Source organism: Hibiscus syriacus, unplaced genomic scaffold (genome assembly GCF_006381635.1).
Source record: "Hibiscus syriacus cultivar Baekdansim isolate YM2019G1 unplaced genomic scaffold, ASM638163v2 tig00111774_pilon, whole genome shotgun sequence".
NCBI classification, from domain to species: domain Eukaryota; kingdom Viridiplantae; phylum Streptophyta; class Magnoliopsida; order Malvales; family Malvaceae; genus Hibiscus; species Hibiscus syriacus.
Genome location: NW_024063175.1, coordinates 3,933,183 through 4,005,271, shown reverse-complemented (window position 1 = coordinate 4,005,271; position 72,089 = coordinate 3,933,183). Strand labels below are relative to the sequence as shown.

The window sequence follows — 72,089 nt, the reverse complement described above, 5'->3', positions numbered from 1 at the left end:
ATTAAGTGGTATAGAGTCTTAAGGAAAGTTCAAGGATGATTAAAACTAAGATATTAGTGATCTATTAGAGATTTAATAAAATGAAATTTTAAGTGATTTGATGAAATATGGTCAGTTATTGAAGTTTAAAAGCATATTTGACTTGTTAAAGAAGTAAATAAGAGATTGGGAGCCTTAGAAGTGATTAAAAATATGTTTGAATTATGGGTGTGATTTTTAGTTTTAAGTGTTCTTTTGAGATTTTGGATGTTATAAGAAGATTTATGGATGTAAATTAGTTGGGTTAAGTGATAATGAGTTTGATGGTATGGTTGGAGATAAGAGTAAGAGATTTAGGTGAAATTTGGGTAAAAAATAGAAGTGAAATAAGAAAAATATGGGTAAAGGTATCGGTACTGGATGATTAGTACCGATACTATAGGGTTAATTTGAAAGAAATAGGATGAACACGATGAATAATATCAATATTGATTAAAGTAGTATCGATACAGATGTGGAGGTATCGATACCAAGAGTACGATATCGATACTGTAATTGAAAAATGGATTCAAGAATGCAAAAATGGTATCGATACTGAAGTGAGTATCTATACCATAGTAGAGAAATATTGATACCATAGGAGGGGTACCGATACTATTCAGTCTGAAATTTTAAGTTAGGATGAATTTTAATAGAGTTCGAAAATAATAGTACTTTTGAGTATTATTATTTTGTATAAATATTTGAAAGTATACTATCATTTGTAATGTATGTGTGATTATGGATGCTTGTGTTGATCATAATCAAGCTCCTGAGTCAAGCAAGCAAAAGGTCAAGGCTAAAGTTACCGAATAGTCGGACATCATTAAGGCATAATAGTGAGGCATAACAGGTGAGTGCATTATTATGTACTTATATGAGATGAGGATGACTTGTGATGAGTCAACCTCGAATGTTTTGATAAAAGTATGTTTTACATTATTTTGATATATCTTCATAATGGTTATGGAAATGATTTTACAAATACTTTTAGAGTATGAACTGCTTTAAAAGGAATGGATGAATTGTTATATTGTTTTAACAGTTATTGATGTTTCAGAAATAAATGTTTAATTTGTGAATTTGACTTAAAGGCCCATTGTATGTGCATTGAAAGTCATAGGTGCATTTCAACATACTTTGAGTATGAAGGTTATCGATCGATTTTGTTTAATACATATGTTGCATTTTTGTATTAGTACTATTTGTACTTTCGGCACTAGGTGTGGAACCATGGTATTCATAATGAGTTTGTGAATTACCATTTCGACATATATTTGTGTATGAAGGTTATCAATCGATTTTGTTTAATGCATATGTTGCATTTTTGTATCAGTACTATATGTACTTTTGGCACTATGTGTGCATCCATGAAATTCATAATGAGTTTGTGAATTACCATTTCGTCACTTAGGTGCAACGTATGTACCTTGTATTCTCATTCAACATAAATTGGGCAAATAAAAAGATACTTAGGAAAAATACTGATTGATAGGTATGCTGGGCATACTAAATATTGTTTCATAGATTATGTGAAAAAACTTGGTTTATCAAGCCAATTTTATGTATTATTATAATTTATACGATTTAATTCGTATTTTGATATTTTATGATATACTTATGTTTTGATTTCACCTAATTTGTATTATTATGACTCACTAAGTAAATACTTAGCGTGTGTTGGTTTCACGCGTAGGTAATAGCATAATAGCGAAGTAAGGAGTGCAGCTGATATCATCAATCCAAGGTTGCCTCATCAGTAACTGTATGAAAAATGTCTACTTTTGATATTATTAGATGATATGTACTAGACTTATGAAAATGCTCTGGAATGTATTTGACTTATGATGATTGTAATATTTAATATGTTATAGCCTTAAGACTATTTTACATATTGAAAGTTAACGAACGTTTTATTATTATTACATAAAAATGTTTTATTTTTAGAAAAAATATTGGTTTACAAATAAGGAAATATTTAAAATGTCATGTGACACGTGTGACTTGTGTACGAAAACATATACAAAAATGGGTGTTACATTTTCAACTTCTGCCTTATAAATAACTAAGAAGTTTTCATCTTCATCTTTAGTTCTTAGGAGATAAACTTTTGTATATCTTGAATAATCATCTACAAAAGTTATGAGTAGTATTTTCCCCTTTTACTTTTCGTCTTTCTAAAATTTGCTAGATCAATATGAATGAGTTCTAACAGCTCAGTGTTTCTATTATAAATAATCTTAAAATGAGGTTTAGCATGCTTATCTTCTACACAAATTTCACATTTGTTAAAGCTAGTTATGTCTAGTTTAGGCAGAATATTCATATTCGTCAATTTCTTTAAAGCATGAATATTAATGTGTCCTAATCTATCATGCCACATATCAACATATTCAACAATATAAGAAGAAGTGGTAGCCTTATTTTCATTAAATTGAGTTTCTATGACAAATAAACCAACGTTTAAAAAACCTTTCCCAACATAATCACCATTTTAGGAAAGTACAAGTTTATCTACCTCAAAAACTAACTTAATGCCTTCCTTATTTAGAAGCCCACCAGTTATCAAGTTTCTACGCAAGGCAGGTACATATAGAACATTATTTAAGGCCAGAGTTTTACTAGAAATCAGCTTGAGTAAAACCTTGCCTTTGCCTAGCACTTCAGAGCTGCTACAGTTCTCTATGTACACACGTTCACCTATATTCCCATCATCAAACTCAGTGAAAAGATCCTTCCTTGCATAGAAGTGCTTCGAAGAGCCAATGTCAACTACCCATTCTGAAATATTTTCCACCAGATTAACTTCTGAGACCACCCCATTAATGATGTCATCATCTTTTTCTACAACGTGCATCTGTGGCTTATTTTCATTCTGGCGGTCTGAGCGGTGTTGGCATTGATAAGCTTTGTGGCCGGCTAAACCGCAGACATATCACTTGAGCTTCTTTTCTTCAGGTTTGGCTTTTTCATAATTCTTGAAGTTGGTAGCCTTCTGAGGTTTTGTCTTCTTATCTTAATTTCCTCATTTCATGATCTTCTTGAATCTAGACTCAACCAAGTTAGCTTTAACAAATAAATTACTCAAATAATTAGTAACCTTATCTTTTAATCGATTAGTTTCTTCAATCTTCATATGTCCCACCAGCTCTTCAAGTGAAATATCTCTCTTTTTATGCTTAAAAGAATTTCGGTAGTCGGACCAAGACTAGGACAACTTCTCAATGAGAACATTGACTTGATGTACTTCACACATTTGCATACCTTCAACAATGATGTCAGCGACCAAGTTCTCATAGTCATGGACTTGATCCATTATCAACTTGTTGTCTGTCATCTAGAACTTAAGTCATTCGCCGACAACGTGCTTTTTTATGCCCACATCGTCTGTACCATAATTTTTTTCCAGAATGTCCCAAATTACCTTGGCACTTATTTCTCTAAGGAACATATCAAATAATTTATTTGACATGTGATTGAACTAATGCCCTCGCATAGTTTTGTTATCCTTCTTGTATTTCTCGTAGGTAGCGAGAGCAGCAGTAACAGTTGGTAAGGCAGTTTCATTCAGAACCATATTTTTATCATTACTGGAAGCTGGGGTTGGCGGCATTATAGGTGGTGGCTTGAGCAACACGTAATCGAGGTCAATCTACTCGAAGAATATCAGGATCCATTGGGAGCACATTCTATAATTCTTTCCATCAAGTGCATCAAGCTTGGAAAGATCGAGAATCAGCTTTCTCAAAGGTGATGTCATATTTGCAATATACATAATTCATTTCTAAGTTGTAACAAATATGGACTGCAAAATCACACCGTTATTACTGACAGGAAATGTAAATAGTAATTTAAAAGAAAAAAAATCATAAATTGTGTCGTGGTAAAACCACTGCCTTAGAAACGAATTTGCTCCAATGTGTGTAATTACTTCAATAGTTGGATCATCCCCCGAGGTTAACACGGTCGCTCCAAATTTCGTACACTCGAAACCAGAGTGGACTGTTGGTAATATTGCACTTCTAATCAAAAAATATTGAGATAAAGCTTTGAAAACACATTTGAGAGTGAAAAGCTTTTGAGAGAGTGAGTTGAGAAGTTGAAATCAACTCTCTATTTATAGGCTAGAAATATGGTTAAAATTATCCAAAAAAAATCATAACTAAAACCCTATATTATAACTGTTAAAACATCCAGTTGAACCTGACTAAAAAATAGTTCAAGTTCATTGCATTATTATTCAGCTGTTATAACTCCTGAAATTAAATCATGCAACTCCTGATATTAACAACTTGTCTCCTTTGTACAAAGTTGGAAAATCAATCTAGATACATATTAACGTGCCAATTTAATTTATAAAAAAAATGTTTAATTTATTTAATTTCAGACAGCTCATAAACCAGATGTTATCATTTGAATTTAGACAGTCCTCAACAACCTATAAATATACGGTGAAATCTTTCACATTTTCATTTGTTTATTTCAAAGAGAAATTCCACAAGAATTTTCAAAGAATTTCTCCTTTCCTCCTGATTTCGGTGTTTCGTACTTGGATCGCTCGTGAGACCGTCGAGTTTTGTTTATGCTGCGCCATGGGGGGTGCCGACGGTCCAAACTGTGGTATCAGAGTCACTTATACGATCCACATTTGGGTTAAATTCTTGGTTGATGCGATATGTATGTTCTAGTTTTATCGTTTTCGGTGAATATGTATGATATTATTGTTCGATTCGATAACCACAATGATTAATATATTAATTTGTTAATTTGTTTTGTACAATTTGTATGTTTCTATTGGATTTTACGAGATCCATATGTCAATTGTTGACATGATGATTCCTGGGTGTGCGATAGCAGATCGCGTTTGCAGTGGGACAATTGTTATTCCGATGCAGAAAACCTTCGGGATTGAAAATCCCAAAAACATGATTTTTGTTGATAAGTGTTATCAAATTTTGAGGTTTTTCTATAGAAATAAAAGTATTGTTTTTTCAAAAAAATCCCACATTACAATAGTTGTAGGCCCATATTAATATTTTTTAAACAAAGGCATAACAACGTGCATATATATGATATGTTTGTTTTGCACGATGTTTGACATGCATGGTTATAGCCCTTGTTCAATTTACAATGGTTGAATTTGAAATACGACATGCCAGTCGTGCCTTTCTATATCTCAGTTGTATTTCTCTTCACATCTTACTCACTCGTATGTAAAACGAGTTTCTTTTAAAATTGTAATCCTATGAAACTTCACAAGGAGCAGAAGAACGGACTGAACTAAAGTCGAGAAGATACCTAGAGAGCAGTCTTAGGTTTTAGGGTTTTTGGTTCTCCCATTGGCTTGAGATGTGCCCCCATAGTTATTGTTTTTGGGCTATAACCATTGCATCTTATTTATTGCTTATATATGCTATTTGGGTGATGCAACAAATTCTAAAATAAGAATGAATATTGATGAGATCAATAAGGGCCTAATATTAAAATGAACAGTGATGAGATATTTACGTAAATTCCTCTTTATAATCTAAGTTAACTTAATCGTCCAATGTTTACCCTCGTTAAGGCTTCAATCGATATTATGTGGGCTTTGCCAAAGCATTGACACATAATTCTATCTTGGTTAAATGTGAAGAATAAGCAAGTGTTATTCACCAGTTGAGATATTGGTAATAACTAAGCTAGGTTATTCTAATAAGATTAGAAACCTAGAGGTTAAGTATTTGGATAAGTCATGAGATGATTTGAACAAGAGTTGTTCCCCAAAATGAGGAGTTACATGAGATGTAACTAGTAAAATGTTACTTACCTAAATAATCATTATCCTAAAAGAAAAGCCAAACCTGATTTAGGAAATTGATGTATTATGGATCCTCATCCACTAGAAAAAATTTTGTTGAATTTTTCCAAAATTAAAAGAGAGAGGGTTTTTAATTTTGAATAAAATAGTGCGAATAATTTATAAATAAAGACCTATTTATAAATTTTTATTTCAGTAAATTTACTTATATTAATATTTTCGTTGTTGTAGATTTAATGGCAAACAACACTTTATCACTTCGATCACTCCTTGAGTAGGAGTAGCTTAATGTTATAAATTTCCTTGATTGGTTTCGTAATTTGAGAATTGTTCTCAAACAGGAAATGAAGGAATATGTCATTGAAGAATCTGTTCCTGATGAACCGGCAGCTAATGCTTCAAGTGCTGACAAAGACAAATTCAAGAAACATATGGATGATATGTTAGACGTTGGATGTCTAATGCTTGCCACCATGACTCTTGAGCTTCAGAAGCAATATGAGGATGTGGTTGCATATGAGATGATTCAAAATCTCAAAGAAATATATAAAGGGCAAGCACGTCAAGAGAGATACGAGACCTCTAAAGCTCTATTTCAATGCAAAATGGTAGAGGGATCTCCTGTAGGAGCTCATGTCATCAAGATGATGGGCTACATTTAAACATTGGAAAAGTTGAGATTTTCTCTCAAAGATGAATTGGCTACCGATGTTATCCTGCAATCATTGCCATATAGCTTTAGCTAATTTGTCCTTAATTTGAACATGAATGAAATTAACAAGACTTTGCCATAGTTACTTGACATGTTACGAACTGCTGAAAGTAACATGAAAAAGATTGGACCTAAGCCTATTCTGATAGTCCACAAGGACAAAGGAAAGGGAAAGAAAAAGGTAGTGGCAAAGTCTAAGGGCAATGCTAAGGCCAAACTGAAAGGAAAAAAAAACATTGAAACCCAAAAGGGGAGTTAGCAAGGAAGGAAAATGTTTTCATTGCGATAAGACCGGACACTGGAAAAGAAACTGCCCTGTTTACCTAGAAGAGGTCAAGAAGGCAAAAGCAAACGGAACATTTGTTTCAGGTATTTATGTTATTGATGTTAATTTGTCAACATCTACTTCTTGGGTATTAGAAATCAGTTGTGGTTATCATATTTATACTTCTGTACAGGGACTGCAAAAGAGAAGGAATCTGGCTAAAGGAGACGTAGGCCTACGAGGGGGAAATGGAGCAAGAGTTGATGCATTAGCTATAGGGACATATGTGTTATCTTTGCCTAGTGGACTTGATTTAAATTTAGAGTAATTTTATTTTATGCCTAGTTTGACTAAGAACATTATTTCTATTTCTTGTTTGGACAAGATTGGTTTTGAGATTTTTATTAAGAATAATTGTTGTTCTTTTTATCTCGATAATGTTTTTTATGGTTCAACACAATTGGTTAATGGTCTCTATATTTTAGATCAAGAAAACACCATTTATAACATAAATACTGAAAGATAAAAAAACAAATGACTCGAATCAAACTTATCATTGGCATTGTCGTTTAGGCCATATAAGTGAGAAAAACATCAAAACTCCATAAAGATGATTTCTTAGATTTATTTGTTTTTGAATAATATGATGTATGTGAATCTTGCTTGTTGGGGAAAATGAGCAAAGCTCCTTTTAATAGTAAAGGTGAGTGAGAAAGTGATTTATTGGGGTTAATACATAATGATGTATGTGGACCGATGAATACACAAGCCAGAGGTGGATTCCATTACTTCTTTACTTTCACCGATGACTTCAATCGGTATGGGTATATTTATCTTATGTGCCATAAATATGAATCCCTTGAAAAGTTTAAGGAATTTAAAAATGAAGTACATAATCAACTAGGGAAGAGTATTAAGGCACTTTGATCAGATCGAGGTGGAGAATACTTAAGGATAGAGTTTGATGAACTCCTGAAAGAATGTGGGATTATTTCACAGCTTACGCCACCTTGTACACCACAATAGAATGGAGTTTCTGAAAGAAGTAATCGAACACTGTTAGATATGGTTCGATCGATGATGAATCATAGTGATCTTTCGACTTCTTTTTTGGGGACATGCACTTGAAACAATCACTTTCACACTAAATCGCGTTCCATCTAAATCGGTTCAAAAGACACCATACGAAATATTGATTGGGAAATATCCTAGTATGCCTTTTATGAAGATTTGAGGTTGTAAAGATTATATAAAACATCAGATGTCTATAAAGCTCGAACCTAAATCTCATAAGTGTATATTTGTTGGATATCCTAAAGAAACTAAGGGATAATATTTCTTCAACCGTAACGATAACAAAGTGTTTGTTTCTCGAACAGGAGTTTTTCTCGAAAGATTATTTCTCTCAAAGAAAATGAAGGGTAGAAATATTGAAATTAGAGAAGTTCAAGAACAATAGATCAGTGAACTTGAAGTTGAACACGTTTCACAAGTTGTTGAGGAACATTCAACAGATTTAGAAACACAACCACTGCGCAGATCCACAAGAAAACGCCATGCACATGTGAGATTTGGATTTCTCGTTACCACACATGGAGATGTTCTTCTTATAGATCAAGATGACCCTATAACTTATCAAGAGGCAGTTTCTAGCCTAGACTCTGAGAAATGGCTTGAAGCCATGAGATCTTAGATGGATTCCATGTCAGCAAACCAAGTATGGACTTTGGTTGAACCACCTGAAGGAGTCAAACCAATAGGGTGTAAATGGGTTTTCAAGAAGAAAACCGACATGGATGATAATGTACAAATATACAAGGGGTAATTAGTCACTAAAGGTTTTCGACAAGTTCATGGTGTAAACTATGATGAAACATTCTCCCTTGTAGCTATGTTTAACTCAATCCGGATCTTACTCGCAATAGTTGCATTCCATGATTATGAAATCTGACAAATGAATGTCAAAACTGCTTTCCTTAATGGAAAACTTGAAGAGGATGTGTATATGACACAACCAGAAGGTTTTGTCGCTCCAGGAAATACTAGAAAGGTTTGTAAGCTACATAGGACTATTTATGGACTAATGCAAGCTTCTTGAAGATGAAATCTTCGTTTCAATGATGCAATCAAAGAATTTGGTTTTATTTGAAATGAAGACGAGCCTTATGTTTATAAGAAGGCTAGTGGGAGCATTGTTTCTTTCCTAATCTTGTATGTAGACAACATACTCATCATAGGAAATGATATACTTACTTTACAGTTTGTTAAGACTTGGTTAGGTAGTTGTTTTTCTATGAAAGATTTGGTTGAGGCAGCATATATATTAGGAGTTAAGATCTATAGAGATAGATCAAGATGACTTCTAGGTCTGAGTCAAAGTACATATATAGACAAAGTGCTGAAAAGGTTCAGTATGAAAGAATCCAAGAAATAATTTTTGCCTATGAGACATGGAATTTCTCTTTCGAAAGAAATATGTCCTTCAACTCCACAAGAAAGAGAACGGATGAATAAGATTCCATATGCTTCAGTTATTGGTTCTATCATGTATGCCATAATATGTACTCGACCAGATGTATCGTATGCTTTAAGCATGACGAGTTGATATCAAGCAAACCTGGTGAAAATCACTGGGTTGCAGTTAAAAACATCCTTAAGTACTTAAGAACTAAGGATAAATTTCTTGTTTATGGAGGGGAGGAAGAGCTTAGTGTAAAAGGTTATATTGATTCCAGCTTCCAAACTGACAAGGATGACTCACGATCGCAATCGGGTTTTGTGTTTTGTCTTAATGGAGGTGATGTGAGCTGGAAAAGTTCGAAGCAAGACATAGTAGTTGCTTCTACAACAGAGGCTGAATACATTGCAACCAGTGAAGCAACAAAAGAGGTTGTTTAGATTAAGAAGTTCATATCCCAATTAGGGGTTGTTCCCAGTATATCAGATATTGTAGAACTCCGTTATGACAATAATGGAGCCATTGCACAAGCAAAGGAACCCATATCTCATAACGATCGAAACATATTATTAGGCGCTTTCATCTCATTCGAGAGATCATAGATTGAGGAGATGTTGAAATATGCAGAGTACACACAAATGACAACATTATTGATCCCTTGACGAAGCCTCTTACATAACAGAGGCATGATCGTCAGACTGAGTCACTCGGTATTAGATATGTGAGTGATTGATCTTAGTGCTAGTGGGAGATTATTAGAGTATGCCCAAAGACCAATCATACGATGATTGTAATAATACATTTGTTTACCAATTTTATTGAATGAAGGCATTACCACTATAATTTTTGGTTATATGTTTGTGTTTAAAATAAACTGAAATATAATAAAGTCCATATAATAACATTAGTATTATTAAAAGATCCATAGTCAAGTATTATTATGGGCATGGACAATAGTAATACGCTTAAGACTAACATGTTATTGATTGATGACAACGAGTTGTCATTGACATTGAGATGTCAGAAATGATACATGATTATATTGTTAGAGAACAATGTATTAAATTGACCCACCATGAGCATATGTCTTGGATTATTATGTAACGATCATAACATTGCTCATGGTGATGACTATATGTATGATCCCCAGACTTGAGATCAATGTTATCCCAACATATATTGTTGTATGTTTTGATACAGTTAAACATGCTCCGTAACTAATTGCACTATAAAGACTGTTATTGAATATATCTCGATATATGTAGTGGGTGCGTATGATTAAGATAGGATTTGTCCTTCCTACATAATAGGAAATATATCACAGGCCACTTGATTGAGTGAGACTAGAAATGCATGGCCATGCTTGAATAAGCTGATATAAGATATCACAAATTATTCGTTAATTATAGTCTACTCTAGATATCAAGAAACAATAGATGGGCTATACAAGTGTGACATTCCAAGACTTATGCTTATTCTAGATATAAAGGAAAAAAAATATGTAATACATAAAAGATTTAATCACGAAGATGATATGTCGAATCATAATTTCTTGTAACATAGGTGACACTCATTGTATGTAATATTAGAATTGTTCTAAATGTTACAAGAACCTACAGGGTCACACCCTAGGATTGAAATGAGCAAAGATGTACAATTTGTTGTATGTTACTAAAATATATATGGAGTTAATATATGTATATTTGATATACACATGATTTTAATTATCCCGAATATAATAAGTAAACATTAAAAGAATGTCATTTTAATTAAAACTATTTTAATCGATATTTAATTCAGAATAATTAAATAAGAGTTTAAATAAACGTTAAAGATTATAATTCAGATTATAAGTTTTTAATGGATATTTAATTTGAATTAATTAAATAAGATTTTTTTATTAATTCAAAATAACTTAAAATCCCTAAGTGGTTAGGGTAACTGATATATTTAAAGGAGGTAAGGCCTAGCAGCCATTTCTTCTTCAGTCGTTTTTATCAAAATTGTTTTTTGGAAAATAAAATTTTACTCTAAATTGGGTGAACTAAGTAGAGGCGGAGACGTGTTTTCGTGGAGGCTTACGATTCGAACTGTTCGTGATCACCATTAGTCGCTGCTGCCTTTGTTGTTTTTCAAGGAACCCATTGTAAGTATTCGCATCCTTTCCTCCCGATTTTGGTTTTCGTACTTGGATCGTTGGTGAGACCATCGAGTTTTGTTTCCGTTGCACCATGGGGTGCACCGACAGTCCCAACAATAAGACAAATGGATACTTACATCGATTTGTTCCAACAGAATGACATGCGAGGGGTCTAAGCGATATCTCCTCAACATAGTCACGTGAAACACATTATGGATCCACTCTATCTCGAGTGGGAAAACCAAACGATATGCCCCCGATCCAACCCTCTCAAGAAGCTTAAAACCACCAATGAAATGAGAAATCAATTTTCCCTGACATATAAAACATTAAACCCTTTCCACGGTGACACATTTAGAAAAACTTTATCCCAACCTCTAACTTGGTATTCTTATTCTTTAAATCTGCATATGAGTTCTAGCAATTAAACATTTCCTTCAACTTATATTGAATCAAGAAATTTTTTTCTTCGATCTATTAGATCAAGTTGAGTCCCACAAGTTTCCCATCACTAAGATCGATCCAACACAAAGGAGTTTGACTCTTGCACTCATAGAAAAAATCAAATGGAGTCATCTAAATACTAGACTAATAATTGTTATTGTAAGCAAACTTGACTAGAAGAAGCTTTCTTCCCAACTATCCTTAAAGTTAATAGTAACAACGAATCACATCCTCTAAAATTTGAATGACTTTCTATGACTGACTATCGGTCTACGGGTGGAATGCAATGCTAAAGTGTAACTGAGTGTCTAATGTCTCGTGAAGTCTCTTTTAGAACCTAAAAGTGAAACGGGGTTTTTATTTGACATAATTGATGTCGACACACCATGTAACTTCACAATCTCCTCGATGTATAACCAATTTAATCCCTCAAGTGTAAAGTCCATTTGAATAAACAAAAAGTGACCATATTTGGTCAATCGGTCTACTTTCATACGCCTAGACATTGATAAAATTATCATAAAAATGATAGTCACTTTGTTTCCACTATAGAATCTAATTTGACTTAGTAATCTTAAAGGAACTTGTGTTTCACCTTCACTTGCCGACAAGCCAAACACTTGGACACAAACTTTGACACTTTTCTCATTATACCTTACAACCAATAGGGTTGTCGAAGTTCTTGATACATTTTATTAATTCCAATATGAACATCAAAAGCACTACAATAAGTCTTCTGAAGAATATTTTATTGCAACTAAGCATCAACAAGTACACACAACCATCATTTGAAATACAAAATACAACCACAGTGCATCTAAAAAATTGGGCTTCACCTTGCCTAACTTTGTCCATCTTGGTCCTAAGACTATAATCAAATCTTTGAGCATCCTTAACTTTTTGAACTAGGGTAATCTCAACTCTCAACTCGACCACAACTCCACCATCCTTATGAATGGTAAACCTTACAAACAATGCCCTCAAATCTAACATTGACTTTTGACTTAAAACATTGGTCACCATATTAGTTTTGCCCATATGGTAATCAATAACACAGTCCTAATCATTGAGCAACTCAATCCATCTATGTTATCTTAAGTTTAAATCATTCTAAGTGAGCAAATACTTAAGACTTTTATGGTCGATGTTGATGTAGCACTTCTCTCCAAAAAGGTAGTGTCTTCAAATCTTCAATGTGAAGATTATTATTACTTACTCTAAATCATTGGTAGAGTAGTTATGCTCATGTGGCTTGAGCTGATGTGATGCATAAGTCACCACCTTTTCCTTTTGTATAAGAATTTACCTAAAGTCGTTCAAAGATGCATCACTGAATAAATCAAAATATTTTCCTGACTCATGTTGAGTTAGCACGACACCTTAGTTAATCACTTTGAAATTGTCAACACTTTGTTATCTAGCCTTATTCCTCTGGAATGTAACACATTTATACATAAACTTCATCATAGGAGTTACAATCATCGAAAACCCTTACCAAAGCACCTATAATACCCGATAAGTCTAAGGAAGCTACATACCTCAGAGATGTTTTTTTATTGGTTTCCACTCAACCACCGTTTGAATCTTTTATGAGTCAACTTGAATACATTCGACCAAAATTACATGACCAAGAAAGTGATATCCAACAAAAAATCATATTTATTGAACTTGGCAAATAATTATTTTTCTCTAAGTTCCTATAACATAACTCAAAGATGATAATTGTACTCATCCTTTAATCGTGAATACATAAGGATAAAATCAATGAAAACCACCACAAACTGATCCAATAATGACCAAAAGATTCAATTCATCAATATATAAAGGGTGTTGGGGCATTGGTAAGGCCAAACAATATCACCAAAAACTTATAGTGGTCATATCTTGTTTTAAAAGTCGTCTTCGAGAGATCAACTTCATTCACCTTCAATTAATAGTAATACCCAAATCTCAAATCAATCTTAGAAAATACCTGAGATCCCCTGACCTAATATAACAAATCATCTAACGAACAACACCGAAGCTCCTCACAATGAGATACTCAAGATTATGAATCCTCAATTAAGTAGTTCTTCTAATTGAACCTTGAGCTCCTCTAGCTTCATTGGTTTCATGTGATAAAGGGTGATAGACACTGGAGCTATGCCTGGAAAAACCTTGATCCCGAACTCCAAATCTCTATCTAATGGAAAACTTGATAACTCCTTAGAAACATGTCTAAAAATTTTATAATCGCTCAAAGGTCTTCTAAAGAAAGACTCAAAACTTTTGAGTGAACCAAATAAGCCAAGAAGGCTTTATAACCTTTACCGATCATCTATTGGACCGACATTAACTTTACTCTAATTTTTATTCGATTCACTTACTACAACAACTTTGCTACTACTCACTCCTTGAAGTTTTAGAAACTTTACTTTGTACCCCAGGCTCGTATTATGTTCAGACAACTAATCCATGCCTAAGATAATGTCAAACTGCCTAAAGTGAAGTTCCATCAATCTACTGTAAACACTTGGCCATGAATCTATATGGAACACCTACGTTGTAATACCCTAATTCTACATATTCGAGTGTCACGCAAAATCACCAAAGCGAATAACCATTTTTCTTGAAACCTTACTCACTTTTAAAATATTTACACAAATTATGAAATCCTAAAAATTTGCAAAAGTGGGGGGCTCTAATTTAAAAACCTGATAAATAAGATAAATAATTAAGTTATTACAAGTTGAACCATTTTCAAATCATAACCTCTACATGCTAACTAAGATGTCATCATTGTACTTTGGTACTCAGTTGAGACTCATTCGATGATATTTTGTCTTTTCGCGCTCCACATAACCTGTAAATACGAATGGAAACACATTCCCAACACTGAGATCACAAGCTTAGTTTCACACAAAAACTTTACTATACTACATACATTCATAACATAAGTATGCCAACGAGTATAGTTATAAAAGCAATGTTATCGATGCCATATTATCAAGTTATCTATCCAATCATAATACAATATCAAGGATGAGGCTCGGGTCACAGAGCATAATACCCATCCATATCATAATACTATACTAAAGATAAGGCTCGAGTAAAAAAGCTCAAACACCCATCCATTACACAATTCCATACCAAGGATGAGGCTTAGTTCATACAGCTCAAACACTTATCCAAATGAGGCTCATGTCACAAAGCTCGAACACTCATCAATAACACAAAAACATGCATTATTATATACTATGGGCACTCGTGCATCACAGGATTCACACCTCTCTAGCCTAACATAAGTAATTTAGATAAAACTTGTGTCACACTAGTATCAGGAACATACATATAATTGCCCCACACAACCAATACATTGGGTGAGACCTGGGTCACTCTCGCATCAGGAACGTACACTCAGCTAGCATACTCCTTTAGAGTAAATGGATGAGTCTAGCTTACAAGAGCATTAGAGCATCATCTAACTAGAAAACTTTTAGTACCTCCATATGACTCTTAGGATATCTAGATAACCCATGATACACATATATCAAACACAACTAACGATCATCATAAACAAACACATAAGTTTTATGGAATCTTACCTCATTATTTTTTTATGATTATCACACATATAACATTATCATCACATTAATATTATTGGGTTTTCATTATTAAGATCTTGCTATATAGCTAATTATTTCATCGCACGTCATTAATTATCCTATTATTGGTCATTCATATTATTATTCAAGTACCATTAATCTTTATGTAATTAGTCAATTACAATATTCTAAACTCTTATCTTGATTCTCACATAATTACTTAATCATTTTGCCATCAAAACTCTTTCCAACACATGTTATTTCATTTACCTAGGTTCGTAGGGGCAATTTGGTAATTTTAGCCCTCTAAGGGTATTTTATTAATTTCTCACACTCAAGCTAAATGCTCAATTTCAAATTCTATTAAATTCCTCAATCTCAAGTCTATTCAATATCTCAAATTCCACTAAACAATCATCATTATTGGTATTGATATATTTACATAGGCATTGATGCATACCTTAGGGTATCGATACTCTCCTTAAGTATTGGTACCAAAAACAACCTCAAAAGTCTCCCAAACTACCTCCAGTATTAATACCATACATGTAGTATCAATACTCTTTCAAGTATCGGTACCAAATTTAGCTTCCAAGTTGCTCAAAAATCACATTTTGTATTTTTTAATGGAGTAGTATCAATACTACCCTATGGAGTATCGATATTACCCTTGCAGAATGCTTAAATTTAACAAGTGTTCATCTAGTATCCATACTATTCATCTAGTACTGCTACTACAACCCAGAAATACTCTATTTTACACGAAAAACACCCTCGAAGTCATCCAAAACACTAAGTTGATTGTTAAAGCTTATAGAAGTTATTATGGGTCAACATACATCATTTTTAAACCAATACAACATCCAAATCATTCACAATGATTTCCAAGCACCCTACACCCACATGTTTTATCACCACATACAAGCAAGTAACTCATGCAATTGATGTAGAAGTAATAGAGAAGATTTAATATGTGTTACCTTAGCCTCCAAGCTACCCCAATACCTTTTTACATCCTCTAAGAACCAACCTTTTCAAGCTCTTTCTCTTTTTGGGGTTATTACACCATTCTTTCACCCACTAAAACTAAACAAACGATTCCAACATGAAAATGAAGAATACCAATTGTTAAACAATAATCAAACAATAAGAAAACCAGATGGAACCCATGAGAGGAAGCTTTTGGAGCTCAAACCCTCCCAAAACCCCATGAAAGCTCAAGAACACTATTAAAGAACATAGTGAGATCCCCATGAAGCTAATGGTCCCAAGACCATGAACCTTACCTTCTAATTTCGAATTGGGTTTTGTTGATGAAGACGATAGAAGAAAATGTGGTCAGCCTTTTCACCCAAAAAGGTTACGACAACTAGATAAAATTCCTCCCATAATTAGCCATGATTTCCCTTGGAGAAATTGCACTCTATGTCTCTATCATTTCACCCGAAGCTCAAAAATCTCATTTTTATCTTCAATATGGCTAATTTCTCATCTGATTGAACTCAAATTCAAACTAATGGACCATGCTATAATAAATCTATTAAATAAATTATTGGGTTAACACTTGAACGTTAACTCAAAAATTTGGGTTGTTACATACGTTTTACCTTGTCTACAAGTACCTCAATCCTAGACAACTTGATACTCAGACTTCTACCCTAAAATATTATATGGGAATACCAATCTCTCGGATGATCTCACTATATATGTAAGTATAGGTAGATCCTAAATCTACCAATACTGTAACATGAATATAAATCAATATGATGCTACATGTGATCACATCGGTCAGGTTACAGTCCTCTATAGTCTTGATTGTATACTATCAGGTAGGTACACGAGCATCTTATATAACCATTGATTAAAATATATCATGGCTTTGTTGACCCAATCGAGATCTTCTACCACTACATAAAGATCCTCAGCCACATTAAGCTATAGAAGTTGACCGTTGAGAAGGCATTGGGGAAATACTAGTAGATTAAAGGCAATCCCTTAGAAAATTGTCTAAAGATCCATAACCATAACATGACCTGAAGTGGTTGTAGCACTCCCCTCTAAGTTTTCGACTACACTAATGACACTATAGAATAGACGAGGCTCTAGTTGAAACTTCTAAACTCAGCACGAAAGCATATATCAATGGCCTCTAACATTTCCCATTACTTGACCTTTGTTTGGACCTCTAAGAGTAGGATGATGCTCCACTTCTCGATCCACGCAAATCTCGAAACCTTATCATAAAATATTGGGACAAACTCATGGAACAATAAGCTCATTTCCCCGCTAATCAAATTCTCTCATCAAATTCTTCTTAGTATTTTATAATCTCTTTATAAGTTTAGTCTACTATATTAACCCTAAAAACAACTTGGGTAGATTGACCGCCAACTGAGTGTGGATGTCAATATGCAGTCCCTTTTTGAACCTTTAGCACCTTAGTACCTCCATAATAACTAGTTACTAGTTCAGGTGTGTAGGGATGTAAATAAACTGAACTTGAACGAAGAAGATTATGTATGTGTTCATTTGTTTATTTTTAAAGGTGTTCATGTTCATGTTCAGTTCATGTTTGTTTAATTTTTTTAATACCATGTTCGTGTTCGTTTATTTATTTTTAAAGGTGTTCATGTTCGTTCATTTAACGTTCGCGAACATGTTCGTTTAAATGTTCGCGAACATGTTCGTTTAGCATTTGTGAACATGTTCATTTATCGTTTATTTTATGTTCTTGAACATGTTTGTTAGCGTTCGTTTAATGTTCACGAACATGTTCTTTAGCGTTTGCGAACATGTTCGTTAAAATGTTCAAAAATGTTACCAAACAAATAGAAAAGAACAAATTAAACATAATCACCTAATAAAACGTATATAACATCCACAATAACAAAAAACAATCTGAACACATACTAGCAGTATTTAGAAATATCCATAAACTTTTTCATATTAAAACATCTACCAACATTCACATTTTAAAACATACTTGAAAATAAAATGGAACAACCAAATCAACAAAATGATGAAATCATACAACAACAAAAAACCCAAGTTACATCACCTCAACTAGGAGCAACCACATGAACAACAAGTGACAACAACTCAATAAATCATGATCGTCACATAGCGAACAAAACAATCAAAATACCCTCCTAAAACGTTAAATCACCTGCAAAACCTAAGAGATCGAACCAAACATCAATAATGGGAAGACAAAAATATAACAACTTGAAATATAATTTAAATTACTAAAGTTGATAACATAAATTACTAGATGGCGGATTATATATAGACTATAGTGATTTCAAAAGGGTATTAAAAAATAGGAAGTGATGAGGGTTGTCTTTTTGTTGTGTTAGACAATTAATAAGTTATGTATAACCGTTTAAAACTTAACTAAATTGCATTAACAAAAAATTTTAAATTGGTGCAAGAAAATTAAATACCTTTGAAATTATTCAAAATTATAACTTCAAAATAAAGAAATCTCTTTAATTTCTTCTTTGCGCTACATAAAAAAATTAAAATTAGACAATCAAATTAAATAATATTTCAAAGAGTAAATAAATAGAACAAATACTTGAAAATTACTTACTTTAGATTTCTTTTTCAATCCATAAAAGTTTCTATACCAATCAGAATAACAAAATAACATTTGCACCATTTCACTTCCTAAAGATGAACGATATGCATCAATCACTCTACCACTAGCACTAAAAGTAGATTATGAGGCAATTGTGGTAATAGCAATAGACAAAATTTCACAACTCATTTTTTATAAAACTTGTAACTTGATATTATTAACCTTCCATCACTCTAAGACATCAAAATCACCACAGTTTTCTTGCACGTCATAACTTTTCCTTTGCTTATTCTGCTAGTGGTACAAGCATTTTATCAACCATTTGTCTCATCCAAAGTTCCTCACTCGAAGATTTTTCCATCAATAACTCTTTGATACTTTAAAGTTCAGGAATAAACAAATTTGAAGTTGGATCTTCATAACCTAATATTTATAAAAGAAAAAACATATTAAATTAAATATCATAACTAAACATTAAAAATAATGAAATAAAACTAGATATATTTAAATTGTTTATGTGATGTGATGTAATGTTGGTATTTCATTAAAAAGTACCAAGAAAGAACAAACTTCTTCAACCCTCACCTAATCTTCGTCACTTGGCAAGTACTTATAACTTGTATCTCGTTAAGCATACCGTGGAAATACATCCTTAAAATCCAATGCACATGAAAACATAGAATATGTTTTATTCCATCATGCACAATAATCTAAAATCAACCTCTTATTTGGCAACTGAAGTTGTTTAAAAATATCACTGAACATAGTCAAACGTAGAGTGGATGTTGTGATGTGCTTCACACTTTCTTTCACATTATCAATTACATTTTCAATTTCAGAAAGATTAGCGTGCACCAATAATTTCAAGATGTGTGCACAACAACGAACATGAAATAATTTCCCATTCAAAGAAAGCCTTTTATGAAATGAAAGGTTATGTTTCAATATCTTTACAACTGCATGTTTGTAAGAAGCGTTATCCACAGAAATTGAGCATATTTTTCCTTCAATACCCCAACTTGTAAGTATTTGTACAATGAATCATATACAACAACTCCACTATGCGAAGGAGGCACATCAACAACGTTCAAAATTCTTATTTTGCAAATTCCAATATGAGTTCACAAAATGAGCTTTCAAGACCATGTATTGAATCTTTTGACCCAACTTCCACATATTAATTGTAATGCTAATCTTATCCACTATCTTCTAAACCATTTAATCTCTTCTTCTCAACCTCATAACTTGTCCAACAATCAGCTTTGGTTGTAGTACGAGAAATCCTTACACAATGAGGACTTGTAGTTTTCTTCAATAAAGTGAATAACTCATACTCAATAAATGCAAAAGGCAACTCATGAACCATTATCATGTGAGAAACAACTTCCCTGATCTTTTTTTGGTTGTATCTCCAATTCTGGATACCATTCATATTGTTAGATCTAGGTGCTTGCGATGGTAAAAAAAGATTGCCTTGTCCCTTTAAAGATACCTGACGTTTCACATATTAATCTAAATGTCTTTTAAATTGTGCAGTTGTACCATCCTTTTTCTTTGCAAGTTTAATCTTACAATGATTACACTTCACTTTTTCGGTTCCATCAGGAAACTTAACTACAATCAATTCCTGCAAACAATTGATGTATTCTTTCTATTTCTCCTCGTATACGTGCCAACATCAATATCATCCAAAGACTCATGCTCCTCAAGGGTTGGTTTTTCATGAGTAGTATCTCGAGCATTGGAAATTTCATTTCCTTCAGTGACATCCATCGGTGATGAAGAACCAGTACACGAATAATGACATTGTTCTAAGTTATAAGACATACCTAAAATAAAATATAAAATCAATATTAGTGGGTAACATTACATATAATAAACAAGGTCAATAAAAGCAATAATACATATTACTTAAAGAAGGTAAAATATAGTATACCACAAATATATATATGAAAATGTCACCCCTGAACTTTTTACGACCTTCCCGAATCCCATTTTTAGAGAGACTATTAGAAAAAGTCATATCTTATAGGAGGATACATATTATTAATATATGAAAAAAAGGAAAAGATAACTCTTTTACATACCTTCGAAAAATAAAAGTTGATTAATTGTGACGACTGATGAAATTGAACAATAAAAATATCAAGAGATGCAAGTATGAATGTCAAGAACCCGGAGCACCACCCGGTGCAAAAATTCAATTGGAAGGTAAAATTAGCATATTATACAAACAATGAAACAAGAGCAGATTTAGGTTAACATCGCATATATATTTTAGTGAAAAGGCAAAACATGTAAATAGTTGGAATTAAAATAGAAACAAAAATACTTGGGATAAGAAGCAAACATGCATAATTAAAACAATATTCGTAGATTTGACAATGACACAGAAAAGAAAAAGAGTTTACATTATAAAATGGAATATGTTTTGTGCAAGATTTTTTTTTTCAAATTGAATCAAATTAGAGCAGATTGTATCAAACCTATATGTGGCCAGAAGGTATGTGTTTCAAATAAATAAAAATTGAAGTGAATTTTCTCTTATTCAAGGCATAGATCCTTGTGAAATAAGACTTTAGATCATAGTTATAGCAGACCCGGTTTGTCGTGACGGGGAATATGTTTTGCTCGACTATCGATTTCAAATGGGGGTATAATTTTTAAATGTGTTCGAATTTATGCTCTTGTAATAATTATAATGTCAATCAAATTAATACTCATTAAGTGGTTTCAATAATAAAAGTGAATGTTGTTGTTTTTCTTAGAAATTTTGAATTTGAGCTCATAAATGTGCACGTTGTATGTGAAACATGATATTTTAATCTAATAATGTTGTATCTGAAAGATTAGAGATTGAATATCTAGACACCAAAGTGGTATATATAAAATTGTCAGGATTGAGTTCTCGTTGCATGAAAGTAAAGAAAACTCTTCTAACATCATCAACCTTCTCATACTTGCACATTCCAGTAATAGCAATATTATAAGCACCACTGCTGGTCAAACAAAAACTTTTGGCATTTTCATCAAGAGTATTTCCAATTTTCTTAGAGGGAAAACAATTTGATTACAATGGTAATGCACAAAGCACGTGGCGACTAACGAGTAGAGAAATGACGCGTAACGTATTTAAGTTTTTGAGGAGATAGAAGCATGTAGGGAGAGACAATAAGGTTTTGATGTACAAGTATATTCATGAAAGGTGCTTGAAACTTAGAGAGAAGTGACCAACGATGGGAAGATGAATGACGAGAAGCCTAAGGATGATGTTGAAAAATGGGTAAGGGGATAAATTAAAAATTTGTTACATCGTCAAACTAGTGACATTCAATATTTTAGTGACTGAAATTTAATAAAACGATTACATAAGTTATCAAAATATAATATTTTTAATTGTGTAAATAAAATTATACAAATATGAAAGGGAATAACCATTCTAGTAATTTATCTAAAAAAATTAAAATTGATTATGTTTTAATCGAATCAGACGTTCCATGTTCCAATCAAGTCAATGAACGTCTAAGATTGTCACCAAACATAGATAGTTCATTATATGGAAGTCAGCTAAAAAAAGGTATATATATATATATATATATATATATATATATATTCTACTGTTGTTTTAGAAGCATTTCACATTCTTACATTTCAATGTTTGTCTCTATAATAGCTATTTATGTAATATTATGTATTTCTTAGTGGTTAATGATGATGACGATAATGCATTCACACTTAGCTTATTAGGCCCCTTAGTGTAAGGATTTGTTTGATGTAATCAGGGCCGGTCTTGATATTTTAAGGGCCCTAGGCAAAATAAGAGAAAATGGCCCTTAAAAAATAATTTAAAATTCAAGAATAAATTTCGGTAAACGCCAAACAAATTTTTTTTATTAAAAAATATACGAGTAGATTCTATTACATTAACCAACATTATTTTACCAAATATATAAAGAGACATAACAATTTTTCACTCAATTTACTCCTATTATATCTTCAATCATCTCTTAGAATCGTTTCTCTCAATCAAAAAATTGACGTCTCACCTACAAAACAACATACACAAATTCTCATAAGAAACGGGTTCTTCTAGCATTTTGAGATGCAAAGTCATTGATAATAACATCAACATCAATGTTTCCTATCATCTCCTTCTCAATAGCTAATATTGCTAAACCATTCAACCTTTCTTGTGACATTGATGACCTCAAGTACGTTTTTATTAATTTAAGCTTTGAGAAACTTCTTTCGGCTGAAGCTACAGTCACAGGCACAGTTAATAAAATCCTATAAGCAATTGAAGCATTCGGATAACAATCTGCAAATTTGACAAACTTAAGAATTTCAATGGCGGATAACAATTCTGTCGGCAAAGTCATTTGTAAGACTTTCAATTCAGAGAAAAGATCATCTAAGTCAACATCCGATGAATTGCCATGAGAAAAGGTAGAATGAAAATGAACACAACATTCTTTCAACTCATTATCATCTAATGACTTTAACTTATTTGAATCATATAAAAATCCAAAAAATACTTTCAAATGTCTTCAATTTCTCAAATCTATTCTTCAAAGAAGTAATTGCCATATCTACCACAACCAAAAAATAATTGACTCTAAATGACTCTTCAGGCGATTCAACTTCGTTATCCTCATTATTCTCTCCAAAAAATTTCTTCCTAATCACACAACGTTTTGTGTGAAAGATAGGCTCCACATCCATTTCAAGAGCAAGACTTTTAGCTACATTCATACTAGTTGTAAAGCCTTCATCTCTATATTTTTCAAAGTAGAACATCACACCTTCTAATTGCCTTATGGTAGTATCAATGCACATAGACTTAGATTGTAATTTCTTGCTTACCATATTAACAGAAAATAAAATGTCATACCAAATCACAACACCAAGCAAAACTCAAAACTTGAGAGTGCATTCACCAAACTTTCAGCTTCACTTTTTGACTTTGCATCATTTTCACAAGATTCATATAACTCACACAAAGCCAATCTTATTTGGGGACATTGAAATCTAATAGCTTTGACACTTTTAATTCGACTCTCCCATCGAGTATTTGATAAATATTTCACAGTTAATTCAGGAACATTATCAAGTAAAATTTTCCATCTCTTTGTAGAACCCGAAAACAATGCATATATGCGTTGAACAACTCCAAAAAAAGAAATAGCTTTAACACAAGAATGTGCCATATCACCAAGAGTGAGATTTAGACTATGACAAGCACAAGACATGTATAATGCTTTTGGATTAATTTCAAGAAATCTTTTTTGAACACCTTGGTGCTTTCCTTTCATATTAGAACCGTTATCATAACCTTGTCCCCTCACATCATCAACATTAAGATCAAGAGACTTCAAAACATTTTGTAGTTCATTAAAGAGTCCTAATCCAGATGTATCATCCACTTTTAGAAACTCCAAAAAAAACTCCTCAATTTTAACTTTGTTATTTAATATTAACACATCGAACTATGAGGGTCATTTGTTCTTGATGGCTCACATCAGGCGTACAATCAAGAATTATGGAAAAGTATTTAGCCTCTTTAATGATCTTAATGATAGAATTTCTCACACTTTGAGACAAAAGGGAAATGAACTCATTTTGAATTTTATGTCCAAGATAATGATAATGAATTTCACGATCCTGAATGCGTCTAACATGATCTTGCATAATGACATCAAACTCTGTAATCATTTCAATCAATCCCAGAAAATTACCATTGTTATCTTGATATAGTTTTTCATTAGATCCTCGAAATGCAAGATTATGTTTAGCAAGACATTTCACAACTGAGAATATTCTTTGTAACACTTGTCTCCAACGTTCTTTCTCTTTCATAATCTCTTTTTGCAAATTTTTATCGATTGTTTGATTTTTATCCAATCTTACTCTCAATTCATTCCAAATATTCATATTAGTCATATGTTCAACACTATTTTCATGTTGTTTAAGCCTTTGGCTAATATGTTTCCAATCACTTAAGCCATCATTTGCTAACAAACTTACATTACTAATCGATTTGAACAACTTGCAACAAAAACAATATACTTTGTCAACATTTTTGGAATAAACTAACCATTTTCTATCACTAGTCTCACCATTGCTCAACTTTCTAGAATAACATGCATATGAGAAATGTCTATAATATTTATCAACAGGAAATTCAAGATCCATTTCTCTTATGGGCCCTTTTTCAACTAATATATCCCTCGTATTATTGTCAAGATTCTCCCAATTTATAGGATCATATATATTCAAATGAGGAAGTGTTTCTTCACCAATGCCTAAATTTTCAACATTTTCATCAATTGGCACATCATTAAAGTCAATTGGATCATTCACTTCATCATTCACATTTTCAGGATTTTCGGTATGCAAATTTTCAGTTGATTGATTCAAAGTTTCATGAGAATCATCCTTTTTAAACACAAATTTGTCAAGAGCACCTTTTTGTGACTTCTTTAACTCCTCCTCTAGCTTCCTTTTTTTTCTTTTTTCACTTCCAGACAAATGTTTTTTAGGCAACATCTCATCAAAGAGTCAAACACAAACAAATTCTAATAAATAAGTATAAGATTCCTATAAAAAAAGTATAAGAAAAGAACAATTGCACCTGGATTCTTCAATTAGAATTGTAACCCATTGGAGTAAGATAAAATCCCAAATTCCTAATTTGATAATTGACACTGTTGACATAAATATTAATAGTTATAACATGAACACCAAAATAAAAACATCATTAAGAGAGCAAGTGAGTGGATACATAAAATCTCTTATCAAAATAGAGTCTGACATAAAATTAAGAGCTTTTAAATAAAGCCTGGAAATGAGAGCGAATTGGACTAGAAATGAGAAAGTAAAGAGAGCAAGTGAGCGGATACAATAAATTAAGGGCTTTTAAATAACATGTATCACACTGTTACCCACATTTGGAGGATGCGGAGCTATTAAGCTATTAGTTATTTCATTATTTCAGTTTTGTTTATTAATTATTAGGCATGGGGATGGAATTGAATTTTTGAAGCATTAATCTAGGATTATAAAACCTTTATAACTTCCTCCCTCCTGTCCCCTACGGCTCTATACCTTTCAAAACACATTGTTTGCCAAACTAAGATACATTTTGGATTAGTTCATTATGAAATATCCCATGAAAAAGTTTATTATTGTTATGTAAAGTAAACAAGGGCAGAGACCACCTAGTTCACACATGTTCTGTCAAAAGCATGATTATATCAGTTTAATGGAGGTTCAAGATTTTTTTGATCAAGCAGTAAAAAGAAAAAATGCTATTTTCCATGTGTTTTCCTGAAAAAAAGGGTTGGAACTGCAAAGTGAGGGCAAACAAAAGTGACTTGGCAGCAACTTCATTACATGCACTGTTAAACTATTCATAAAACAAAAAGTGAGACCAAGAGAAAGATTTGTTCCTAAAAGCAATTTCTTTAATTATTGTCTTGATTAATGTCCACGGTCATGTTTGATTCTCAAAATTAAAAGCAGGTTTTCTATGCTTTCACATAATGTTCAACAAAAAGGAATCTTGTGTGTCGGTTATTCCAAAGTAAACAAAATCAAAGGCAAAAGTCCATTGATGATTGATCCTCTCCCCTCTTCTTCTTCTTTCCATTTCATTCATATTTTTACACACACAAAAAAAACATAAAAATCATTATCAAATAACAAAGAAAGTCTACGAACTGATTAAAACACCATGACTAACCTCGTTTTCTCCGAAAGCAAAGCGATGGAATCTAAGCAGAAGAACATGAGAACTGAGAAGCAACCCTGAATGCTCAAAATCATTCAAGTACGATGGATTCAGGTCTCTATTGACAATAAACTTGAGGTGGGTTGAATACAAAAGCACCAACGCACAGATTGATAGTCGTGGTGTTAGCCTGTTAGGGATTGAAAGTTTCAATTTGGGGTTAGAATATAGAAAACAAGATAGATTGTTGAGAAGAATGGGCCCCTGCTTTTCCTAGATTCGTGATTTTGTGCTCTGAGAAGTTAAAAATATTTGAGAAAAATGGGCCCCCTTCAAACCTGGGCCCTAGGCGGTCGCCCCCCTCGCCTGGGCTCAGGGCCGGCCCTGGATGTAATTAATAGTTTTCTCTTACTACATGTTTAGGTCTTGAGATTTAATATTAGATATGGACATGTCCGACTTATTTTTGAAATCTTCCCTATAATTTGGAGTTTAAGACTATACTATTTCCACTTTTGAATGTTGGATATGTATTTGACAACAATACTTTAGGAACAATAAAGAGTTATAGCAACACAGACCACGAGTTCTAGTCCTTTGCCTTATCTTCAATGTTAACATTCTATGCAAGTAAATTTGCTTATATAAATGGTTATAGCAGAGTTCTTTCCTTTTCTACAGACAAAGAGGTGATGGTCATACAAGTTTGCATGCTAATGGTTTGAATTGTGTAATTTTAACTTCTGCATTGCAATACCTTTATAATAAACAGTGAACAAAAAACATGGGAAAGTGAGTTGGGTGTCAAACAACCATAATAAGGTTCATTATGACTATTATTATTGGGTTATTACCATTCTAAGCGTGATTACATCTTCTTGTTGAAATACATTTTCTAAGAAAGTGAAACAGAGAGATTATAAATACATTTTCAATTTTCTAAGAAGAAAGTGAAAGAGAGAGAGTTGCAAAAGTCAAAGAGAGCACCGACAAAGTCATATGAAATTCAACGAAGAATTTAACAAAAGAAAAAGAGAAACATGAAATAAGCATGAATCTAACAACAAAAAAATCTTAGCTGATTGTTACCACCATCGAACAAGGAGATTCATCAGTGAAATAGAGGAAAATCTTACAAACTCAAAAAATAAAACTCTTGTAAAGAGATGAACGGAAGAGATTTGATAAATCTTAGCACAAATGATAGTTTATGGTTTGATAAATCTCACTCTCACGAAAAAAATGGGGAAAGGACGCATGGAAGAGATGAACCACTGGAAAAGGATTTTTGTGTTATAAGTAGGAGAAAATTGCAAAATTACATAATTGGTTCTTTAACTTCTTAGGATTCCTAGTTTAAACTCCAAATTTTACCATGTATTCAATTTAGTATGTACATTCACTAATATTTTAAATATAAAAGAATTAATCGAGCTTATAAACGAGCTTATAAATGAGCTTATTTGTGAACATATAAATGAGCTTGTTTGGGAATATAAATGAACCGAACACACCTCTGTTCGTGTTCGTTCATTTATTAATCGAGCATAAAAATTTGTACATACTCGTTTATTTAGCATAATAAACAAACATAAACGAACGTTATGCGAACGATTCACGAACAGTTCACCGAATACTCTGTTCATTTACATACCTAAAGGTGTGTATCTACTTAGTCTTATAAAATCCTGCTCATACTCAAACATGGACCTATCTCTCTAAACTAGTTGAGAAAACTACATACGAAGATTATCCATGTGAAACTTTCCGATATACTTTTCCATAACTTATTTAAGAGCATCTCTCAAGTATAGACCTCTGCTACATAGGCATCTCGATCATCTTCTATCGGTCGATTGTGTCATCTGTCAATAAACCAATGTCACACTACAAATTACCTTGAGTGGTAAGGTGTAACTGTCTTAAAATCCTTTCTGTCTCTCGAAGCTACTAATAAGCTAATATATGGTTATCCATACCTGATCTTTGAAAGTTCATAGTCATGTATTTAAGGAACCTCTTTGCTAGGTGCTCTTATGGAGTGACTATAACAAGGGGCAACTGGAGGAGTTGTCTTAGCTCATGGAATGGCATCAGTGATCTCTCTCAAAGTGGTCGTTAGATTGAAAAAGAAGGTATCCTTGTAGATTATTCCATTTTTAATGACATATGATCCTTAGTATTAGGGATGAACTCATTGTCAATGTTGTTAGCGTGGGAGGCAAAGCTCTCCATGTAACCCTCATGGCTACACTTAGAGTTGTCATCCATAACAATCTATAACACTAAACAAAAGGTAACACCATCATATATCTAGTTTCATAAGGATACACTCTAAAACTTAGGGGCGCATATCTATTGACACCTTACTAACTGGTCACTAGGTCTTATGATTGACTCAATCTAAACTCAATAACTCCGTAAAAAGACTATATTTTAGGTCTTTTTACTTAAGTTATTGATTGTCTAAAAGCCATTGACATAGCATTTTAGCTGCATATAGTTGCATTTAGGACATATTTGCATGTGGTGGATAGGTTTTGCCGAGGAAAAGTTTATTTGACTAAAATGATGCTGCTGAGGAGAAAGGTTGTTTGTTGGTTATGATGATGCAGGAAATGACTGAGGAATAATTTATTTACCAAGACAAATTAATTTGCTAGGGCCAGTGGAACAGAAGGCAACGATAGTAAGGAATAAATTTTCTTGCCAATGCGAGTTTTCAAGTCTGAGGCAACACAAGACGAAACTGTTAATGTCACTTGGCCAGCTATCCAATACACATCACGTGAAACCATGCCCCTGCTAAGGAATTTGGGACCACTACTAGCTGTCATATTATTCATAAAATGGGTATGAAACCAAGGTATTTAGGGAATTTAGAAGGGCACTAAACCCTAGAAATTCCCACTATAAATATCTCATTATACCTCTCCATAAAAAATACCTTAAAGAAAGGCTTGAAGAAAGACGGCTACAATGCCTCTTTTCCACCGTCCCCCTTTAGTTCGTCCTTAGTTCCCTCCATAGCCAGGCTTCACCGGAGCAACAACCAGACCCTCGAGAGAGGTTGGCTGATGGAGCAGTCATGGTGGTGGTCTGATGTCACGGCAAAGCTCTGGTACGAGGGTTTTTCTTCCCCTTGTTCTTTATTTCTTATATTTTTAGGGCTTGTACTTAACGAATATTTTTGGGATGATGTTAACCACACCATAAATTGTTTTATTTGGTGTTGGAAATGCTTGGATGTTATTTTATTTTACGGTTAATGGTTGATTGAGTATGTTTTTGTTAAATGTTGCTTGTTCATTGTTTTAATATTTTACCTTAGCACTGTAAGAGATTTTGAAATATTGTCGGGTGCCTTAGAAAAAATATTTTTGCTATTGTTGTAGCAAAAGTTTATCAGGTTCCGTGCTAGAGATACTCTTGTAACACTTTAGTGAATCCTATCGGGTAACATAGGCATAACATATTAGATTATCCTAGCCATAGAATAATTTCTCGCTGTAGCAAATCCAACCCAAGTGCTCCATTAGAAGTCTGATTGTGTGAGATTGCCAGTCTATTTCCAGAGTTTTGACAAATTTAGCCTTAGCAACTTTTGATTGTTTACTATTGCATATTTTTCTTGCCACGACAAAATTTATTTGCTTACTTCATTTTGTACTTTTCTTGCCTCGGCAAACTTTTTCCATCTGTTCATACCATTTGCCACTGTATATTTTACTTGTTTATATCATTAGACTTTGATACTTAGGATTAGTTAATGACAACTATTCCTAGTTGTAGCAATCTTTTAAAAGCCCTCCAAACCCTGTGGAGATACTACTCACTCACTACTATATTGCTTGCATCGATTGTGTATACTTACAAAGATTTGCGTGTCACAACACATACATTTACATGCAATCAAGTTTTTGGCAACGTTTTCGGGGATTGGTAACTATTTTTTTAAGTTTTGTTATAGCGTTATTTTGTTTCTTTATTATTATTATTATTATTATTGTGTTGTTGCATGACTTATAGAAGTCACAAGGAACCATTATCTCATTTTGAACCTGAGATCGAAAAAAATTTCTGTCAAAGAAAATGTGTTCAAGGAGCTCAAAGAACTATATATGAAATTCAAAATAAAGTGGAGGAACCTGAATAATTAAATGCCGCTACAAATAAAAATGCAAAGAATACTGCAAGACCATCAACTATTAGAGATCACTTAGCTCCCACCTTGAACGACCTAAAACCTGCTATTGTAGCTCCTAAGATTCAGGCAACCCACTTCGAGCTCAAATCGGTCATGTTCGACATGTTGGACTTGATTGAACAATTTAGTGATGCTCCTCATAAGGATGCAAGGTAACATGTTCGAGCATTTTTGGAGGTCTGTGACTCCTTTCGACAACAAGATGTGCTGAAATTGAAGTTATTTCCATGTTCTTTGAAAGATCGCGCCAGAGCATGGCTTAATGGACTACATTCTGGCTCGATAAGGTCATGGGTAGACTTGTGCAAAAAAAAATTTCTATGGCATAATCCACCAAATATGAACAACCATCTTAGGAATGCCATAACATCTTTTTGCCAATGCGATGAAGAGTCTATGTATGAGTGTTGGGACCGATACAAAAGTTTGCTTTGCAAGTGCACCGATCATGGATTTCACAACTTAACTCAAGTTGTGATGTTCTATAATGGATTAATGCACCCACTTGCATGATGTTGGATGCCTCGGCGAATGGTTCTCTGCTTGACAAATCACCCGAGGAAGCCTTCGATATCCTTGATAGAATAGCCAACAACTATTATTAATTCTCGTCTACAAGGCTTAGAACTAGAAGGAAAGTGTTTAGGGAATTTGAACTTGATGCCAAGGATTCAGTGTTTGCCCAACTTTCTGCCATAACAAATATGTTGAAAAATTTGCAACATTCCAGCGAGGTGAAGAAAGTCAAGGTAACCAGCTCAGCATGCATTTTTTCCACGGTAACCATAATGAAAGTGAATGCCCATAAAATTAGGAGTCTATCAATTTCGTGGGTAATTTCAATAGAAGCAACAACAACCCTTACTCTAGTACCTACAACCCTAGATGGCGTTAGCATCCAAATTTTTCTTGGGGTAATCAAGGGACCAAAAACAACCATGCAGGCAACGTTAACAGGCCACAATAAAATATTTCTGAATCTCTAATTTTTCAGCATCAACAGATGTCGTGGCGAAATATTAACTAGGGGTCAACATCTTCAGTGGACACCAACTCTTTGGAAGCTACTCTTCAAGACTTCATGGCAACTACCAAGGCTCTATTACAAGATCATGCCACATCTTTTAAGAGAAGAGAGCATTATTATAGAGCCAAGGGGTCTGTTTGCAACGTCACAGTTCATCTTTATAAGCCTTGGAAATCCAATTAAAAAAATCGCCGCGACAATACATACACGCCCACAAGGCAGTTTACCTAGTGATACTGAAGTCACTAAGGCTCATGTCAGGGAGCATTGTGGTGCATTCACATTAAGGAGTGGCACCAAAATCTACAATGATGCTAAGTTTGGGGGGGAGATACTCAGAGATCCCAGTCATGAGATTGTGCATGAAGATTTGGAGATGTAAGAAGATTCACATTCGATGGAAAATAAGGATGAGGGTTTGAAGAGTGCAACAAATGAAGAAAAGAAAATGTTTTCCACGAAAAAGAAAAGACCCCATCAATAGGAGTTGATAACCAAAGGAAAACTGTAGAATTTTGCCGTAACAAATTTTTATGCACTGATAATCACCTGAAGCTCGATGAAGAAGACAAAGAGGAGCTCGAGGATATTCCCAAGGAGATGAATCAGTCTAGATTACTCATAGCTAGACGAGGTACATAATTTGAATCTTTGGATTTCATTGAATTTACTCATCCTAAACCCCCAAATAGTTACCCATCTGTCTAGGCTAGAAGTTATGAAAGAATTAAGGAATGAAATGGAGATTAAAGAAAAATTCCTTGATGAGAAATTATTTTTTGCAGCAACATTTTCGTGGTATGTTGACATTATCAATTTTCTTGTTAGTGATATTTTGCTTCCTTACTTGAATAGCCAGGGAAAGAACAAGGTCATACACGATGTGGGATATTGTCATTGGGATGAACCCTACCTCTTTAAAGAATTTACTGCCCAAATGATTAAAAGTTACCATAATAAAGATGAGCAAAAATAGATCTCATTCCACTACCATTCAGCTTTATGCGGAGAGCACTTTGAAGGAGAGAGGACTACTACAAAGGTCCTACAATTAAGATGTGAAGGACATGAAATGACAAGGCAAAATATTTTGAATATGTGTGGGGCATTTTGGTTTATACTGGTGCTCCGATCGAATGCGATAAAACTGTCATATCAATTCAGGATGTTTGGAGTTTGAATCCCTTCAACCCTCTTTATTTTTTTAATGACAAAATTATTTTTTGTTGTGTGTTTGTGCGTTTATTTTTCTTTGCTTTATTTCTTTATTTACTTTTAATATTAGTTTTTAGAAGAACAGGCTCCCAAGCATGTGGAAAAGGGTAAAGCCCCAATGGATAATGCACCCACTTAGAAAGAAGACTCAATTGGTGTTCGTACAAACGATGACATTGTTGATGATGTCCACCCATTTGCACAAAAGCCACGACAAATTGCAACACTTTTGGCCAAACATCGCCTGAAGGGTACAACCAATCACGTTTGGACTTCTCCACCTGAGGAATATGCGTAAAACAACCCCGCCACCATCAAAGTAGATGTTAGTAAAGGTACCTTGCATTGCATTTCATCTTTAGTTTAGTCTTTATGCATTGAGGATAATGCATCCCTCAAGTTTGGGGGAGGTATTGTTCATACTTAGTCATTTGCATTGATAATGTTTAGTAGATTTTTTTGTTATGCCATTAATTAGGATTAGGCTAGTTATTTGGAATAAGTTGATGATGCCCGATAATGAAAAAAATTTGCCTTAGCCAGAATTATTGTACATGACTATTGAGGAGGATAGAACCAACCTTAGGACTTGATTCTTTGTGATTCTTTTAATACGACTGTATGTTTTCTATGTTTAAGGTACATAAAAAAATTAGGATAGAACTTTTGCGCATCGTGGCATTAAATGATTAAAAATATTAAGTTGAACTCCTTAGTGTTGAATTTTGTTGAATTGCAAATAGACGTCTCGACATAACTGTAAAGGGACACTCCTCTTTACGACGACATTACCTGGAAAATCCCTTAAATAAATGGTAGTCTTAGCACATGAGTGAATGAAAACAGTCACGGGATAACTCTACCTGACTAGCTCAAGGGTGGAAGGTATGCTCATTTTCACCTAGAGTGTTGGACGGTAGGTGTGATTAACTGACTCACCTTGAAGCAATATAAAAAAAATGAAGTTACATGTTCAATAAACAGGAGTGAAGCTGTGCTTAATGAATAAATGTTTGTTTCGACAAACCTAAAGAACTCTCTTAGGAGTTTTCTAAATTCGTTAAGCATGGACTAGATACAATTACACACACACACACACACATACACACACACTGACAAAGAGTCGTAACTTAGGGAAAGGTACTTGACTTTTCATTCAGTCTAGAATGTTGAGGCCAAACTTGTTGTTGAGGCCTGAAATTTTAAACCACTTGATTGTCCTAATTTAGACTTTGCCATAGCATTTCATTTTTCTATTGTTCATTAACCATTGCTTAAGGACAATCAATAGCTTAAGTTTGGGGCTGAAAATTTAAACCACATGATTGTCCTGATTTAGTATTAGGGATGAACTCGTTGTTAATGTTGTTAGTGGGAGGTAAAGCTCTCCACGCAACCCTCATGGCTACACTTAGAGTTATCATCCATAATAATCTATAACTCCAAACAAAAGGTAACATCATCATATCTCTAGTCTAATAAGGATACGCTCTAAAACTTAGGGGAATATATCTATTAACACCTTACTAACTGACCACTATGACTTATGACTGACTCAATCTAGACTCTAATACCACTAAATATAACACCCTAAACCTGAATATACCTAGTATGTTGTATTGGGTCATTGAACCGACCACTACCATAATTTTTCCAAAAATTTTGTTCATTGCAAAATAAAATCCATTAAGTTTATAAAATATTTAAATAAAACATAACAAATCCGGAACTTCGACATAAAAGTTTACAAAATACATCATAAAATAAATAAAGGTTTTATAGACTGGATAATAGTAAAGGTCTTATAGATTCACATGCCCATTATAATACTCAAAATTGTACCCTGAAAGCAGATGTTGGTAGACTATGATGATGGTTCTCCAAGAACCAACTAAGTCCACTAACTTCTGAACAAAAACATTCAAATGTTCAGCTTTACAAGATTAATAGTATATTGTTAATATGATGATCATCATGAATTTCATAAATATAAGAATGCATGAATATGGAATAGCAACATATATATATGTTCATATATCGAGGCACGACATGCTTATAATCAATACAAGTCACATGTTTTCCTTGTTCTATAATTGAGGGCCTAACCATGAATTATCATCATCAAATCCAACAATGAAGTAAGGTATATATTTATATATGCATTACATAACATCTCTCGACCTCATCTAGCATCGAGTATAAGCATATAAGTAATATAGAACATCCTTAGAGATCATGCCACTAAGGCCATAATAGTATACACGTGTATTTATAAACATCACCAGTGAGACCGCATAAGTATAATATCGTGTGTTCGCATTAAGGTTGCATCATTGTATAATATTTTAGTGTCACTATGATTATAATTTAATATATTGAGTATATATAATATGTATTCGCCACTAAGGCCAGAAAATCATCTATTCTTACGTCACTTAAGGATAATGTCTATCATACTCACGCACTAAAGTCAACCATAATACATTAATACTATTACACCACTAAGGTCACTCATTGGGCATAAACCCCACATACTTGAGTCTCACTAAAAGGCAACACTAAGGTTACCATTTGGTATAGTAAATACACTAAGAAGTTTACTTTCTTTAAGAGTATTTTTAAAAACAATGGAAGTAATACATCATATTAAGTTCAATTGAACTTTACCATTTATTCCTCAAGTCAACAAGGTTCATACCTAAAACTGCCTGATAATATTAATACTCCTTATTAGGTATCAATACCCAACCCTCTAATATCGATACCATCCTCCATACAAATGCCAAAATAAGGCTCAAAGTTCACAAAATTAATTTGGTATTAATACCATCATGCCAATATCGATACCACCCTCGTGGGTATCCATAATCACTTTGAGTACTAATACCAAAATTAACTCTAAAGTTTGAATAAATTCTCTCGATATTGATAGCAAACCCTCAATACCAATATCATATGAAAAATATTGATATTATGAAGAAACATATTGATACTTTAGACCAGACTTGTAAGATTCTACTTTCATTCATTTGATATTAATATTGCATGAATAATATCAGTTCCAATGCTTATAAATTGGTTTCTAAGGCAAAAAAAAAAAAATAATCCCAAATCCCCTCTACAAGTTTCCACTAAGATCAAACGTTATTCGTAAAGTTCATAGGGTTCCTATAGGATCATTTATCAACTAAATATCCTATGCAAAACACCAACTCAAGCATTTTAAGCCAAATCACACAAAAAATCATAAACCATGCTTTCAAGCTACATTTTACCACAAAACATGATATTTATGATAGTCATGATACTACAATGAATTAGAGATAAAATATCTTACACAAAATCAATCAAAGAAAGTTCATTGCTTAAGATCCACCAAGCCTCTACCTCTAGGTCTAGAGGGCTATTTTTTCTCTTTTGCTATAAAAACAACATCAAATGAGGATTCTAGTCAATCCAAATGATCAAACAAAGACTAAGGAACAAATTTGGAACATAAACATGCCCTAGAACTCCTTTAGCCATAAAGCTTAAAACCCCACATAAACCCTATGAAGCTCATATCTCTACATATGACCAAATTGCCACTCAAAACAAAGTCCTTGAAAATCCTAACAAAAATATTACCTCGGAGAAAAAGAAAATCTAACTTGAAGTTGTTGGGATGAAAGTTTTAGCTCAAATGACGAAAAGGAAGAAAAGAACAAGTATGAAGAGAATAAAGATGAAAGTGGGTGAAGTGAGAAAGCTTTCCCCCTTTATAATCGATAGTGAGGTCAACCCAAATCAATGAAAAATAAACCTCAAATTCATACATGGGTTAGTCACCCTCCTAATCCTTTAACCTTACACTTCTCATCAAATTCCCCCTTTTTAGTCCTAATTGGGTCCAATACTCACAAAATGGGTCCAACTTACCCCCCAATGGTCTAATTAGGATCTAACCAACCCAAGTCTATCTCAGGTCAACTCCAATACGTTGACACAGAAATTCAGTCTGTTACATTATATATTAATTGATCTAGGACATATATAATTGTGTTAGGATTGGTTGGATAATTATTAATATAGACATACGTAGGTTGATATGTAATTTTGAGCAACATATATTAATAATTAGTTTTATTAATTCACTAAAAGGTATTTTTAAATGTTTTTATATGCGACAATGACTGATGGTGAAAGGCGATGATGATGAAAACTTTTAGCATATTCAAATATTAAAATGATATTTTATCTAATCTTCAAGTGTTAAATTAGCATTTTATCTAAATTTTAAACATTAAATTAAATTTTAATTATGATATATCATCAAACTAACAATATTTAATGTCGTAATGACTAAAACATTATAAAATAATAGAGTAAGTTATCATAACATTAATTTTTAAACTTTTAGTGATTAAAATTAAATACCTATAAAATAAAAGTGACCATTCCAATAATTTACCCTTAAAAATAATGCAATTTAAAAATAATGCAATTCAAAGAACTGTAAATAAAAGAAGATTCTAGACCGGGAAAAATTGTACAGGAAAGAACAAAAAACAAAGAGAGACCTTTCCAAATCCAACCAACAAAAAACTTTAAAAAATTATTAGAAATGCACGAAAATCCCCAAATCTAATATCTGAATGGAAACCCTAACCCTAACCCGAATTCCTCTGTTCGGATCCAAAGCTTTCTCCCGCTTTCAGAATCTCTGTTTCTCCTCTTCTTCGCCGGAGGCTGAAACCCCTTACCCTAGGCCTTCAATTTAAATTTTATTGTTTTTACTTTCATTTATGTTATTTTTTTATAGATATAAATAGGATATCTGAAACTAGAGAAATAAGGATAGTGATATAGATAGGATTAGAGATAGAGAAAAAGAGTTTAGAAAGGAAGAGATGGAGATTGGGCCGGGATCAGATGTAGGAGGAGTCGGGTCTATAGTATGGGTACGCCGGAGGAACGGTTCATGGTGGCCGGGGAAGATACTGGGCTCTGAAGAGTTACCAACTTCTCACCTTATGTCTCCAAGGACCGGAACTCCGGTCAAACTCCTTGGCAGAGAGGATGCTAGTGTGTAAGAGTCTTAATTTTTTTTCTTCTTTTTGAATTTTATGGTCTTCTCTCACGTTAGCATTGCAAGAAAGAAAAATTACAAGTAATTTTCAATGTAACAAACATAGAACTTTTCTCTTAATGTTAATACGGCTAGAGCAGTCTCGGATTCAGGATAGAATTGAACTTGTGGGAAAATACAGAAGAATGAGATTTACATAAATTTTTAGTAGAATTTAGGGAAAATAAAGTCAGGATGTCCCGAGTCATACGAATTTAACAGTCTAACATGTTAAGGTTGTTTAACTGAGCTTCAGATGGAATGTGAGAATGATCTTGCGACTATAAGGCATGAAGTTTTTTGATGATTGTGCTATGATATGATCTCAGTTTTGATTCATCTTTAGTTTACTTAGGAAGTTGCGCGTGGTCAATGATTTACTCCAGAATCTAGTCCTTTGTCACCCTGCAAAAAAATCTGTGAAGAACTAAATTCTAAATATAGTAACTTGTTGCTCCATCTTGTATGATTTATTAGGGTTTGGATGACATATATCAGTGCTTTATTATTTTCAATTGAAAAGAGAAGAATAGGATGGAAGACTAATCAGAACTTCAATTAGAAACTTTCATGCATCTATACTTAAGGTTGTTCGACAAACACTAGGACTGGTACCACCACACATACCCATGCCCATTTTTATTTTCTTGATGGTACATTATATGTTATCTTGCTCTATGAAAGGTTGATGTAATGCTTTGACATCATTCATGTCCTTACAATAATGTTTAGACTATTATGTTAGTTAAGAATGCCGAAAGGGAGATGACTTCAGCCCTTTGACATTGTTCTTGTTGAAGTTTTATTGCCCTGTCTATGACCCTTTAAACCTTATTCTGAGCAGGGGAACCTAAAATATTTATCATCTCATTTCATTCCTTATTTTTTAGCCATGTTAGAATAAGAGGTTCCATGGTGATGCATTCTACATTTCCTTGAAATATACAAACCAAGGCTAATTTTGAGAAGTTTGGGGAAAGTGTGAAGTAATATTGCATGCAATAAAAGTGTGCAGGTTCCCTTTTTTAGTTTTAGCCATCAAATAACTTTGGTATCCACTAGCATATCTGAAATTTATTAGAAGAGTACCATATTAGAGGCAACTTTGACTTTTAGTTATACACATTTCATCATCAATCTACTGAGAATCTGAATACTGTCATTAATTATGCAAATACTTTCAGCACTTTTTTGCAATCTTAAACAATTTCTGGTCCAAGAATAGTGCCACTAAGTTTAATTAGTCAATTTGCATCACATTTTCCTAGCCGATTCTTCTTTTGTATGAAAACACTATCATCTCTCCTTTCCTTTCTTCCCTCTTTTGTATATTAATATCTTTTCCTATCCAGGCTGTTTTCCACTTTTCCTTCCGAGCCATTCTCTCATTCTGGTAAATTGATGCGGAAAATGTGGAAATAACTTGGAAGAATAAACCTATTATACTTGCATTATTTTCCATCATTTTGCAACTGTTTTGCGTCATCTTAATTGGTGGATATTTCTGGGACATCTTTTGCTTTATTGCCTCTCATTTTGTGTGTTATATTTTATGGATATAGTCTTTATGTCATGGCTATTTTTTTCTTTTGCCTCATTTTGACTAGAACATTTACGATATCTAATTTTCTGTTCCATTTCACTTTCTTTTGTATGTAACATTTTTTTATTCTTTTTTTTTTCTCTTAGTGATTGGTACAATCTAGAGAAGTCTAAGCGTGTGAAGGCATTTCGATGTGGGGAGTTTAATGATTGCATTGAAAGGGCAGAATCTTCACAAGGTATGCCACCCAAGAAAAGAGAGAAATATGCTCGACGGGAAGATGCTATCCTTCATGCACTTGTGCTTGAAAAGGAATTGTTGAAAAAACAAGGAAAATTTGATAGGCCTTCCTATGCAAAACACAAATCTTCTGGTTCTGCTAAAAAGGATTCTGGAGGTTCAGATATTAGTAACGGAAAACCTGGGAACTCAAAATCAAATCAATCCAAGAGTCAAGATATTTCCACCAAGGGTGAGATAGTGAGCGGCACTGTACACTTGAAAGAGCAAGCAGAAAATCAGCCAACTTGGAAAAAAAATTCTACTGAAAATTTACCCCGGATGAGAGGATTGCAGGATTTAGGGCTCAAAACTGCCTATGCAAAACAAAATAATACATCTTTTGGTGCAATGGATGTTGATGAGACTCCATCTTCTTCAAGCAAGGTTTCCATCATGGGAAGAACCAATCATATTAAGGGTAAATCTTGTTTAGATGAAATGAAAAGGTTACACGAGGGATTTATTGAACTTTTTTTGGTTAATAGATGTAGCAGGAGGTACCCTTTTGTAAGCCTTGCAGAATACTTCAAAATTAGAAGTCTCTCATCTTTATGCATCCTGACATTTGTGTTGTTTCTACTATTTCAGGAGAGCGGAGGCGAGGTGTTTCTCGAGCTAAGAGAAGCAGTTGCATGTACTTCCCACCTGAGTCATTTGATGCTTTGGGTTATAAAGAAATTCCTCCAAACCAGATCGAGATGTCACCTCCTCATTTTGTGGAATGTGATTCTTATCCTTTTCCTAGTCACATGGTTGAAGATAATACTTGTGAGTTCTTGGAAGATGATGAATCTGATTCTTCTGAATCAACTTCCTCTGAATCTGAGTCAGAGTCTGATTCATCTGAGACTGAACCAGATATGGATGAGGATATGACTTCACACTCAGGTTAAATGATCTTATTCTTAATTTTAGTTTCATGTTTTATGTAGGGATGATTATCTTGCACCCTATATAAATTTTATTTCTCCTTTAGGTTTGAGCATCTCCTGAAGACATGCAATCCTTCTGTTGCTGTTACTTGACTTGATAACCTTATGTTTCACATACTGTTTTCTATTACCTATGTTACTCAAACTCGGATGCAGGTTTTGGGTGTCGGTATGTGCAAAAGTGTCTAATTCATCAATTGCCTTGAATCAAAGACTCGTGGTTACAGATAAAATGGATCTAAAACTAAGATACAGGTGTGGGGCCTCTTTATAAATTCAATATAGTAGTCTATGTTTATTAGATTATAATGGGAATTTTTTATTGAATCATAAATGGGCTTTCAAATATTATGGCTTGTGACTTTAAAACCTTTAGAAAGCTTTTTGAGCTCGAATACTCCAGTTAACCTCCTTGTTGGCCCATAAAAGTAGATCAATTGAATCCCAAATGTCCTAATTGACCTAAAACATGCAAACCCGAGCAAAATAAACCAAATGGACGAAAGAGAACATGCATGTTGGTGGAAAAAACAAGATAAAAAGTACTCATGTGATTGACATTGAACTTTTTTACTTCTAAATGCAGTTTTGAACCCCCAAAATTTTGATTATTTTCTCTTCTTTTTTCTTGTGTGGATTTTGATGCTTCTCCAAGCTTCCTTCTCATGTTATTTTCATTCTCTTTCTTCTTCTTTCTCTGCCATCATCCTAAAGAATCCAACCAATATCCCATACTGATATCCATGTTGACATTAATGGTGTTTCTTTAGTTAGAACATGTAATTGTTGATTGTTAAGTAACATTTGGAATTCTGTTTTATACAAAAAATGTAAGTACTGTTATAAATTTTGCTCATGATGTATATGTATTGATTGTAATTAAAATGAGTCAGAGTGATCAAATTTCATAGTTGAAAAATAATGCTAGGCGTAATCAATAGCAGAGATCTTGAATGGAATTTGAAAGTTCCTCTATTGGCTACATATGAAATTAAAATTTCTCCTCGTTTTTACATTTCTAGTGGCTGAGCCAAGTTATATTAAGTTTAGATGCCAACATTAAAGTATGCATGGAAATAGCATAAATTTTCAGGGCCTATATGTGTGTGTAATCTTCTGAATTTGACTTAATTTGCAAGACCAAAATGTAGGAATTTGAAAACTTATGGGGCCCCTTGCGGTCTTTACTTCCATCCATTGCTGCCCTTTTGATTACCCTATGAATTTGATCTTTAGTCAAGAAAGCATCATGACTTCACTAACTTTTTGTGGTATTTATCTCTGTTGCGTGGACTTGGCATATTAAATCGTGTTGACAGAACATGACACGTGTGGGTATGGGATATGAGTTGGATTCTCCTGGCTTGCCTGGGGAGATGGCTAAGAAAGATGGTAGAAAGAGAATGAAGGAAACATGAGAAGATTGGAGAAACATCAAAATGCACGAGAAAGAGGAGGGAAAATAATAACTATTTTGGGGCTTAGGATTTTCATTCAAGTGTGAATGTCTAAGCTCAAGCATGTGACTACTTTTCATCTTATTTTTTATGCCAACTTTCTTTCCGTTTTTTCTTTAATCCATTTGCTTTAATTTCACTTGGATTTTGCTTGCTTTGGTTCAATTAGGAGACTAACACTTCAGTTTATCAACTTTTGTGGGCCAACAAATAGGTTGATCGTATGTTTAGAGGATTCGGGTCCAGAAAAGTTTTAAACTCAACAATGATTTTAAAAATAGACTGTACAATGATATTTGAAAGACTATTCACAATTCAATAAAAAAAACCCATTATGATGGAATAAACATATTCTATTATATTAAAGTTATTTCAAGTCTCAGCATCTTTACTTTAGTTTTGAATTTGTTTTGGTGGTATCCTCATGTCTTGGATATCAAACAATTGAGGAATCACATGCATATGTGGATACTTACACTTGAGTCCGAGAAACATAGGTATTGGTTGCCCAATGGATTTGATGTTTAGTTCGGGAAGCATCATGGCGTGCCTAAATATTGTTATATTTTGGTAACTGTTATTCCTCTCATTATATCCTTATTTTCTGTATTCAGGTGCTACTGTATGTAAGGATGTCCGCTTGGGTGCCTTCCAAAGACCCAACACACTTGGAGGTGGAAGCATGGGCCAGGCAGATTCTGATGATTCATCTCTTTCTGGTGAGATGCCTCACTTTTACAGTCATGATCATTTTTCTATGAACGAAGCTGTTTCCAAATGGAAGCTAAAAGGGAAAAGGAACATGCGGAATCTGACAAAAAGGTCCATGGATGCAGCAGAGGGAAGAGGTTATAATGGATCTGCTCATGGGATATATCATGACGAAAGGGGAGCTTTCAGAAGAAGGCCATTAAGTCATAGTTCTCATTTAAATAACGACTTCGACGATGATGTTGATGTAACTGATTTGAGTGCAAAAGATTTTGGGAGCCAAATGGTTGGATTTGATGAAAGAAGATACTTGCGTACACCAAGAGATACATCCAGGAGGAGATTTAGTTTCAATCATAACATCACTGATTGGGAAGGCATGCCTTGGGAGAACCATGCTTCTGTAGAAAGAGAGTGGGAGGACAAAGTGTGGCACTTTGATCCGATATTTGCTGCCCATCATAATTTCCGTGGGAAAAGATCTATGTTGATGGATGTGGATTTGAAAGTCCAAGCAAGCTATCAGAAACAACCTGTACCTATTGTTTCATTGATAAGCAAGTTGGATGGGAAGGCCATAATAGGGCATCCCATTCAAATTGAAGCTCTAGAAGACAGTTCAACTGAGACCCTTCTCCTCACTAATGGTGGTTTTAGTAATGGACTGAATAACCTTGATGGAAATACTTCACTTCCGCCTGCATGGAGGACTGCCAAGAGGACCAATTTTAGGGTCCCACGGCCTCACCAACCATTTGCATTGGCTAGTTATGTAGGTACTGAATATCAATCCCTGGACCATGAAGGCCCTCCTTTCAAGAAATACAATATAGGAAGTTCCGACTATAAGGCAGGCCTGGTTAAAAAGAGCATACCTCATGTTCCACGCTCTCCAACTGAACGGAAGTTCCAAAAGAAGTTGCCGAAGAAGGTAAGCTTATTTTCTAGCCAGAAAACAAGAGCTCTGTCATCAATTGGTATAGAACGAAATCTTAGTTTGAAGCCAATACATGATATTGATAACCACCAAATGGATGGATTAATCAAACCAGAGTGTTCTGGACCTACAACAGTGGCTTGCATACCTGTCAAACTAGTATTCAGTAGGTTACTTGAAAAGATCAACAGGCCACCATCCAAAGCAGCTAGTAAAGTGATTTTCTCCACTAGTGATGGGGTAAGAGATCCATCATAGATCACATTGTACATTGATACGATGAAACATTAAATACTGTTAGCAAAATAAGCATTGCTAATTTCCTCTCTTTTTTGACAAAAGCATTCCCTTCAACACTGCATTGTTAGCGTTGTGAAGTTGAGGTCTCGTCTTTCTTTCCAATAGTTAGATGAACCAGGTCCTCAGCATTGAAACTAAGTTACATATGATGAACATATTCATTACTTGTAGCGGTTTTAGGGGTTCACTTTTGCTGGACATTTGTCTCTGAGAAATCAGTGGAACAAAGGTATCGTCCGGTAGCAAAGAGGTGATGAGAAATTATGCCAGAAGCAAGCTGATTGTAATTTGCATAAAATCTGGTTTACCTTGGTGAAGTTATAGGATGTGTAGTTTTACCAACGTAGGTGCATTTTGACTGTCAAAGTGGGCATTTTATGGGAATTTAATATATGCAGGGGAAAAAAAAAGATAGCTGGTGGAATATTTTATTTGCTAATATCTTTCTTTTCACTTTTACCTTATGTGTATACTTCATATGTTGAAGAATACTTTTATCTACTGGTTTTTTGACCATCAGCAATGAAAGATAAGACAGCAATGCTATTCATTTAAGCAGATATGAAATGGCCAAGTCTTGAGAACTGTTCTATTCCTTCCATTTTCGATATATATTCTGAAAAATACTTTTGAAGTGGGGATGATGTTTATAAAATAGAAGCCCTAACTTTTGTAAACAGGGTAGCAATAAATAAGTAAATAATTGAATTGGTTTGAATAATGAAAAAAAGGATAAATTACACGTTTAATACCTATACCATTACTTTTGTTCTATTTTGGTGCCTAAACGTTTAGTTTAAGTTTTGAATTTGGTATGTTGGCATTAAAAAATTGATAGAACTATTGACGTGATATTTTTTTTTTTGATTTTTTTCAATGATGATATAACATTACTTTATGGTAATACGTCAACATAACATTTAAGTTTTTAACGAGTACCAAATTAAAACCTAAACTAAATGTTAGGTATAATTTTGAAAAGAATAAAATTTACGAACCAAAATGAAATAAAAATATAATTTAGGAACTAAACTTATAGTTTACCCAAGAAAAAACGGATGAATGATTTAACAAACCAGATTAGCAAAATTTCCCATCAGAACTCTTTTTTATCATTCATACTAAGAAGAGCCAAAAGTAGATGGTACAAAAAATAATATAAATACAACAAAATATTCACTATTATAGTAACAGCATATATATTTAGCTATGCAACAAATCTTCATCCAAACTTGGCCTTTTTTGCTTAAAGTTTGTTGGCTAAGAATCCTTACCCGAAACAAGTTTATACAATTTGCTACAACATAGGCAATGCATGCAGCTAAAACAAAGTCTCGTACAATTCTTGAGTGTTATCGAAGTTTTCCGATCAAGTGAACTGCCGCCTGTTATAAGTATCTTCATGTACAAAAACAGGATCTTGTGAGGTCTGGTGGGGTGGGAACTGAGGTTGTCCCATGGCTATGCCACCTTGATTCGGAACAGCTGCAGTGCCCCAAGGACCACTTGTGGCCTTTGCGGTGTTTAAAGTGAGATAATATAAGATCCCAAACACGACGCTTGCAATGGCTGAGACAGCTCCCCCGGCAAAGACTCCGGGTTTCACGACATAACAGTAGTAGTAGCCAAAGTACACGCTCTCTTCACCATGTTGATCATTGAGTGCAGAACCAGTTAGCAAGAGAAGGAAAGCTATAATGAATGTGAACCTGCAAGAACATGGAGTAAGCATTTGATTATTTACCAGAAACGAGAAAGTTAGCATGCTACAAGCAACAACCAACCTATAACAAACAAGATAAAAGCAATCTCTACATCACTATCGAGCATAAAACATGGAATCCGCAAGAAAAAACAGAAACATCTACAAAAAGTATTCCTACTATTTAGCCTATGCTGAAGCTTTTGTTACAAATTTTTCTAGACATAAATGCCACCTGCCCTCTCAAAAGCAACATGAACCTGTCTGAAAAATATCAACAAAAGAGAACTAACTGAAACACTCTTTCGAGTTTATTTTAAATGGGTTCTTAGATTGCAGTAGCCAGAAAAAGGACTCCAGGACATAAGTCACAATATCAAAAACTTCAATAACAAGTTGGAAAACTTCAAAAATTGCAACCTATACATGTATCCCTCCAATTAAGCGTTCTTTCTTGAGGCAAATTAACTGTCCCAAGACTACTCATTCTCAACATATAAACCTTGGCTCAAACAACGGGCATGCAGTTAACAACATGCTGGACCGGAAAGCAACTAAACACCCATATATTGATATTTTAGTCCTATGCTTCTGAAACGAGATAATTCTCTTTCACAGTTGCATTCAACATTCATGCGATAGCCTGTAAAGCATCCATCCTAAATTCAATATACAATAGGTAACTACTCTGATCAGTAGGCCTAATGCCAACTGAAATCAATGGGGGCAAAACATGCAGACAACAAATATAAATCAACAAAGACCTTAAAGTGCAGCAAATACCCTGCCCTCAGGCTTTGATATTGTGCTAAGCACCTAAAAGGGCAGAAAGAAGCCCAAGTCAAGTATAATATCACAATAGACTTCTAACCAAACTACTGCGATAGAACCACTTGATATGGTGTTCGGACAAATAGGCATATATAGCCATCCTGACATTCTGTTTTCAGTCTTGGAATAAATTTTGAGGTAAAGACACTTCTATAGCCTGATCATACAACTGCAAATGCCTACCATTTTATTGATTGATTTCTTCCAAATTTCTTTTGGTTTTAGAAAAATACATTTCTATCATCAAAAGCCAATTTATTCTTTTCTCTCAAAGGAAAAATGAATCAAAAACATCAAACTGAGCCAGGTTGGCTTAAAATGATGACGATGATTGAGTCATTGTTTCCTCTTATTTAAAACGAAATAATAACTATCATAAACAAATCAAACTGAAAATACAGGCCATTAAACTAGCGAGGGTAAAGGCTACTTATCCTATGAAGAAAGCACAATATCTAGGTTCCAAATTTTAATCCCTAGTCCCTACCAATAATACCAAGGAAACAAAAAACATATAATGTAAATAAAAATAATAATAATAATAAGGAAAAAGAATGTTCCATCAACAAGTTGTGCTCGAGAATCACCAAGAAACAACATAGAAGATAAGAGCTTTTGTCCAGTTAGAGTTCCAACTTTGACTGGTTATTTTGCAGCAAATACACCCTGTTGTAACATTAATGATTATATGAGCTATCAGAAGTGCTGCTGAAGCAGTTAAGCCAAGACCAAGTGCAGGACTCCGAGGATAAGAACATTTTGTATTGGACACAAACTTAACATCCGAAGCCTATAAGTGAAAAAAAAAAAAGAACAGCTGGATGTCATAAGAATTCCAGAAAACCCATATCCGAGTAAACTTACTTAATGCATGGAACAGTAGTAGCATATAATTCAGATTCACAGTTTCACAAGCTCCAATTTGAAATAGATACAGAAAATTCTTTCCAGCAAGTATTTCAGATAAAATATATGAGCCAAATATCTTTTGCAATTTGTAGTTGTCATTTAAAGCATAATGTTGTCAACAACATGGAATCTTAACAATTTAATTCAGGCTTTCAAAAAGGTAGCATGGAATCGTGAGTCAAAGCATTGGCACAAAATTTTCATGAAACAGCCAATTATATGAAATAATAGAGCTCTCGAAGTTGCGCACTAAATCAAATTTATGCCTGTATAAAATGAAAATGGTTTAACCAATACTCATTCTATATGCCAAGACAACCAAAAATGATGAAAAAGAAATAGAATAGAAAACTCACTGTTGGAAACACTCCCATTTATTGATAAGGCTTCAAATTCTAAAGATCAAGGTCACAGTAGTAGCCAGACCAATGAAGCACCGATATTCCATATGTCACTCCGGTCTATAATTGATTATATTCTCCATTAACTTTTGAATAATAACTAACTCAAATAAATTGAATTTTCTACTTTATTGTGCTTATATTAAGCATCTGGTTTTCCTATTTTCTATTTCATACATCACCCCTTAAAAAAAGAGCGCTTAGGCCTTAGCTACTAAATATATGCCATAGAGGCTGGAATCACTTAAACTCAAGGACATATGCTTTTAGGTAGGGTTGTCTTCTTTTCCTCAGGGAGGAAAAGAACAAAGTGAAATAATTCATTATAAGAAATTACAAGTAAATTTCAAAATTTAAGCTCTAGTCTTCTCCTAACCATACCCTCTAAAACCATGCTTTCTTAAGTAAAATTTCATTTTTCATCCCTTGCATATACATAAAAAGGAGGGAAAACCAAAAACTAATTTTGGAAGTAACAGTTTCTATTGTTTTGCAGTTTTTAATCACTAAACACAAACAGGAGAAGAGCAAAGCGAGAAACTGATGAAAAAGAAAGCAAAAGACAAGATTTTTCAAGAAACGCATTACAGAATATCTGATTAAAATCCCATATATACATGTGTAAGTATAGTTTACCTTAATCCTAGTACCTTCAGCAGCAAAACCAGTAACGGCTGATAATACCCCCAGAAGGGCCACAACACTGCATATAACTAAGCCCTTTCTTTCCATCTCTCTCTCTCTCTCTCCCTCCCCCCTTCGATCGGTTGCGAAAGAATGAGGGTTTTGGTCGTAGGTAGTTGATCGGTCACACGTTGTTATTAGGTGTTCGGCCGAGTAACGACATTAGTGGCGTTAGACGGAGTCAAAGGGATTAAAATTAAAATTTTAAAAGTTTTGAGGCTTTATTAAGATTTAAAAAAATTTAATGTTTTTTAAAATATATTTTTTAATTTTAAATAAAAATTCTCAAAATTAACAGAACATTACATATGTCAATTAACGAAAATTTTTAACGACGATTAATGTCTGAGTACTTAGAATGGTAACGTAAAAAATGTTAGACACATATTTTAACGAAAAATTCTTTAGACATTAAAATATTTTTTGAGATATAGTGTGTGGATTTTTTTTGTATTAAGCCACTATATTTCAATAAAATACTTTATTAATATCTAATTCAACTTTAACGTTTTGTTTATGTTTTAGTAATTCATCATTATAAAATTAAATATAGTATTTTTTAATTACATTTTGATGTTGATTGATCAATAAAGTGACCATACGTGTCACTATATTATGAAAACAAAATTTTTTCGAGACAGTAGGATTCGAACTTACTGACCCCGACTATGAGTGAGGCATGCCAATTATGTTAATTTTATCATACATTGTATTTTAGTTATAAAAATAAAATCTTATAATATTTCAAATAGGAGAGAACGAGATTTGAATCCAAGCCTATTTGGAAGGGAATTAGGCAGAAAACACTAGATTAAGCATGTTAATTATTTTAATTTTACCAATTAATTTATACTAAATTACTAAAAAATAATTTTTTTTAATTTTATATTCTAACCTATGTCATTTTAACCTTGAGGTAGAGCACAAGGTTCTTAACTTTGAGGTCGTGAGATCGAGTCTCATGGAGGGTATTTCATAATTCGGAGGTCTCTTACGGAAGCTGCTCTCAACCTGGTGTTGGGGGTAGCCTACTATCTTACCTCCCTCTTACCCCATATATATGGGAAAAAGGGACAACCATTATGTCATTTTAAAGAGCTATCCAAATAGTTAACCACCGAGTTAGCCAAAAAATTTATTTATGTTCATTCAAAGTTATTATTTAACTTATATATCAGTCACATTAAAGATAAATTTTTTCACTTAATCTGAAAATAAGAAAATAATTGAATTATTATTTAATTAATTTTATAAAATTAATATTTTAAGGATAAAATAATAATTTTGATATCACATTATCAAATAATTATTAAAACTAATTAAATAATTTTAAATACAAATGTTTTTATTTTTTCTATAAATAAATATAAATTTAAAATTATTTATGATGGAATGTAATTTTTATTTTTTTAAAAATAATTTAAATTTTATATTTTTGTTATTAATAAATATTATAAATATTATTTTTAGAATGATTTAATATTAATTTTATAAAAGTATATATGTTACATGAGCTAGGAGTTAACGAGACAATCTGTATATGATAAACTAAAATGTGGAGTGTACTGGATCAAATTGGAGGAAACTAGGTTTCAGGGGGGCTTAATTGGAATAATTAGAAGTTTAAAGATGAAATTGTATTTGAATAGGGTTAATTAGGGATCAAATTCAAAAAAATTGAAGTTAAGTAGCCACTTTGAGAGAATCAAGGACTATAATGAACGTGAAACAACTTTTGGAGTCGAAATCGTAAACCCTGGAAAGTCCAAGGTCACACCCTTTAGTTTACGCCAAACTAAGTGGTACAAATACCACCTTTTTAATCCAAAAACCATTTTGTCTCTCATTTTCTGAAAATACTGAAGTCGTTTTATATCTGGAATTCTCTAAAAGTGATTTTTGCCTATCGTTGTGCCGGTGCCAGCCTGTTCCGATGATTCTAACGTTAAAAGTCTCATAAGGCCATCCTCGTTTTGAATCTAACCTTGAATGCAAGTTATTGTAGCCGTCGTCGCTTTTTCCATTGAAGCTAGGTGTTATAGTCGCTCTTCGTCATCCTGGTTTTCCTAGATCTAGTGAGATTATTTTATTCTTTCTCCCTTTTATTTTCCTTTTTCATTCTCTTCCTCTCTCATTCTTTTTCCCATGTTTTATGCATTCCTCACGCGTCAGTGAGTCTTTTGTTGCTATTGCTAAGGATGGGCATGAGACCAGAAATCGATAGATTTCGACTTAATCAGATCGGGTTGGATTAAAAAAAAATCAGGTTTGGATCAGATCGGGTCGAATTTAGATTTTTTTAATGTAATGTTCGGATCGGGTCGGGTCGTGTTCAAGTTTAGGGTGAAAAATACTCGACCAGAAAAAATATATAATTTTACCTTATATATTTAAGAATAATTACAATAATATCCTTCTATATATTATTTTTTTCAATTAAGTCACTTTTTTATTGAATAAAAATATTTTTTATTATTTCGGGTCGGGTCGGGTTTTTAAATTATATATGGGTCGGGTGAAAACTTGTTTTGGTCTGGTCGGGTCTCGGGTGGAAGACTCCTTGTTCTCGGGTCGAATTTTTTATAAGATAATAATTTCACATTCATATTTACATAAAAGCTTTGATAATTTACATAAATACCAAAATATATATGAGTTTACAAAATCGATCAGAGCATTTCAAATTAAACGTAAAATATATGCCAACAATTTACAAAATTAACAAAAACCTACATTTAATTTGTCATGATATGATATTCACGTGGTATATTATCCTCAATCAATCAGTCTTCAGATTTCTTCAAACCTATGCGTGAGGAAATCACACACTAACTCGATGACTTAGTGAGACAAATACTAATAGTACTAACTTAATAAGTGAAATCTTTATTGGTTTTTATCGAAACATTTTATAAAGCATTTCAACTTATTTTCCATATCAAAGAGGTATACTTATGAATGTTATTTACTTTGTTTAGCTTTGTTCCAAATGCCCAATGTATACTACTGAGAACTCTAGGTATTTGAGTACATTGAGGTTGTGCACTAATGCTGTCACCACAGCTCATAATTTGCACCAAAGTGTCGCATAATTGTCTCGAAGGACCACATAGATTTGCACCGAAGTGCCACATATTTGTTCCGAATGACCACATAAAACCCTCGTCTCTTGGCATGCTAACTATACATATAATCCTCATATATATATATCTTGGGCTATTAATCACATAATTATTTTCGATCATTATTCGGAGTGTCTCTTATTCACATAGTTACTTTCACATAGAGTTACTTTCACATAGAGTCTTTTCACATACACTTGTTCAAAGGTCACATTTCCACAATCATATAATCATAAAACATAATTTAAATAATATAAATTGAATAAAATATTACAATATAACATAAAAGAAATTATAAGGTTTTCGATCGAAAACACTAAAGTTGGCTTATCGCAAGCATTCCTTAATTCTGTTACAAAACCGAGAAGTTGCACTCACCTTTGCCTCACTGAAGTTCTAAGAAAAATCCTTAACACTTTCGAATCGGTACTTAATATGTCTAGCTGGTCGGAAGTTGATTATGATCAACCACTACACAAAATCATACCAAGATTTCAAAATCATATCAAGATTTCAAACATGTTCTTAAACATTTCTAATACTCCTATATTCTTAATTTGACCATTGACAAGTCAAATATCCAAATAAAACTCCAAAAATCACTATATCAACAATTCATCTTAACACCCATTTTATAAATTCATTTCTAATTTACTCCTCTTGTTGTTTTAATCCTATATAGCTTTCCTTAAGCTTATTTAAGCTTATATTACACCCAAACTTTCATTACCAAACAAAAAATTGAAGGAAATCTATAAATTTCAGAATCTAACCTTTGATAGAGGAGTACACAGTATGAAGAAGAAGAGAGCAAGAAATGGATTTCCAGATAACACCAACTCCCACGTGTTTATCCCTTAAGTAAAGGAATTAATTATCTTTTAACAAGAAAATACCATATTACCCTCTCTAATAATCCAAATTTGCTATTAGCTCTACATAGAAATTCCATCATAAATCATTGAATTTATCAATTGATTCTAGTTCAACCACTGAATTTAACATTTTTACATTCTGATCACTAACCCGATGATTGGGATGTTACAAATCTCCTACTTAAGAAAACCCGTCCTCGAATTTTCACTATACAAAAAGGTGGGGATATTGCTTCCTAATATGTTCTTCACGCTTCCACGCAGCTTCTTCTACTTTATGGTTTCTCCAAAGAACCTTAACTAGTGGAATCGTCTTATTCTGCAACTGATTGATATCAAACGCTAGGATATGAACTAGTTCTTTCTCATATTTCAAATCAGATTGAACTTCTATTTCATCTGGAGTTATGATGTGTGTAGGATTTGATCGATACCACCAAAGCATAGACACATGGAAGACATTGTGGATCTTTTCTATCTCTGGTGGCAATGCTAATTGATAGGCTACTGGTCCAACTCTTTTTCAGAACTTCATAGGGTCCAATGAACCTAGGACTCAATTTTCTTTTACGCCCAAAGCGAAGTACTTTCTTCCAGGGTGATACTTTTAGGAATACCTTATCACCTACTTGAAATTCAATTTATTTTCTTTTTAAATCAGCGTATGACTTTTGTCTGTCTGATGCCACTTTCAAATTGTGTTGAATCACTTGAACATTTTCTTCCACTTATTTAATCAAGTCTGGACCATGAACTTCCCGATCCCTTAATTCATACCAATTGAGTGGCGTTCTACACTTCCTTCCATACTTCATAGGGTGCCATCTTGATGCTGGATTGATAGCTGTTATTATAGGAAAATTCCACAAGCGCCAAATACTTTTCCCATGATCCAGCAAAATCAATCACACACACTCTCAAAATATCTTCCAGAACCTGAATTGTTCGCTCAGATTGACCATCGGTTTGAGGATGAAAAGCAGTGCTAAAATTCAATTGGGTACCTAAAGCTCATTGCAAAGACTTCCAAAATCTCGAAGTGAATTTGGGATCTCTATTAGAAACTATTGAAATTGGAACACCATGAAGTCGCACTATCTCCTTGATATACAAATCAACATATTTATCCATAGAGAAATCCGTTCGCATAGGAATGAAATGTACAGTCTTTGTAAGGCGATCCACAATTACCCAAATCAAATCCTATTTGCTTGGCGATAAAAGAAATCCGTTTACGAAATCCATCGTAATGTTTTCCCATTTCCACTGAGGAATTAAGATCAGTTGCAATAATCCAGAGGGTACTTGATGTTCAGCCTTTACTTGTTGACAATTTAAGCACTTTGATATAAAATTCATAATGTCTCTTTTCATACCTGACCACCAAAAACGCTCTTTCAAATCTTGATACATCTTGTTTCCTCATGGGTGTATCGTTAAAGGACTACAATGTGCTTCATACACAATATCTCGTTTCAGCTCACAATCATTAGGATCATAAACTTGATTTTTGAAATATAAACACCCATCAAACTTTACTTCATAGTCCTTGAATTCGCTTTTCTCTACTTGTTCGAACCAAGCTAAACACTTATCATCCTTCCTTTATAATTCCTTAATCCGCTCTAATAATAATGGTTTCAACATTAACTCAGCCATCAATGCACCATTTTCCTTTAACACGAATCGAGCATCCAAACTACGCAAAGCGGTGAAAGTCTTCCGACTAAGAGCGTCAGCTATGACATTGGCTTTCCCGAGATAATAATCAATAATTGCATCATAGTCATTAAGTAACTCCATAATCTTATTTGCCTCAAATTTAACCCCTTTTGCGTCAGCAAATACTTCAAACTTTTATGATCGGTGAAGATGTAGCAACGCTCACCATATAAATAGTGCCGCCAAATTTTTAATGTAAATACCACAGCTGCTAACTCAAGATCATATGTCAGATAATTCTTTTCATGAGGCTAATGTTGTCTTAAATCATAAGCAACTACCTTTCTCTCTTCCATTAAAACACATCCCAAACCATTATGGGAAGCATCGCTAAAAATTGTGAAATCCTTGTTTGATTCTGGTTGCACCGACACGGAGCTTCCGTCAAAACTTTGCTCAGTGCTTCAAAACTCTTCTGACAATTAGGAGTCCACTCAAAATGCACATCTTTTCTTAACAATTTGGTTAAAGGTAGAGATATCATCGAAAAGTTTTTGACAAACCTTCGATAATATCCTGCAAGACGTAAGAAACTTCGAACTTCCGACACATTCTTCGGAATCTCCCACTCTAACATAACTTTCACTTTATGAGGATCTACACAAATTCCTTCAACAAAAACCACGTGTCCAAGGAATGCTACTTCCGTTAGCGAGAACTCGCGCTTAGAAAATTTTGCATAAAGTTTCTTGTCTTGCAACGTTTGAAGAACCACACGAAGATGGACATCATACTCATCCCTTGACTTTGAATACACCAAGATGTCATCGATAAAAACGACCACAAACTATCAAGGTACGGTTGGAAAACCCTATTCATCAGGTCCATAAACATTGCAACAGCGTTAGTTAACCCGAATGACATTACTACAAATTCGTAATGACCATACCGAGTCCTAAACGCCGTTTTTAGAACATCTTTTTCTTGTATCTTCAACTGATGGTACCCTTAACGTAAATCGATCTTTGAAAACACTACAGTTCCCTTGAGTTGATCAAACAAATCATCGATCCTTGGAAGAGGATACTTGTTCTTTATGGTCACCTTGTTAAGCTGACGATAATCAATACAAAGATGCATCGAACCATCTTTCTTCTTTATGAATAACACTGGAGCACCCCAAGGTGACACACTAGGTCTAATAAATCCTTGATCTAAAAGCTCATGCAACTGAATCTTTAACTCTTTCAACTCCTTTAGGGCCATCCTATAAGGAGCCATTAAAATCGGTGCTGGTTCTGACATCATTTCAATCTGAAACTCAACCTCCCTATTTGGAGGTAACCCATGTAATTCTTCCGGAAATACTTCTGGAAACTCTCTGAATGTCAAAATATATTCAAGCTTCTTTTCTTTGGCTCTCGTATCGATTACATTGGCAATATATGTTTGACATCCTTGTAGCATTAACTTTTGAGCTGACATCATAGATATCACATTAGCTAAGAGATTTATTCTTTTGCTGACCACAATAACCTCCAATTTATCCAGACTTGTTATCATAACTCGCTTAAGTTGACAATCCAAGTTGGTATGATAATGATACAGTAAATCCATCCCTAATATAACCTCAAACTCGTCAAAGGGTAATTCTATTAGATTAACAGGGAATTCAATTCACTGAATCCATATGGGACACCCTCGACTGATTTGTTTCACCTGAGCACTATGTCCTAATGGATTAGTCATAATCACCTCACTACGAACAGGTTCTAACAAAATTCTTATGTCTTTAACCAGTTTACTACTAACATAGGAATAATTCGATCCTGGATCAATCAGAACTAAAACAGATTTACCATCTATCTGAAAAGTACCTGCAATGATTTCAGGATCATCACAACCTTCACTGGTCCTTAGATTGTACACCTGAGCGGTAGAGTGTACTTCAGGTTAAGCGGTCGACTCAGATTGATTCCTTCCTTTACCTCGACCTCTTCATCTCATAGGTGCAGCAGTGGATCTTTCTATTTGGGTAGGCTCTCCCGTCATCAATGGGCATTCTAGAATAAAGTGTCCTACCTCTCCAACTTAAAACAAGCTCCGGAGACCCTTCGACATACCCCATTATGGATTTTCCCACAGTGTTGACTTTGTTTCTGCTTGTCCACTCTGGATTTCACTAAATAACTTTGTCTTGCTCTTCCCGGATTTGATCCTCTACCTGAAGATACTACATATTCTGCTTTAGTATGAGGTCGAGAACTCGAACCTCTACTCTTCTTTGATTGGGAAGCACTGGATGAAGCATTAACTCTTTTATTCCACTATGATCTTTGCTCCACAAACCTCTCATTTTAAGCTCGCTCCAGGGCTTTAGATATATTCACATCCTCTTGAAATGAAGAAAGATTAAGTGCCAACAACAACTCTTTCAGTCTAGGGCATAAACCCTCCATAAATCAATCACATGAGTCTTTCTCTGTAGGGACCAACTTTGCAACAAATCAACTTAACTTGTTGAATTCGCACTCGAACTCTTACACCGCGCGATTCCCTTGTTTTAAACTCATAAATTCTTGCTTCATCTGCTTGATGAACTGATCTTCTATATATTTATTCTTAAACTCTTCCAGAAAGAAGGGCCAAGTCACTTGATCCCTTGAAGCTTGCATCGTCACATTAGACCACCAAATTCTAGCTTGACCCCGTAATAAAGAAACTACAACATTCAATTTCTCCATTTCAGAACAATGGAGATTCTCTAGCATAATCTTCAGGTCATTGAGCCATATATCGACAACATCTGGACCTTCTTAAGCTTCTCCCCTAAATTCTGGTGCTCCTAAGCTTCTCAGCTCCTTAGGAACATTCATCTTAGGGGCTGAGGGAGCAGACGGTTGGAAACGTGTTAGAATTGCGTCCAACGTCTAAAAGAAGGTCCACTGATCTTGCACAGGCACTCCCTGTTGTGTCTGCTCCACACCCTACCTACTCGGGGCAAGTGAGTTACTACACTCTTCCATTCTATCTCCTATTTCACTTCAGGAGCTTTAAAAGTCCGACATCGAATAAGATCAATTTACTAATGTATTAGCAAGGATATCATACTAATCACCTTATCAGATCAGAAAGACTTAATTAAAAGTTGGCATGTACACTTTTTAAAACAAAAATGACTTTATTTCGAACTTAAAACCAATTAAACCATAGCTCTGATACCATTAAATGTAACACCCCTAACTCGTACCCGACCCGGATACGAATATGAGGTGTCACATTGACTTTTTAGAATAGTTGTAATTAATAAATAAGAACAAATTTAAATTGTTGATCAAGATAAAAAGATATAAACTTTAACTTATATAAGATAATAATTTCACATTCATATTTACATAAAAGCTTTGATAATTTACATAAATACCAAAATATATGAGTTTACAAAATCGATCAGAGCATTTCAAATTAAACGTAAAATGCATGCCAACAGTTTACAAAATTAACAAAAACCTACATTTAATTTGTTCTGATATGATCTTCACGGGGTATGCTATCTTCAACCAATCAGTCTTCAGCTTTCTTCAAACTTACGCGTGAGGAAATCACACGCTAAGTCGATGACTTAGTGAGGTAAATACTAATAGTGCTAACTTAATAAACGAAATCTTTATTGGTTTTTATCGAAACATTTTATAAAGAATTTGAACTTATTTTCCATATCAAAGAGGTATACTTATGTATATTATTCACTTTTTTTAATTTTGTTCCAAATGCTAATGTATACTACTAAGAACTCTAGGTATTTGAGTACATTGAGGTTGTACACTAATGATGTCACCACAACTCATAATTTGCACTGAAGTACCATATAATTGTCCTGAAATACCACATAGGTTTGCACCGAAGTGCCACATATTTATCCCGAAGGACCAGATAATTGTCCCAAAGGACCACATAAAACCCTCGACTCTTGGCATGCCAACTATACCTCTAATCCTCATACATATACCTTGTGCTATTAATCACATAATTATTTTCAATCATTATTCGAAGTTTCTCTTATTCACATAGTTACTTTCACATAGAGTCTTTTTCACATACACTTGTTTAAAGGTCACATTTCCATAATCATATAATCATAAAACATAACTTATATAATATAAATTGAATACAATATTGCAATATAACATAAAAGAAATTATAAGGTTTTCGATCGAAAACACTAAGGTTGGCTTATCGCAAGCCTTCCTCAATTCTGTTACAAAGCCGAGAAGTTGCACTCACCTTTCCTCACTGAAGTTCTAAGCAAAATCCTTAACACTTTCGAATCGGTACTTAATATGTCGAGTTGACCAGAAGTTGTTTACGATCAACCACTACAAAAAACAATAGAAAATCAATATCGTTCTCCGAATCGCTTATATCCAATCAGAATAACTTATGATAAAAGAAACACTAACTTTTCGTTCATGCATAGAAGTATCGATACTACCACTACAGTACCGATACTTCCCTTCAGGTGTATCGATACCTCCTTAAGGTACCTTTACCATTCTGAGGTTCTAGAATTGTATCTTGAAAATGGTATGGATACCATACCCATGGTATCGATACTACCAACTCAGGTATCGATACCTTCTTCAAACGGTATCGATATCACTCTTAAAAACCAGATATTTAACCCTTAAAGTATCGGTACTATTCTAATAGTACCGATACTCTATGCCCAGAATGACCATTTTCACTTCAAAAATAAACCAAAATCCTCCTAAATATCTTATATTCATCACACCTTAAGCCTTTAAACTCACCCTTATACTTCCAAACCAAATTGTCCTTATTTACTACTCCTAATTATCCAACTTCTTGTATAAACACTTAAATCTCAAAATCATACCAAGATTTCAAACATGTTCTTAATCATTTCTATTACTCATACCTTCTTAATTTGATCATTGACAAGTCAAATATCCAAAAAAAAAATTCAAAAACTACACTATATCAACAATTCATCTTAACACCCATTTTATAAATTCACTTCTAATCTATTCCTCTTGTTGTTTTAATCCTATATAAGCTTTCCTTAAGCTTATATAATACCCAAACTTTCATTACCCAACTAAAAATTAAAGGAAAACCACAAATTTCAGAATCTTACCTTTAAAAGTGGAGCTCACGGCACGAAGAAGAAGATATCAAGAAATGGATTTCCAGATAACTCCAAATCCCACATGTTTATCCCTTAAGTAAAGGAAATAATTATCTTTTAACAAGAAAAGAACATATTGCCCTCTCCAATAATCCAAATTTGCTATTAGCCTTACACAAAAAATTTCACCATCGATCATTGAATTTATCAATTAATTCTAGTTCAACCACTGAATTTAACATTTTTATATTCTGGTCACTAACCCGATGATTGAGATGTTACAAATATTGATGAATTTAGTGGTGGGTAGAGGATTCACGTCGATAGTGGTCCTTCGCACCTATAATTTAACGGGTGATGATGTATAGCGCCGATAATTAGGCGCTATTAGCATTATCCTACAGTTATTACAAAAAAACAAAATGGAATTAAAAAAGTTAAAATTTTCACCCGAAAATGCAAGGAATATATTTCTCTGCAGTCTACACTCTGCACAAGCAAAAAATACCAGCAAAAGCTAATTGAAAGAAAGAAAAAAAAGAAATTTGGAAAAACAGTACTGCAACAGTACAAAACAAAGAGTCAAAGACCAATCCAAATAAGTTTAAATGGTATTGAATTGAATCGACAGCAACCAAATCTCAAACAAGCATTATAAAAAAAATCTCTGCAACTCTAAAATTAAAAAGAAGAAAAAGAGAGCTTCTCCAAGACTCAAAAAGTTACAAACGTAAAGATCAACTCACCAAAGATCAAATCAGAAAGGGGAAGAGCCAGTAAAACAAAGCCTCTATTTTGGGTGGAAATCTTGCGTCCCTTGAGCTTCGCCGCTGTTGAAGAAGTTGAGCAGTAACTGGCTTCCATTTGAGAAGGTAAAAATTCAAGATAACTGAAGGTTTTGGATTAACTGGCTAGAAAAAATATCCCTAGATCTAGGTTTAGAAGAGAAAAAGTGATTTTTTATGTTAATCATTGCCAACATACGACGGCCGCCACCAATGAACATGGTCGACAGAATTTTCTAAGAGATGAAAGCTTGTGACTTGGGAGAGAGTTTCTAGAATTTTTAAAATAATTAAAGGGTATTAAGGTTTATGTTTTGGGTCGTTCCACTCCCACCACAATTCCTTTATTTTAATTTTTTAAAATATGTTCTAAAATATGTTTTAAAAGATATTTTTATTGCAATTTAAGTCGTCCCTCAGACATTTTAGATTTTTTTAATTTAATTCTTAATTTAGAGTGTAAACTTTAGTTTTCATTTAATTTAGTCCTAATTTTAGTAATCTAAATTTTTACAATTTAAATAATAGACTTTTATTTAATTCTTTTTGATTTAGTCATTTCGTGTTTTTTAAATTTATTCAAATTCCATTCAACCTTCTTTTTTTGTATTTCATTACATTTTTATTATAATTTTAAATTAGTGTGATTAAATAATAATTCAAATTTAAAAATACGTTAGATTTTTGTTTAACTGTACGTATATATGAATTTCAGTTTTTATTGAAATGGAAGCATGCCACCACGTACTAAAAAGTTCTCGACTATAGGATTATAAGGTGCACCGAGTAGAGATATATGTTGACACTTTGGAGATCCAGTTCAAAATTCAAAAAGAAATGTTGTATGTAAACTTTGTGGCAAAGTTACGAAGGAGGAATAACACGGTTTAAAGGGCACATTGCTCATAAAACTGGTGAAGTTACAACATGCCCTAATGTCACTGGTATGTGATACTTTATAATTATTTTTTTGACACATATACTTTATAATTATTTTTAAATGTCAACAATAAAGATTATACATAATTAATAGTGTGAATTATATTTATTTGATTATAGGTATCATTAGAGAAATCATGATGAAATTACTTAAAGAAGCCAAGGAAAAGAAAATGGAGAAAAAAAGGAGAACAAATGAATTCTTATCAAAATTAAGGGAAAAGGAGGATGAATTTATCGATGATGTTTTTGCTATGAGACAAATTACTCAAGAAAGTATCCAATCACAACACGAGTGACATGGAAGAGAAGAATTTAGATGAAGTACGGGTGGTTGGGGTTAACATTTATGAAGAAGGAAAATCTTATTCTCATGGATCATTTGGAAGATATCGTGGAGAAAAATCCATCTCAAGCGAGTTTGAATTTACTTCAAGGAGAACAATACCTGAATTTGTTAAAAGAAAAAAGCTCAAGAAAACTAAAGGTTAGTGAGTCTATTTTAAAGACATTGCGTAAAAAGATAGGTGAAGCGATCTCGAAATTTTTAATATATGAATGACTTCCTTTCCAATTAGTAAGCTCGCCTTGGTTATACAACTTAATTCAAGTATTAATGGAAGTTGGACAAGGTGTAAAGTTCCCAATACCTTATAATATTTTAGATGTGTATTTGGCATCAAAGTATGAACAAGTTTGTGAATGGGTAAATGGACTGAAGATGCATTGGAAACAATTAGGTGCAACTTTGATGTGTGATGGTTGAACCAATAGTTTAAATCAAATGCACACCATAAACTTCCTTTTTTATTATAGTAAAGGAATAGTTTACTGAAATCTGTGGATGTCTCAAGCGTTCATAGTAGAGATGCTAAATTCTCCTACAATTTGTTAGATAAAGTTATTAAAGAAATTGGGGAAGAGTACATTATCCAAATAGTGTCTAACAATGAGGCAACAATGAAAGTCGCTGGAAAAGGTTAATGTTGAAAATAAACTAGTTTTATTGGACCTCATATGCAGCTCAATGTTTAGATTTATGCTTTGAGCATAGTTGAAAAAAAGTCTAGTGTAACAAAAGTGTTAGAGGAAGTGAAGAAAGTAACTTGCTTCATATAAAATCACATTTGGACCAGTGATTTGATGAAGAAGTATACCCACGGTAAACAAATTCTTTGACTTGCTCTTTCTCGATTTGTTACTTGTTTCATTCAGCTCGAGAAGTTAACAAGGCAAAAAAAAAAATAGTTAATACAATTACTTAAATATAACAACATTTAATGATTTTATTAGTTTCAATTTTCGAATAAGCTAAATCATGTTATTGATTTTTTTCTTATAAAAATGTAGTGATTCAGATAACCAAAATAGGGACAAGAAAAATCAAGGCCTACCTATGAAGCCAAAAAACTGTTTTGGAAAAAGACTTGGAAAAATGATGTTGACATTATATAAGTTTACGAATTCTTGGTAAAAGTGTTGAGGCTTGTGTATGGTGATGAAAAATCAATAATGGGCTTTATTTATAAGGCCGTTGATAGAGCTAAACAGGCAATTAAAGAACACTTTTGATATTCCATCGAGTATGAAAGAATTATTGACTATAGATGAAATTTTATGCATTTAAACTTGCATTTAGCCGGTAAGATAAAATATTTTATATAATTATGAGTTATTTTTTTATTTTAAGTTTTACAATTTAGATTAGTATCATTTCACTATATTCTTATAAATTACGATTAAGTTATTTTCTCAATCCATAATTTTAATTTAGGGTGGATCATTCTAAGAATGTATTGACGGAAACATTAGAAGGTTCAAGATCAGTGATAGATTTTAACCTTCTGTTGATAATCAAATCAAAATGGTTAATCATGTTAGATTCAGACTTTTATTTATGCAGATGTTACTATTTAAAAGTAAACATGGGACATTCGATACTCCACAAGCACAAAGAGCTTGGAATCAAATGAATCCGGGTAAATAGTTAATTAAATTATTCGTTTTATATTATTTAATTATATTGCACATTTTGATATTAGTTTGAAATTTAAATAATATTATACAACTGAGTGGTGGATGATATATGACACATGCACTCCAGAATTATAACGATTAGAAATTAAAGTACTCAGTCAAACAACTTCATCATAAAATTACGAACGAAATTGGAGCACATTCAGATATATTCACACCAAGTCAAGAAATAGGTTGAAGTACAAAAAACTTGAGAAACTAGTGTTTACTTATTATAATATGACGCTTAAAATGAAGCATAAAAAAAGAATGAGCATTGATGATATAATCACTAGTTACAATCCTATTAGCCTTAACCATATATTTGAAGATGTTGATCCATTATCAGAATGGCTTCAAGAGAAAAAGAATCCATAGTTAGATGGTGAAAATATCGGTGTGTTGCCTGTGGATACCTCAGATAATGAAATGAATGTTGATGATCAATCTCAACAACAAAATTTATTTTATTCAAGTTATATTGCAACGCCAAGTCATAGTGGTGATGGGTCTGATGGTGGTGGTTTAAGTCCAATTGATGATGATGATAGACAGAGTTATGATGGAGGTGAAATTAGATCTTCTGGTCGGTATGGAGAAGAATATGAGGTTGATATCAATAGTAGACATTTTCGTGTTAGGTCATAATTTGGAGGAAATATGTCCACTGCACCTAGTAGAAATAGAAGTGAACTCAAAGCTCGATCAAAAGGAAAAGGGAAAGACACCAAAAAACATAATTCTAAATGTTCTTCTTCCGGTAGGAGATCGACTTCTAGTAACCTTGTGTATAATGATTCATCTACTAGCACTCATGGTTTTTATCTACCGAGACAATCTTCATATTTTTCAATCTTCACATGGTTATTATCCACTATTTTCTAATTATGGTGTGCCATATCAGCCTCAAATGTACCCTCCGCCACCAATATATCACCCACCTCCACCTCACATGTATCATATTCCTCAAATATATCCTCATTCTCAATTATTTGAAAATCAAGATGAAAATCTTACTTTTTGGATATATTATTGGAAAAAAACCACAAAGATCAAGTGAAGATCGCTCTCAAAGTGAAAGTGAAAGATAAGATTTTCCTCGTCATTCTACTAATTGGTGAAACTACTACTACCCCATTTCTAAGGTATATTTTGCTAGCAATAGAATCTATTTTTCTATGACATTTAGTTAGTTAACTTTTTTTAGATTTTAATTTATTTAGTTTGATTGTTTTTATATTTAAAAGAGAGACATCCATAATGAAGATTGTTGAACATCTTAACATAGTTTGCATAAGGTATGTGTTGCTTTAATTATTGTACATCATACTTTTATGTTCTTGCTTATATTGTTAAGATATATATTGTTAATATATATATATTATTTTTGAGTTTGTCAGTGGAGAATAACTTTTTGATAAAATGGCAAAGAATTTTTTATCTCACAATTATAGCAAAATTTATTTTTATCCATTTTAATTTCTTGGAGTTTTTTCCTATGTTGATAGTCTTATTCTTTTAAATAATAATATATTCACAATGTTATCATTAATTAATTCTCATATCATATAATCGAGTTTTTAAAGTCTTTCTATTTGGTTAAACTGTATTATATATATGTTCATTTTCGCTTAGAAATTATTCTAAGAATCATTAAAAATGAATCATTATAATTATAATTACGCTTAAATATACAAAAGGTGCCCAATGCATGTCCGTTTTTCTAGTTCAGTGCATGAAGTTTTTTTTGTTCCAGTTTGGTGCCCAACGTTTCATTCTGTAACTCAAAATGGTCACACCTTGACAGAACATTAAGTTTGGCCGTTAACCCATTAAAAATGCCATGTGGCATATTTTTTAATATTAAAAAAATATTTTTTTCAAATAAAAAATAAATTAAAATTAAAAAGTAAACGTTTTAACTTTTTTACCGTTTAACCCTAAATAATTTTCCCCTTTCTCCTTCACTCTCTTCCCCAAATTGATTTTACCCTAAATATTTTCCAAGGGTATCGGCATCGAATCTTGCTCTCTGTTAGAATAGTAAAGCCAGTACTACTACTAGTAAATGCCTTCCCTCCGACTGTGGCAGTAATGGTATACCATTTACAATTCTGGTTCCTGAAGCTCCGCTGGTAACTGTAATTTTGCTTACATGATTTTATATTCTTAGTTTTAGATAACTTGGTTGCTTTCATTATAAAAATGGAAGTGAAATCATAATGTTTACAAAGTAGATGACCTTTGAAATGGGTAACCGTACAGAAGCCTTAGGCTTTTGAATATATGAGTAATTTCTCCAAAAAAAAGTGACTTTTGATTTTAATAGTAATTTTCCATGGATTCTTTGGATTTTAATATTAGGTAAATTATTTTGATTTTTACAGTGTGACTTTTGAACGATACATAAAGTTGAAGCACTTTTGGTGTTGTTGATTCTGAATTTCACCAACAAAGGTAATTTTTTTAATGTAGTAGCAGGTCTTGTATAGGACCAATGTTCTTTAATTCTTTAACACAATGGAGATAAATCTAAAATCAATTGGTCTCAGGTTGAAGGCATAACATGTTGTCAAAGGACAATGTTTTTGTTTCCATCTCGTTCATTAAGTGTGAGATTTACTTCAACCTTATATCCAGATTATTTGCATGGGTGTTAACATGGTAGTAAAGCCCATGGTTGTCTTTTTTAATGTTATTTTTCATTTGTTGCCCAAATTCCTTGTTCAAATGATGCCATTTTTTAATGTTATTTCTAATATTTAAATTAGTAGCAAGTCTTGTGCTTTGTGTTAAAGAATAATTTAAGTTTGACCATAACATGTTTATTAGCTGTTAAAATATTACGACAAATATAATGCATATTTGTTATTTGGTTTGTGACAGATATAATGAATAATGGAATCATATGAACTTGTAGTTATTTGATTTTGTTTGTTAAATATTAGTTTGACTAGAACATGTTAGTATTCTATTAAATTATTTTATTTATTAAATGTTAAATGCAATACTAATATGAAAATATTGGCAGGTAACTGATATGGAGGGTAGTGAAAATGCTGGCAGTGGGCCTGTTGGCATTGATAGGTTGGTAGATGAAGAAAGTAATGACTTGAGTTACGATACCCACGAGAGAGTGGAGAGTTAGGTGGATATTGTCCCTTATCTTATGATGATGACGATGAGAAAAACTCCATCAGAAACAACTTCGAATTAGTGAAAGAGAAGATAAAAAACAACACTGTCACTGCATTAGACTTAAAAATTATTGTTAATAAAGGTGTTGGGGAGGTTAATGAAGATTTTGGAAATGTTGATTTACTAGGTCAAAATAGAAGAAATGGTTTGGGCTTAACATGAGAAAATGAGGCAAATTTAGGGTGTACCTGTTCAACAGATTTAATAGGTGAAAACAGTGAGGAGGATATTGTTTACCTACATTCTTCAGATGTTAGGAGTTATGAGACTGATTCATATGGGGATTTTGTATATAAGAAAACCGGTAAGCTATTTTTGATCCTTCAAATGTTGAACCTAGATTTGAACTAAGAATGATTTTTGAAAATCACAAGCAGTTAAAGGATGCTTTGTCTGCTTATTCAATAGCTCATAGGTTTGATTTCAAGTATTGAACAAATAGAAATGAAAATATTAGGGTTTTGTGTAAGAGTAAATGGTTTCCATTTCTAATATAGGCCTCTTAGGATGATGGTTTTTTTTACAGTTAAAACTCTAGTAACTAAACACCAGTGTTTTGTGACATTTAAGAATCAAAGAGCTAATTATAAGTTGATAGGAAAACATTTTCTTGGGAAGCTTAAGATTATTTATAATTTGAAACTGAGAGAGATGATAAAGTTTGGTAGAGAGGAGTTACATGTGGAGTTGAATAAACAATGTTGCATGAGAGCTAGGAGGTGGGCAATAGAACAGATTAGGGGTAGTGTTGAACATGAATTTAATAAATTATATGATTTTGTGAATGCATTGATGACTACTGATCCATAGGGTAATTTTGATTTAGTGGTTGTTAGACCCACTCCTGTTGAGAATTCCAAATTTAGGAGGCTATATGTTTGTTTTGGTGCTTTGAAAGATTTCTTTAAGAATTATTGTAGGGCTGTTATAGAAATAAATGGATGTTTTTTAAAAGGTGCATTCCAAGGTGAACTTTTGTCTGCTGTGGAAAGAAACAACAAAAATCAGATATTTCCTATTGCTTGGGTTGCGGTGGAGGTGGAAAATAGGGAGACATGGGCATGGTTTCTAAAAAAACCTTCAGACTGATTTGAATCTAGGAGATGGTGAGAAGGTGACTTTTCTCAGTGACATGCAAAAGGTAAAAACTTGTTAGAGTTTATTTTTGAATTTAAACTGTTTTTGTATGGATTATTTTCATATTTCAATTGCTTTTGCAGGGCTTCTTGGAAAAAGGTCCCTTTCTGTTTACCAAATACTGAGTACAAATTTTGTGCTAGGCACATTTATGCTAACTGGAAAAAAAGCCACAAAGGAGGTGATCTTTAATTGCTATTTTGGGCTTGTTGCAAGGCTACAACTGAAACTGTTTTTGAACACAATGTCAAAAGAATTGGTAAGATGAAAAAAGATGCATATGATGATCTGATGGTTAGGAATCCTAGGTATTGGTCTAAAGCATTTCTTACTACTAGATCAAAGTGTGATGCAATAGACAATAATTTTTTAAAGGCTTTCAATTCTTCCATATTAGGGGCTAGATTTAAGTCAATAATTTCTATGTTAGAGGATATTAGGCACTATGTGATGCACATACTTATTGATCACAAGAAAAAGTCACTTGGGTGGAATAGTAACCTATGTCCTAAGATTGCAAAAAAATGGAAGAACATAAGAAATTTATTTATGTCTGTCATATCATTTGGAATGGGGATGAAGGGTATGAAGTTTTACAAAATGAGGACACATTTGTAGTTGATGTTAGATACTGGAAATACACTTGTAGAGTATGGGATCTCACAGGAATACCATGTCCTTATGCTGTGTGTGTAATACATTATAGAGAATAATAGTTGGAATAATATGTATTTAGCCTGTATAAAACTCAGATTTATCAAGTATTGTACAGTGTTGTTCTTCCTACTATTCCAAGTGAAAAGTATTGGGAACACACAGAGATGCCCAAGATTGATCTACCTTTTAAAAGAAAAAATGTCTAGAAGACCAAAGCATAAAAGGAGAAGAGAAGAAGGTGAATTGAAAAGCAGAAACACCACCATCACTAGAAAAAATAAGATAAGAAGGATAAGATTGAAAATGAATTGTAGAGTTTGTGGGTAGGCTGGACATAATTTAAGAACTTGTCCATAAAAAACCCAATACAATGTAAGTTTAATTTTGTTTTTCGTTCTTTATCTTTAATGTAACAGTTAAATGGTTGTAATCTAAATATTATTATTTTTAGGAAAACCAAGTCCCACCAACAACAAATTCAAAAGGGAATACATCAACACCACCTCTTTGTACACCAACAGCCTCTACACATCCTCTTTTTTCACCAACAATCATTATAACCCTTGCTTCAACACCACAAGCTCCACCATTATCAATAACAATTGCTCCATAAATGAGCTTCGTGCCTACTCCAACTGTTCAACCACATATAATCTTTACACCTAGAAAGAGGAAGGTGACAACAAATAGAATACCCCTTGCCCATAGAAATCATGTTACAACACATGGGCCAAGGGGCAGAACAATCATACAAGGGATTGAAATTACACAAATGAAGCAACATGACTACAAATTTTAAATGTAAGTAATCTAAACAACTTTAATTAAAATATTTATAAAAATTTTAATTGTAAGATATTTGCTTTCATTTTAACAACCAGGAAGACCAAATCAAGTACTCATTTCTCGACCCAACACAATGTCATATGTTGCAAACAGGATAAAAAGTTCAAGTGGTACAACATCACCACCACCTTCAACATCTTCTTAGTCACTTTCAATGGAAACTTCCAACATTAATCCACAAGCAAGATTGTCAAAGCTTCCCATCAAAAAGCCTATCCCTAAACCAACCATTTAGAGTCCTTAGAATGAAGTTTCTACTTTTTGTGTGTTTTATTTTGTATTGTCCATAGTCACATAAAATTGCTTATTTGACTTTGTTTAGTCATGTGAACTATTTGGGCAGTTGACAATTTATTTTATTTAGATATGCAACTTTTTGGGCCTTTCACATTGATGAATGCTATTAGGCACTATTTGGGGCTGTTCACTTCACTTCAATATATGAAACATTTTCTTTCACTCCTATTACTCTCTAACTATTTATATACTCATGTTCAATCAACAATTATGTATCAATGCACTATAAACATATTCTAACATTCAGTTTCCATACACAAAACAAAAGATTTGCATAACAACATTTTAAATTTTTATTATCTTCTAATATAACAATTGTCATACCAACATTACAATAACTACATTTTCCTTCAACTACACCAAAATTACAATAAACTCACAAACATAACAACTTTACTCCTCTTTTCACATAACAATTGTCATACCATCCTTCATCCAAAGACCAAATTTCACCATGAAGTACACTATCCAAGAAGTAAATAATACCATATTATAGAACAAAACATTTGTCCTCCTCTTTGCACACTTTGCTTTATATGATTTTACAATTTCCTTAAATTACTGGTTTTCATTTTTCAAATTCTTATTTTCGGTCATCAACATTTCCAATTGAAAATTCAAATCTTCATTAATACATCCATTGTCTTCTTCCTTGTCTACCAACTGAAAAAAATTAACTGGTTCTGCGGTATGCAAAAAATAATTAGGTTAATAAGTTAACAAACTCTCAAAATTTCTTATAAAATTATAACTTACCTGATAGGGAAGCGGTGGTGGGTTAATGATCGTTTCTCTTATTGAAGAATCAAACCTAGAAAGCTCTAAACTCGATGAAGAACAATGGGGAATGAATAGGGGAAGCTGGCGGCAGCAAGTAGGGTTCTTAGAGTTTTTTAGATGCTGGAAACAAGGTAAGAAACAAGATTAAAACAAGATAAAGAAAACATAAAGGAAATGAAAATAAAATAAGATAACCAAGAAATTAAAAGATCTCCCTTATTAAGGTGAACGGTAAAGATGATTGATGGCGTGGATGGATATGTGGAAAATCGATGGTTAATGTCCTATCGAGCCCTCCTAGTCGCAATGAAAAGGCAAACACGATAATATGGCTCTAACCAACCCTCCTAGTCGTGATGAAAAGGCAAATTGGAGTGTGAAGATTAATCTCCCTCACAAGAACTTGAAAGAACTCAAGGAGAAGAAGCTTCGAAGGCACAAGACAATCAACACTTGCAAAAACGAACTCTCGTTGTATTATTAATCAAAGAAATATTATTTACAAAGTTGAATGAAGCCTCCTTTATTTAGGGGCTGAATCCTAAAGGTTCTAAATAACTAGAGAATAAAATAATAATAAACTAAACATGTTTTATCTCTAATTCCTAATAAAATAATAATAACTAAAAATATTGTTTTAACCCAACCTTAATTCCTAATAAAATAATAAATATGATCCTAAAAGATAATTGATTATCCTATATTAAATTATATTACAAATAATCAATATAAATATTGAAAATTCGTAATATTTACAAAATCACGTATTAATTCCGTATAGGATTTCGTGCATGCACCGCCTTCAATAAAATGGCCATATCTTGAGTTTCCGATATCGGATTGATGCGATTAAAGAACCGTTGGAAAGATAAGATACAGAAAGTTGTATCTACAGAAGACATGTTGACCAAATAAGATCAGTATCCCACTCAAAAGTCGTTGCAAGTCTACCACTGTTCTGGTCTTCTTTTCCAAGGCTTGGACGAGTGGATCATTTGGAAAAGTTATTACTTCTTCCTTTGATGTGAGCCTTGTGATGCATGTATCATCCTCCCTTTCTTCAAAAAGATTCATCCTTGAATCTGAAACATTAAATGGAGCAATATTAGAATCGTTTAATGATTCATTCACATTATGCTTACCGAATAGATATGCTTTGAATCTTTGAGACTTTGTTCTTCTAATAGGTTCGAGTAGAAACATTAGTCCAAAGAAGCATGTATTATGGAATCTGGTGCATGTATCATTCCCCCACTCCTCAAAAGGATTCATCCTCAAATCTGAAAATCCAAAAGAAAGAGAATTAGATGTGTTGGAAGAAAAACTTGTGAAACATTTACCAGGATCAATGTGATGTGTCTTTATGCGTTTTAGCCGAGGTTTCTTCTTTGTAGGAATCGATTTCTTGTAGTCTTGAAATCCTATTTTGTATACAAGTCTTGTAATATGATGTTTAGGTTGAAATTCAACATGGCGCCGACCACTGTTGGTTTTCTGTATGATTGCTTCAGATAATTTCTCAATGGTTTTATTCGTGTGTGGCGATAATGAGTGATTAAAAACCATATCAAATGGTTTGTTAAAGTAATCCCTTAAGTCTCTTAAGTGTGGTTCATGAATTAAGAATTCTCTGGAGGAGATTTTTGGACTG

At 33.2% G+C, this 72,089-nt stretch overlaps 2 protein-coding genes and 1 pseudogene across 4 annotated transcripts; 1 reads left to right on the top strand and 2 right to left on the bottom strand.

Annotated features, from left to right (window-relative positions):
* Nucleotides 1-23,050: 23,050 nt before the first annotated feature.
* On the bottom strand, nucleotides 23,051-27,088 carry LOC120170214 (annotated as a pseudogene).
* A 10,597-nt stretch (nucleotides 27,089-37,685) lies between these two features.
* On the top strand, nucleotides 37,686-44,489 carry LOC120170238 (uncharacterized protein At1g51745-like). Of its 3 annotated transcripts, none has more exons than XM_039178213.1 (5): nucleotides 37,686-38,247; nucleotides 39,976-40,529; nucleotides 40,700-40,999; nucleotides 43,115-43,219; nucleotides 43,340-44,489. In XM_039178213.1, the coding sequence occupies exons 1-5, from the start codon at nucleotides 38,069-38,071 to the stop codon at nucleotides 44,404-44,406; spliced, it is 2,205 nt and encodes a 734-aa protein (XP_039034144.1). In that variant the 5' UTR covers nucleotides 37,686-38,068; the 3' UTR covers nucleotides 44,407-44,489. The 3 variants fall into 3 exon arrangements, with proteins under 3 accessions (XP_039034144.1, XP_039034143.1, XP_039034142.1); XM_039178212.1 differs by having other exon boundaries at nucleotides 43,337-44,489; XM_039178211.1 differs by having other exon boundaries at nucleotides 43,115-44,489.
* A 1,197-nt stretch (nucleotides 44,490-45,686) lies between these two features.
* Nucleotides 45,687-49,062, bottom strand: LOC120170188. The gene is made up of 3 exons (XM_039178173.1): nucleotides 48,928-49,062; nucleotides 47,569-47,771; nucleotides 45,687-46,157 (listed from the first exon to the last, which is right to left on the bottom strand). The coding sequence occupies exons 1-3, from the start codon at nucleotides 49,021-49,023 to the stop codon at nucleotides 45,818-45,820; spliced, it is 639 nt and encodes a 212-aa protein (XP_039034104.1). The 5' UTR covers nucleotides 49,024-49,062; the 3' UTR covers nucleotides 45,687-45,817.
* Nucleotides 49,063-72,089: the final 23,027 nt, after the last annotated feature.

What these genes read in the sequence shown, in the direction of transcription:
- LOC120170238 (XM_039178211.1), top strand. Translation starts at nt 38,069, where the DNA reads ATGGAGATTGGGCCGGGATCAGATGTAGGAGGAGTCGGGTCTATAGTA. An exon ending in GGCAGAGAGGATGCTAGTGT is followed by an intron (nt 38,248 to 39,975) that starts GTAAGAGTCTTA and finishes TTTTTCTCTTAG; the next exon opens with TGATTGGTACAATCTAGAGA. An exon ending in GGATATGACTTCACACTCAG is followed by an intron (nt 41,000 to 43,114) that starts GTTAAATGATCT and finishes TTCTGTATTCAG; the next exon opens with GTGCTACTGTATGTAAGGAT.
- LOC120170188 (XM_039178173.1), bottom strand. Translation starts at nt 49,023, where the DNA reads ATGGAAAGAAAGGGCTTAGTTATATGCAGTGTTGTGGCCCTTCTGGGG. An exon ending in CTGAAGGTACTAGGATTAAG is followed by an intron (nt 47,772 to 48,927) that starts GTAAACTATACT and finishes TTTCACTTATAG; the next exon opens with GCTTCGGATGTTAAGTTTGT. An exon ending in ATCTTCTATGTTGTTTCTTG is followed by an intron (nt 46,158 to 47,568) that starts GTGATTCTCGAG and finishes ATGTTCTTGCAG; the next exon opens with GTTCACATTCATTATAGCTT.